We start from the raw sequence: 72,089 nt of genomic DNA, 5'->3' as shown, positions 1-72,089 counted from the left end.
GCATAGGTTAATTAGAAATTTTTGAAGTTTTAGAACTTTTAGAACTTTAGAAATTGGTTTATGCCAGCCAATGGTTCAAAAGAATTGATTCTTTATTCCTTAGTATTCCAAACGTATTGAATTCATTCCTTTAAGAATTCATTCTTTGTACAATTAATTCCTTATTGAATTATTAAAGTTTTCTTTTATTAATTACAAAATAGCTCTATAAAATTTAGTGAATGATAAAATTTTTCTTCAATTCAATACTATTATAAATAATCTGAAGTTAATTCTTTTCAATTCATTTTTTAAATGATTAGAAACTAAATATTTGAATTAGATTTAAATTAAAACAATTTAATTTAACGCACAGTGGGGCAGAATCGAATTTTTTTGGAAATAAATCTTGTATTTCTAAACGGCTGGTTCGATCGGAATAAAATTTGATGTGACCGTAGCCAAGGAGTATTCGAGTTTAAGTTATTAAAATGGATCCTACAAATGCTCCAGGGGCGGCGTTATGGTGGCTCAAAGTAGAATACCTTCGACATGTAAAATTTTTAAACACGTGCCATTTTATTGTTTCCCATCCTATTTCAAAGATTTTTATATTTTTGGAAAGCGCTCGGCTAGGTGCTATTTATCTCTTCTAAATTTTGAGTTATAGGAATTTTAAAATTGAAATTTTAAAATTTGGCTATACCTTGCCCGCTATTTTAAAAATATAGGGCGTAATTTTTGACCGAATGGACTCGAATTTTTTTTGTTAGTTAGACAACTATTATATACAAAAGATTTGAGGTCAATATCTCTTTTGGATACAAAAATAAATGTTTTTCAATTTAAATATTAAAAAAATAGTAGATTTTTGCTGTTTTTTGGGCGAAAAGATGACTTAACTCTTTTTTTATTATAAAAAAACTTTCTTTAAGAACATATAACAATTTTATGTTTTTCTGTAAGATATCTTAACGGAGAACATTTTGGTATAAAAAACACTTTTCAAATATGTCGCCCCTACGTCCTTCGGAATTTGACATATTCTTTATCAAAATCTCTACTTTGGGCCACATGTTCTAAAATCCCAAAGCTGCGATCAGAAAACGGAAAGTAGCTTTGGAAACCTTGATATGTTCCCTATTTATCGCCAAAGTATTTTCCCAGTCCCGTAGGAAATGTGGACCCTATAGGCAAAATTGTAAAAAATACCATTTTTGGGATTTTCGCTTAAATTTTTAGGAATTGCCGGATTCCCTTTGACCTTTTGACAAGTTTACACCTTGTTATTTTGAATGATAAACTTAAAAAACGTTGAAAATTTCATTGCGTTTCGTTAATAAATAAAGATTTTATTACATATTTATTCATATTTCAGAAATATTGCACTTTTTCATACTAAAAAATTTTTATAAATTTTCTTAATGTGACTGACTCAGAACCAATGACTAATGAATAAAATGACTTGAATAAAATATTAAGAAAATTTATACAATTTTTTTTAGTATGAAAAAGTGCAATATTTTTGAAGGACTGAGTTTTTAAGTGGCATATTTTTGAATCTAATTGAGATATTGACTTGAATTTTTTTTTGTAACACCAAAAATTAACTTAACTAAACAAAAAAATATAGCTCGGAAAAAATGTGGATCAAATTGTTTCTAATATTTGCAATCCTATTAAAATTTTGATATAAATTTTAGTTTTAAAAACTCAATAAATATGTAATATGTAATAAAATCTTTATTTATTAACGAAACTCAATGAAATTTTCAACGTTTTTTAAGTTTGTCATTCTAAATAAACCTAGAGCACTTTCCTAGCCGAGCGCTTTCCTTGGCTACGGTCACGTCAAATTTTATCCCGATCGGACCAGCCGTTTAGAAATGCTAGATTTATTTCCAAAAAATTTCGATTCTGCCCCACTGTGCAACGGTTGAATAAATTCTGTTGTGATTAATTCCATTATGAATTAATTCAACATTGAGTGAATTATTTTTAAATAAAAACTTTGAATTAAGTAAAATAATTAGATTTTCGGAATGATTTTATGGAATGAATTGCGAATTATGATTTTAGTGAATTAAGCTAAAATTTAATTAATTAATTTGAAGCTCTGATACCAGCTGATAGTAGATATGTGAACAAATGTGATAAAAATTTAAGAAATAGTATAATCGATTAATTTTCAAAATCGATTTCCATCACATATCTGATTCCATTTTAACGCTCATTAGAATAAATGTTGTATATTAACTATCAAGAGCGCGAGATCATGTTGATCCATCTATTGTTGTAACAGATCCACAATTGACGAGAGTTATTTCGTGGGGAATATTATTGGTTGTTGAGTGTAGAAAATACGCTCTGGAGCGAATATTAAAATCATTTTCGAAACCTGGAGATCCAATTTTAATTTATTATGAATTCATTAAAATTAAAATTCATCAAAAATACTGAACAAAGAATAACAAGAAGGGAAGCCTCTCAATTTTTCTACAACAACAACTTCTCTCTCTTCTCACATACAACCCAATAAGCATTTTAGCTGGAATTCAAGTGTAAAACAAGTTGAATTCCAGTCATACATTCAAACTTCAAGGGTTGAAATACAGTTGTATTACACTTGATTTCAATAGCATTCTCCAGTGAAAAGGAAACTTGAATTCAAGTCGAACATTACAGTTGTTCCAGAATGACCCTGAATGTATTTCATAGTCTGACTTTTTGTATATTGCAGTTAGCAATTCATAATGAATGTCATTTGTCAATTTATTTGTGCCGCCTTTTGCATTCTTCTTTCGCTCATATTCTATGTTTCGTATGTCATAAGTAAGAACATCAGATTTAAATTGAATTGAACCTTGCCAAAGACGGTTGCAAAACTGCGGTAAGCTGTTTGTCTCTATAACATAATATTAAATTAACTTTAACCTTTTTTTTAGAAATAAACATAAATACTTTTATAAAGCATTTTGTTCAACGCAAAACCCGTCTTTTATTTACGAGTTCAACATTTTTATTTCGCAGTTTTTTGTATATTTGTGTGTACAAAATAACTGCACTTGCTTGTCGCCGTGGTGTTTGTATTTCAAGCCAGAACAATTGGAATATTTAATAAAATTCAAAGATGTTACAACACTCTCCACTGCGCCGGAGCCCTCGTTTGAAAGGTGATAGCGTAACATCTGAACCTTCTGATGGTACACAGCCAGTGTCATCCGCAGCCAGCGGCACACAAACAACTACACAAGCAAGAGATGCCGTTAAAATTAAAAACGTGACTTCAACACCACCCGTCCAGATGCAGCCAGCATCTACCGATGATAGTAAAACTGCTACATCTGCCAATGCCAAAGGTGCTCAACAGACACAGTCCGTGTCAAAACCACCAGCAAGCCATTCCAAAGTCAGCACACCAGTTCAGACGCTACCGAAGACATCATCTACCAGCGTGCTAGAAATGCAAAAACACATTGCCATGTTACAGCGTCAACTTTCGGATGCTCAGGTGAAGCTTTCTGACAGTAATCGCCAGTGCCAAGAACTACAGTCAGCTATCCAAAGAAAAGACCAGGTAAGTGACCATAACCTCAAACATGTTAGTGCTTCGCAATCAACAATTTCCGCCATTGACCAACCGCCACCAACAACATTCGCATTGCATTATATAAGTCAACCAACGAATACATCGACAACTTACACAGCCGCCATGTCTTGTATGCAAACTGCTTCGATGTCCAGCAGCATCGCTGCACTGCCGACGCAAGCAGCACAGACATCAAACGATTCGTTGGTTCTGCCGTCATTTTGTGATACAAACACAAACATGCCTTCGATGCAAACAGCGCCTACTATTACAAACAGAACCAATACGCCGACGCAAGCTGCACCTGCATTTAATCACATGTATGTGTCGCCCGCCACAAACAATCCGATACCGCCATTTTGGGAATTAAGTCAACAGCCCTCTACTGCAAACACAATCCCGAATTCAACCATCATGCCAAGGAAAACTCAAGATTTGCCAGACTTTTGCGGCGATCCAGAAGACTGGCCCTTATTCTACACAGCGTTCACTCAGTCGACTGCAGCGTATGGTTATACGAATTTAGAAAATAATCAACGTCTACAAAAATGCCTAAAGGGAAATGCGCGAGAAGTAATTAAATCTTTGTTGATTCATCCTGACAACGTTGATGCCGTCATAGAGCAACTTAAATTTCGGTTCGGCCGCCCTGAGCAGCTCATCCATAGTCAGCTACGTCAAGTAAGGGATTTGCCGCAAGTTTCAGAAAATAATTTAGTAAAGCTGGTTCCGTTTTCCACTAAAGTTAAAAATTTAGCAGTTTTTTTACAATCAGTGAATGGTCAACAGCATATAGCTAATCCGACTTTATTGGAAGAGTTGATAGCGAAACTGCCCATGAGCAAAAAATTGGATTGGGCCAGAACAGCTGCAAGTATTCAACCATACCCTACTATTATTGATTTTAGTAACTGGCTTAGTGATGTGGCCAACTTAATATGCAGTGTTCAGGAAGTTGACCAAAAAGATCAGAAACGCCGAGTCTTACTACATACCACCACGGCAAACCAACCAAAATGTCCTATATGTCAAAATCCTCATAAAATTTATGATTGTGATCGTTTTTTAAATATGAATACACAGGATCGATGGAAGGAAGTAAAAAGGATTCGAGCGTGTTTTTCATGTTTGAACGTTGGTCATACCACCCGAGAATGCCGCCGTAAGAAAACATGCTCGAATAATGGATGTCAACGCAAGCATAACAAACTACTTCATGAGAACACACCTTGTGATCCATCTTCTACATTGCCATGCCCTACCAACCAACCTCAAGAAAATGTCCTCAGCTGTTCTGCTAAAAGTAACAACAAATTGTTATTTAGAGTTTTACCTGTAACATTGTATGGTAAAAATTGTCATATGGATATATATGCCCTGTTTGATGATGGCTCATCCATTACAATGCTAGACAGAGAAGTGGCAGATAAAATTGGCGTCCATGGAAAAAATTGCCCTCTAAATATCCAATGGTTCGGTGGAAGATCAGCCTGTGAACCAGCTATATCGTTCAACGTTAAGATAAGTGGGAGCAATAGGAAGAGTTGCCACCTACTTAAAGATGTGTATGCTGTTTCTAATTTAAACTTGCCCATGCAAAGCCTAACGCACGAAGAAATTGAAAAGGTATTTAAAGGTTCACCTCATTTACCGGTTAAACCCTACACCAACGTAGTGCCAAAATTATTAATCGGTTTAGATCATGCATTTTTAGGGTTGCCATCTATCACCAATAACAACAACATGACAGGTCCATTTGCCTGTAACACTGAATTGGGCTGGGTGGTGTTTGGTCCTTGTCATAGACTATCACCTATACAACAATCGTGCCTTTTTGTAAATGTCAAAAGAGACGTCGACCTTCATCAAATAGTGACCGATTATTTTAACGTTGAAAATATGGGTGTAAGGGCAGCTCCTATTGTGGAATCTGATGAAGATGTCAGAGCCAAGCGGATTTTGAATGAGTCTACAAGAAAAGTTGGTGATCGATTCCAGACAGGTTTATTATGGAAATATGATGAAGTGAGCTTTCCAAACAGTTATTCTATGGCACTTAAGCGCTTAGAAGGTATAGAAAAGAAAATGAAGCGTGATCCAGTCTTCTCCAAAGCGTACAAAGAAGTCATGCAAGGATATATTGATAAAGGATACGTACGTAAGCTATCTTCAGATGACATCAAAGTGACCAGTTTCAGAAAATGGTATTTGCCACATTTTGGGGTAACCAATCCCAATAAACCGAACAAATTGAGGTTAGTTTTCGATGCCGCCGCCAGTGTACAGGACATTTCTTTGAATTCACAATTGCTGAAAGGACCCCAAGATATTGCGTCTTTGCCGTCTACGCTTTATAATTTTCGCCGCGGTCAAATTGCTGTTGGTGCCGATATTCGCGAAATGTTTCACCAAATTTTAGTGCAGCCATGTGATAGAATCTCACAAAGATTTCTTTGGAGGGATGGAAATACAGCAAATCCACCGTATGAATACGAAATGGTAGTTATGACTTTCGGAGCCGCCTGTTCACCATCCTCGGCATTATATGTCATGAAAACCAATGCACGAGATCATCGCGCTTTCCATCCTCGAGCCATTGAAGCTATATGCGATCACCATTACATGGATGATTTCGTTGACAGCTTTGACAGTGTAGAAGAAGCTGTAAGTATTTCAAAACAAGTGAGAGAAATTCACAAAAATGGTGGATTCGAACTAAGGGGCTTTATCTCAAATTCCGACGAGGTCATTACAACCCTGGATGGTAGTTTAATATCAAAACAAATTCCTGCCAATGATGGTACAGAAAGGGTACTGGGTTTGTTTTGGGAGCCTTCTAGTGACAATTTCATGTTTAATTTAAAATTTCATCGAGTTGACAAACTTGTCATGTCTGGCCAACGTAGCCCAACTAAAAGAGAAGTTTTAAGCATTATAATGTCAACATTCGATCCTCTTGGTTACTTGAGTCATTTTACAGTGGGTGGGAAGCTACTATTACGACAAATTTGGAAGAGTAATTGTCTTTGGGACGAACCAATACCCAATGCTTTAAATAGTTCCTGGAAACGTTGGAGGAGTCAAATGAACAATATTGCCAATTTTAGAGTTCGCCGTTTTTATTTTTCGTTTGGGAAGCCAACATCTCTACAACTTCATATTTTCGTAGACGCCAGTGAAGAAGCATTTGCTGCAATTGCCTATTGGAGATATATTGGTGATGGTGACATTTGCACTAGTTTTATAATTTCAAAAACAAAATGTAGTCCTTTGAAGAGAGTTACTATACCCCGGCTAGAATTGCAGGCAGCAGTTCTCGGTACACGTTTGAAGCAGAACATTTTAAGTGAGCACAGCCTTGTTCCAGACAAATGTGTATTATGGAGTGACTCTAAAACTGTGCTAAAATGGATTGCTAGTAATCACAGAAGATATAAACCATATGTCGCACACCGTGTAGCAGAAATTCTTGCTTCTACAGATGTTGAAAATTGGAGATGGGTATCAACAAAAGACAATGTAGCAGATGAAGCCACGAGATCATCAAACAATGTGGATTTTTCCTCTTCTTCTCGTTGGTTAAATGGACCAGCCTTCCTGAAATTGCCTGAAGAAGACTGGACAAAAGGCGAGATTGAAATTTCAAAAGAAGTAGATGAAGAAGAAATTTCCCAAAAGATGTCATTAATAATTATAAATGATAATATGGTTGATTTTAATAGATTTTCATCTCTTTGTCGTCTAAAAAGAAGTTTCGCATGGGTACTAAGATTTATAAATCATTGCCGAAAAGAGTATAACGTTTTACAAAAACATGGTCTCACCTCCCGTGAAGTAGAATATTCTGAAAAATTACTATGCCAGCTAGTCCAAAGGGAAGCCTTTCCAGATGAACTTAAATTGATTAAAAATAAACTATCTATACCAAAAACCTGTCATTTGTATAACCTGATGCCGTATGTTGATGATGATGGACTGTTAAGGGTGTATGGAAGAATAGATGCTGCTAGTTACTTGCCCTACAGTTCAAGGCGGCCAATAATTCTTCCCAAAATTCATAATTTTACAAAACTTGTTGTCATGCATTATCATTGTCAGATGATGCATCAAAATCATGAAGCGACGATTTGTGAAGTACGCAAAAAATTTTGGATACCTCAATTAAGAAGCTTACTAAAAACGATCGTATCTAATTGTCAACAATGCAAGATTAAAAATGCCAACCCTCAAGCTCCAATTATGGGACCACTTCCATTTGATCGCCTGGAGCCAAATATTGAGCCTTTCAAATATACTGGACTAGACTACTTTGGTCCTATAAATGTGTCAATTGGAAGAAGGACAGAAAAGAGGTGGGTGGCGCTCTTTACGTGCCTCACGCTTCGGGCAATTCATTTAGAATTAGCCTACGATTTGTCAACGGACTCGTGCATAATTGTCATAAGGAACTTTATAAATCGTAGGGGAATACCCGCCAGAATCCGTTCTGATAACGGCAAAAACTTTATTGGTGCCAACGAAGAGGCCAGACGATTTAGTGAAGTTTTCGATGCTAAGAGAATCCAAAACGAAATGTCAATGAAAGGCATCGAATGGATTTTCAACTGTCCTGTTAATCCATCTGAAGGTGGTATTTGGGAAAGGATGGTACAGTGCGTGAAGAAGGTATTACGACATACATTGAAGCAGATTTCTCCCAAAGAACATGTATTACACTCATTACTAATTGAGGCTGAAAACGTCGTTAATTCGCGGCCATTAACACATTTGCCTATTAGCCCACATGAAGAGGAGCCGCTTACCCCTAACCACTTTTTAATTGGCAGTGGAAATGTTGCCAATACACCATCTGTTGAATCACCTGATATAAAACCCTTCACTCTTAAAAAACAATGGCGAGTTTCAAGGTGTTTGAGGGATAGATTCTGGAAGAAGTGGGTTAATGAGTATTTGCCAACGCTGACTAGGAGAGTGAAATGGTGTGAACGTACTGTTCCAATCAAAGTAGGAGACTTGGTGTTCATCTGCGATCCGAATGTTCCAAGAAGTCAATGGCGGAAAGGTTTGGTCACATGTGTTTATGCTGGTCCCGATGGTGTGGCACGAAGAGTCGATGTGAAGACTTCCACCGGTAAGTTGCAGCGCGCTGTGTCCAAGCTAGCCGTTCTGGACGTAGAAAGTGGTGAAGCTGATAGCTCCACGGGGGCGGGAGTGTTCCAGAATGACCCTGAATGTATTTCATAGTCTGACTTTTTGTATATTGCAGTTAGCAATTCATAATGAATGTCATTTGTCAATTTATTTGTGCCGCCTTTTGCATTCTTCTTTCGCTCATATTCTATGTTTCGTATGTCATAAGTAAGAACATCAGATTTAAATTGAATTGAACCTTGCCAAAGACGGTTGCAAAACTGCGGTAAGCTGTTTGTCTCTATAACATAATATTAAATTAACTTTAACCTTTTTTTTAGAAATAAACATAAATACTTTTATAAAGCATTTTGTTCAACGCAAAACCCGTCTTTTATTTACGAGTTCAACAACAGTGTTAATACAGTTGAATTCCAGCCTTGAATTACAATGAAATTCAAGTAGGAATTAAAATTGAATTCAAGCTCTGAAATACAGTTTAATTAAATCATTAATTAATATATAATTCATGTCGAAATAGTAATTGAATTCAAGCTTTAATCTGTTATTATTTTGATTACTTTTATTTTTTAAGATATATTAAAAAGTTTTAAGTTATAACAAACAAAAGGTCAGTTAATAATGAATGTCAAATAACTAAATAATAAATAAATTTGATCTTAATTTAGGATAGGAGCAAATATATTGAAAAAATTAATTTTAACTTCGTAGATTCGTTCTTGAAAGCTTGTTTATTAATATTTATCCAGGAATCTGTTCATTTTTGACTATTTGTGAGCACTAGATGAATATATTGCATTCTGTGTGATGACGAAACAATTTGTTATTAATTTGATATTGCTATTACCATTTTACTCACTGTTTTATTTTGACGGAAGACTTGCTTATTGTTTGTGCTGCTGTGCAGTTTTTTGTACATTGATTTTAAATATTTAATTTTTTTTTTTTACAAAATAGATTAATATTTATTATTTGTTTGACAAAAAACAAAAATGTGTTCAAACATTTTATAGCTTGAAAAGTTCTTGAAAAAGGGCCTGAAATTCAAGTTGAATTCCAATTAAATTTCCAATACTTGAATTTCTATTTATTGGGTGCTTATTTGGAAGTAGTATGTGAATTCAACACACTTGAGAGAGAGATTTGACTTCAAAACTTTTTCTTGAAAATTGCAATAAAATTGCAATTCTAACACACTTTTTCACAGACACGTAATATTCTTTTATTTTTTTCCACACATATAAACCATTAAAATAACCGAAACATGTATATTTTGCACAAACTAAAAATATTTTTTTTTAATTATTTTGACTTTTAATTTTTGGATGTTGAAATTAAAACTGAAAAAACACACTTGTCAAATTTGGTATTGAAAATTAATAAAAAATTCAAATAGATTTAATTTTTGCAGAAATTATGGAATAAAAAGCATAAAAATCTAATTATATAATCTTTCCTGGTCAAATATACATTCAATAATTTGAGAATAGTTTGAATTTTTTAAATTTAATTGTAATACAATTTTGTTATAATTTTTAAGGTCGCTTTTTTACAACTCTGTGTGTTTGAGGAGTGTGGTGAAAGTGGTTTGAAAACTAATACATATAAACAAAATGTTACATGCATAGAGTTAGGTTTTTTATGACAATCGACTTAGGTTTTTTTTGACAGCGTTTCACTTCTTGTTATTATTTTTTGATACTGAATGAGTTCAAGAATGTTTAATTCATGATTGGATCATTTTAATTCAATTAATTTTTTTTTAATGAAATTAATACATTCAGGAACTTTTAATTCATTATAAATTCATTAAAATTTTAGTTCAATTCATATTTTTGACGAGCTCTGGTATTTATATACGAATCATCGCAATGTGTTTTACTGTTCTATTGCAATAATCTATAGATTCAAATATGTTGACTCAACATTGTTGAGTAGGAATTTCTAAGTTCCAGAGGTTTTAATTCTGGTGTAGTGAATATCGACCCCATGATTTGTAAAACTATGTTTTCTCTGGATATCATGACAAATTGAAATTGTCAGTATTTATTGAGCCATAAAGTTCATGGAAATTATCAGATTTGTAATGATGGTTGATTTCAAAAAGTGTGATGAATTTCAATTGAATTCAGTAACAGATGAGAGAGAAATAGCAAAGCACTTAAAATAATTTTTAGTCATGCAATGTTATACAATTTAATTAAAAAGTAACAGAATTAGAATTTAAATAAGTAACAGTACACCACCATAGAGGAGAGGTATTATATAAAGTATACCGATCGACTCAGAATAAATTTCTGAGTAATATGTCCATCCGTCTTACTAGCTGTCCATTGTGCGCTAAGTAGAGGTAGCAATTTTGAAGATATTTTGATAAGATTCGTCGCAACGGCGAAGCATTTTGAAGGTGGTCTATTATTTCAAATAGCCCTCATTATTTCACACCATTTAAATGTCCTCCCGAAATGTGACTTTATTGGTAATAAACATCTGATTAATATACATACATAGGTATTTCGCTACTAAAAAGTTTTATATAAAAATAAAGCATATTAAAACATTTTGTATGGAGCGTTCCATACCACCCATGTAAGGTCCACGTCCAAAACTCACTAAAACGAGCACAAATCTATAAAAAATTTTGATATTCAATCATGCCACCTAATTGTTTGGCAATCGGTCCATTATTTATCATAGCTTCCATATAAGATCCATTTCTGAAAATCACTATAATGAGCATAAATCTGGTCATATATCATGAATTCCATCATTTGGACCACTTTAATTTTTTCTAATTTCGAAAATCTCGCGATTTAAAGTTTTTGAAAAAATTAAAAAAATTGAGGTATTGTGCATTTGAAAGATAATTAATTCTCTTTGGATATGGTGGGTAGGGTCAATTATGTTACAATCCTTACAAAAATTGGTAGAAAGATTTAGGTTCATATAAAAATTGTTTATGGCCAATTTCATCACGATATTAATTGTCTTGGAGACTAGGGACAAATGTTGCTAGATATTCGCCACTCGCGAAATCATATTTTCAATACCAAACAAACTGTGTAAGAGAGTATTTGGAAAATTTTAGCCAGCTAGCTTCTTATCGTGTTTTCAACAGACAGACAGACAGACATAGCTAGATCGCCTTAGAAACTTATAAGGACTACTGTGGATCTGCAAAATCAATATACCCTTTATCTTTTCGAGCCATCTAATTAACAAAGAATTAGGTGGCTCGATCTGTATATCATTACATACACAGAGAGAACAGATTCGTGATAGCAACCGAATTTGTTGCCAATCGAATGATTCGGTTGCACACATAGCATTTTTCAGCTCTAGCAACAGAAAGTCAGTTGATAAAGAAGAATTTCAGTTGAGGCAACCAAACTTTAGTAACCCATTCCATAATATTGTAGCCACAACTGTAAAATTCGGTCACTAAGGTAGAATCATTCGATTGGCAATACATTTGGTTGCTATCACGAATCACGAATCTGGCTACAAAGTTTCAAAAGGGGTAACACTAGTTTGGTAGTTTTAACCGAATTTCTTCTTTGTTAACTGACTTTCTGTTGATAGAACCGAAAAATTCTATGTCTGCAACCGAATTATTCGATTGGCAACAAATTCGGTTGCTATCACGAATCTGTTTTCTCTGTGTATTAAAAATATTCGTATTCAAATAAAATTCAACATAAATATGATGCATCCCATTAATGTGCCCTTAAATACCACGTTCTGAAAAATATAAAACCGCGCTTGATACAAATGGGTTCAGTAATTTTAAAGTTGAGTTATTATTTATTTTAAAAATCTTTCCCACTGTAAATTTTGTTTCTAATGAACATTTATAAATGCGCTGGGCTAGAATTCTCATTAGATTTATATTCAATCAATGCCAATTATAGGGCATATCAATAATTACATATTGAATGACAGACAACAATACATTGAAACTAGCAGACTTTAACTTTAACGGTCAGTGATAATTTGAAATTTGAAACAACTAGACGAGCAGACAGACAACAAGTACAAACGCGATACAGATACATCTCACAAAACATCTCAGACTAAATGGATTGGATGAGACGAATGGTTGGATGGATGGACAAGATATTTCTCTTAACCTTGACACTCACTATTTAATATCTATAAAACAACATAAAAAGTGTTATTTTGTTTTATTTTATTTTATGTATTTTTAATAAACAAAATCATAGTGGTTTTTGTTTTGTATTTTTGAAATAATACAATAAAAATGTTTTGTATGATTTACAGTTCAGTTCGGTTTGATTGAGTACGAGTTTTAGTTTATTTTTTATTTTTTTTTTGTTAAGATATTATTTTAGTAGTATAAATTTTTTGGGTAACGTCTTCTTTCTAAGTTAAAGTTTTGCATGACTGTTAGTCGGTCGCGTTAACGTAAGCGTATCGGACGGAAATCGCTTAAGTTGATCTTTGGTATAAAATAATAAAAATAACCAAAGAAATCACACATAATTAGTAAATTCCATACGTTTGAATTTGAAAAAAAACACACACACAAAAATATTAAATAAAATCAAACATAAATAAATAAAAGAGGAAAAACAAAAGAAATAAAATAATTCAATCATATAGAAAATAAAAAATAATAATAAATAATAATAATATAAAGTGCATTTTGTAAATAATAATAAAAAAAAGTGTTCAAATATTAAACCACCTTTGGAAAAAATGCACATTAATACCTTCCAGTGCTATAAAATGTGTTAACGTGCTAAACGCTATCTCCTATACATTTACATATAAATTGCCAGTTTATAGGAAATTTGTTGAAAAATAATAATCATAAAAAAACATATGAAAGCAAAATATATAAAAAATTAAAGTAATTATCTATTATATTTTGCTAAACACAAAAAGTATTTTTTACTTTTTTTGTACGATTTTAAATCAAGTTTGAGGTATGAGTCCAAACGATAAATTAATAATGTGGTTTCAAATAGTCGCTGCACTGGCCATGATGTCCACGTTGACATTTGCCAGTAATTTAGCGGGTTATGAAGGGTAAGTTCAAATTCTGTCCTCTAAAATAATAAGTTTTTGTAGCCGACATCAAATAGTCATATAAATTAAAAGTATGGACGTTTTTGAATATTTATTTTATCCAGGTGTGATATTCTTTATTTAGTAACTAATATTATTTTTTAACATTTTAAGTTGTGTCGTTTTTTAATACATATGTATATGCTAATTATTACTCATAATTTATTTTTATTATTTTCGAAATCAATATTTAATGTATCGAAATTTTAGTGAACTTTACGTTTATTTTTCCTAAAAATAGCATGCACGTTGGGTTGAATCATGTGGTTCAACTCAACCACATGATTCAACCCAACGTGCATGCTATTTTTAGGAAAAATAAACGTAAAGTTCACTAAAATTTCGATACATTAAATATTGATTTCGAAAATAATAAAAATAAATTATGAGTAATAATTAGCATATACATATGTATTAAAAAACGACACAACTTAAAATGTTAAAAAATAATATTAGTTACTAAATAAAGAAGAAAAGTGGCGCTTAATTGATTTTTTAGAATTCATATTTATTTATTAAATATGGTACCGGGTAAAAGTAGACAAAATTCTACATCACTAGTAGCTAAAATCGTTATTCTAGGCAGTTTTTAAAAATCTACGATAACTAACAAATTTTTAACTGTTGCTACAACTACTGCTTCAAAAAAGTGTATGTAGCGGTAGCAATAGCATTTGTCTTTTTTCGTTTTCTTGTTTTTTTAAAACTACTGCTACCTTCAAAATATAAAACTCTTAACAGAGCAGTAGTAATAAAACATGAATTGTAAATGGAGTAGTAGCATAAAAATACAAATCATTGCTACTGCTCTATTACTACGTTTATACGTAGCCTATTCGCAAATAAAAATTATTTGCAATTAACTAACTCACTGTTTATATGTCACATTGGTTATGGAAAATTCTTGTTTTTATGAGATGCCGGATGGTAAAATTTAATTATTTGGTAGCTCTTTTATTGAATAAAATATGATACATTTTTTATTTTTTTAAATGTAAAAATTATAGAATCAAAATTCTTGTCCGTCTTGCTATCCAAGTAATTCAAAAACGCAATGAAATATTTAAAAAACGTCTTAATAAACTAAAAACTAAAAGCTTAAAATCTTATTTGCAAATAGTGTCGTTAATCAGGAATTGTTTTCGTGAGTTAGCTATTCGCAAATAAAAAATTAATTCACTGTTTATGCGGCATTTTTTTCTAATTGCAATATTTTTATTTGCGAATAAGCCGTGCGTATAAATGTAGTATATATCGAGTTTTAATTTTTAAGGTAGCAGTAAAGTAGCAGTTGATGCAGCAGTTAAGGTAGCAATAAAAGTAGTTAAAAAAGAAAATCTTCAGTCATAACACCAAAATTGACAGAATTAAACACTGTGTGTTGTTTTTGTTTTGAGAGAGTTTGAAAGAATTATTCGTTTTTATTCGTCTCAGATGTTCGTGTTGCTAACAGAAAGATCGTGTTTTCTGTGTGTATAACAAAACTTTTGTTTACAACACGACTAACTTACACAAATATAAATTCACAACAACAACACATAATATACTTTTTTGGCTGAAGATTTTTATTTTTGACTTATTTTATTGCTACCTCAACTGTTACTTAGCTGCTACTTCATCTGCTACTTAACTGCTACTTCTTCTACTACCTCAACTGCTACTTCTATTACTACTAAATTTTAAAAGTAGCAGAATTAATAAAAAACAAGTAAGAGTACTATATTCGGCCGTGCCGAATCTTAAATACCCTCCACCTAAATATGATGGTATAACAACTGAAATAATATAACAATCGTTAGAAAGACTAGTTTACGCAGTAGATATTTTATTTCAAATGTACAAAAAATTGTATCTAATTCAGGAATTTATAACTGAAATTCCTATTAGAACGTATGCAATTTAACAATTTATATACTTAATAATTAGTTAATACGTTTGGATCAACATTTTTCCCTTTTAACCTCAAGTGAAGAAACAGAGTATAAACAAGAGTGGACCTTATGTGGGAGCTATGCCGAATTATGCACCAATATTTAAAAAATCTTGTAGTACGATTCTTGGATACAAATTATTGATCGGTGTAAAATGTTGGTTGAGTGTAGATTTTTATGGATATTTGTGCACTGTAATGTGTTTTCCTGAAGTAGTTCTTATATGGAGGTTATGACCAATTATGGGCCTATCATCATAAAATTTGGTACATCGATTTTTGTATATATTGAATAAATTTGTTTTGAATTTCAACCTGATAACTATATTTGTAAGAAATTTATGAGGATTTTAGTGATTTTCGGGAGTGGACCTTATATGGGAGCTATGGTTAAATATGAACCGATATTCACAAAATCCAGAAGTATGATTACTGGATTCAAATTACTGGATCTGTGCGTAATTTCATTTTGATATCGATATGTTTTTAATACTTTTTAAGGTTAATATCTTTTTTCGGAAATGGGCCTTATAGGGGAGCTATGACCAATTATCGGCCAATCTGCATAAAATTTGGAACAGTGATATCTATATATATGAGTATAATTTGTGTGGAATTTTAGCATGATAAATGTATTTATAAGAGATTTATGAGTACTTAACTGATTTTTGGAAGTGGACCTTATATGGGAGCTATGGTCAAATATGGACCGATATTCACAAAATCCAGTAGTATGATTTCTAAACATAAACTATGGATGTGTGTGAAATTTTGTTTTGGTATTGATATTTTTTAGATATTTATGTAGGTTATTGTGTTTTTCGGAAGTGGTCCTTATATGGGAGCTATAACCAATTATCGGCCGATCTTCATAGAATTAGGTACAGCGATTTTGGTATATATGGGGATTATTCATGTGGAATTTCAACTTGATAGCGATATTTATAAGACATTTATGCTTATTTAAGGGATTTTCGGAAGTGTACTTTATATGGGGGCTATGGTCAAATATGGGCCGATCCACAAAAAATTTTGTAATATAATTTATTTTACCACGAAACTTATTTTTGCTGAATTTCATGTGGATATTCCTATTTTGTAGGCATTTATAGACCATAGAACCATATTTCGGGAAGAAATTTGTATGGGGGCTAGGAGAAATCATGGACCGATTCTTATAATTTTCACCAGAGTTACTCCTTTTATCATAAAAGTAACGAGTGCAAAATTTTATGATATTAGCTGCAATATATTTACAAAAAATGTCCAAAAATATGTGAAAATTATCAATTTTTTTTTGAGGTTGTCCCACATTTTCATTCATAACTTTGGTTCCACTGTACCGATTTCGCTGATTTTAAATACCAAACTGCTTAGGACAATAATAAACATTTTTCTTGCAACTCTACTAAGTTTGTTTGCGTATTTTGGACGTGAGCGTGTTTTACACAGACGGACAGACGGACAGACGGACAGACGGACAGACAGACGGACATGGCTCAATCGACTTAGAATTTCATAAGGATCAATAATATATATACTTTGTTGGGTCTCAGATGAATATTTCTCAATGTTACACACGGAATGACAAACTTATATATACCCTCATTCACCACTTACGGTGGTGGAGGGTATAATAATGACTGCTGAAAAAAACTTTTTCTTTTTTAAGGTAGCAATAGAAAATAAATTACTCTGCTACTTTTAATTTTTGCTTTTATTAGTACTACTACAACTACTGCTACCAAAATGTGAAGGTAGCAGTAGTAGTAGTAATTATTGACTCCGAGTTTTTATTAATTTTTTAACTAGACTACTTGTGTTTTTTCGTTGCTACTGCTACTTGTAGTCTAGTTTTTTAAACACTGATTCTAGGTTGCATACTTTTTCTGCAGTATACTGTCAAAATGGATAAAAATTTCGTATTTTTTTGTTTAAAACATTTAAAAGCTAACTTTTTATGATGGAACCATCAACTTCAGATATTTGATTATATGAATAAGAATCTTTTATTTAGATGTTTTTTGGGAAAGTATTTTTATTTTTCTAAATGTTCCAAATTTATGTTTGTTGTTGTTTGTTTTTAAACTATATATTAAAAAATGTACAACATTTAGGCTTTTATTATAACCAAAAAAATGTTGCTCATGTTTGCGTGTCTTTCTTTAAATTAAAATTTTATTAAAAGACTTGAGCTGCACTATGGCGGAAATGAAAAACTGGAAATAAATGAAAAAAAAAATGGAAATAAATCTGTAAATTCTAAACGTATTGTCCGATTTTAATAAAAATGCCCATGGCTATAGAGGAGGTGTAGCTGAGTTTAAATTTTGAATTTGGAGTTAAATCACTAATACGCGCCGGAGCCTCAAGGCCTCAAAGTGAGGTTACTCGGGATGAGAAAATTAGGAATCCCTCTAACTCAGAGAGTTCTTGACCTATGTTGAAAAATTGTGTCTAAATTACTATCTGATAGGACTATCTTTGGTGCAAATTTCGTCCCGATCGGAAGACATCAGTTATAACAAATTTTTCAATGGACTTGAAAATTTTTTCTTTTGTGAAAATTTTTATTATAAAATTTTTTATTTCAAATTTTTTCTATTTTTTTCCTTAACAAGGCATAATCTTTAAAAAAATACATATAGAAAAAATCAAACATTATTGTCTGAGTTAAGCGTCACTTTGGATGCGATTCAACCCACTGTACGACGCAGGATCAAAATATTCTGGAAATATATCTGGTATTTCTAACTGCTGATCCGATTGACATGCAATTTCATATAGGCAGAACAGAGGAGTAATTGAGTTAAAGTTTTGACAACAGGCTTCTCAGGATCGTCGCTGTGGGGCGTGCAACGTTTTTAAATGCTTGCAAATTATCTGATTCATTAAATTACACAGATTTTTATATATTCGTTAAGAATTAGGCCTATGAAAAACAAGCTTGTGTGTGCTATTTATCTAGGATATGAATTTGAAAATTTGAATTTCATAATTTTACTATATCCTGGTCAGGTTTTTTCAAAATATAAAAATAGACCAATTTCATTGAAATCATATAAAAATATTTTCAAAGTTATACTTTTTACGAGTCCAAAAGTTAACGATTTTAAATTTGAAAACTTTAAAAAAATAGAATTGTTGTATTTTTTGTTGTTCGAAAATCCATCTTCCTGGAAACATATGGATTCCGAGCCAAAAGAACCGCTCATATTTTGAGACCAATAACGAATCAATCTAATTTAGGTTACTCTGTTCCAAAGTGAAGCGTATCCCAGAGAGGGATCGAAACAAATATTTAGTAGTAGGACGGGTCACGGTGTGGATTATAAAGCGAGTGAGGCAAAACTTCCCAAACACTTAATTCTAAATAGTTTTTAACAGATTTCAGTAGCTCATCATAAATAGGACCAAATACAAGCATTACCTTAGCGCCATGGATATTTTGCTTTGGTGTCGATTCGGCTGGTTGGCCGGGCTTAACATACGATCTCTTACGCTTTGGGTTATTGTAATGGCCAGCCATCGCAAGAAAGATTCAATGCAAACATGATCTTCTCTTATAGCGTTCAAGCATCATTTCGGAAATGTAGAATCGTATTTCAAGGTCTCTCGGCTTCAATTCGTATGGTACCCAATTTCACTGCTTTTGGATGAGTCATTTTGAAATTACTGCTTGTTGAGTTTGACAATCTTCATAGAGTAATGCCTCCAAATCTTGGCCTTCAAACTTTTTTGGCTGGCCTGGCAATCTTTGTCTTCCACGTCAAAATCACCACTTCTGAACAACACAAACCATATCTAGCATGTTGAAACCGATGGAACACATTCACCATAAACTTTGGTGAGCAATCGATGTACCATAAACTTTGGAGAGCAATCGATGTACTTCAGCTGGTCTTTTTTTCAAATTAAAGAAGTAAAGCAAAACTTCCCGCACATAACGCTTTGTTGGTACAAAATTCGGCATTTTCGAAGCAAAAAAAAAAATGTGTGTTTACACTATAATATTCAATAACTAACTGGGAATAAATGACCCAATATTATAACGATATCTCAACAGAGATTGTTTATTACTGACAGGGGTGTCCCTAGGCCCTTTCGAATTTGATATTAAAATTTTGAATTTAGGCTATGTGTTTTAATATCCCAAAGCTGGGATTTCAAAACGCTCAACAATTTTAAATACTATGATATACAAATATTTACTCAAATAAGCGTAACCACTTTTTTGCATCACAAATTTGTTTGACGTTGTTTACTCTTACAAGTATTTTGTAAGATCAAACAGCATCAAATAAAATAAAACTCAATATTTGTTTTGAATTGTGCTAAGTAAATGGAGTTTTTTTAAATAATTAAAATATATTTTATTTAGCGGTTATGTCTTTTTCGTCAATGTATGTGTGCATTTTTGATTAAAAATCAATCTGATATTCTGTAATATTCAATTTTAAAGCTACCTTTTTTTGGACTTGTACAAAATATTGATTTAAGATTTTGTCGTAATGTGTTAGTTCGGTAAACATTTTGATATCAAATGTAAAGGTGAAAACAAATATACCAATAGGAAAAAGCTAATCCCGAAATTATCGAAAAAAAAACAAACGAAAAATCCCAGTTTTCGAATTTTTACCCATAAAGTCCACATTTAGTGCGGGACTTTTAAAATCATAATATTAATGATTTGTAATACATCATAGTATCTAAAACTGTTGCCCCTTTTGGAATCTCAGCCTTTTGAAAATGAAATTTAATTTTTAAATGCGTATAAGAAATAAATAGCTCACACAGCTATATAGGCCTAATTGAGGGCTTTAAGAACATATCAAAATCTTTGATTTTGCTAGATCCACAACAAATATGCAAGCGTTTAAAATGTTTGCATGTCTGAGGTGTCCTACTTTGAGGGGTCTTTTTGGTTCGCCGTCAAAAATTTGAACTCCAATAATCCTCTGTCAATCTGTTCGGCCAGTTAGAAATTACAGATTTATTTCCAAATAATAAACAGTCGAAAACCATTTTCGAAGTCGATTGGTTGAACTTAAAAATGTCTGAAATATCTGCACAAGCGAGTAATAACCACAACATCCATGTTATTAGTTCAAAAAACCATTAAAATCAAAGTTGACAGAGATGTCAAAGAAAAAGATGCAACCTTATAATTAAGTAGCACAAAATTAATACGAAAATAATTTTAAACAATTTATTTATTTATTTCTGTATTTCTTTTTTTTGTTGTGTTTAACAATTATGTAGATAATTTTTCAAAAGGCCACCACACAACACTTTTATTTAAACAAAACAAAATTACAACAAAGTAAATAATTAAGTAATGATGAATGGCAAGACTGAGAAACAAACATTAATAAAAGTGCAAATATTTTATGATTATTAAAATCTATTGGTAGGTAGACAGACAAATTTAAATGCATATCATAAACAGTGTTTAAAAAACTAGACTACAAGTAGCAGTAGCAACGAAAAAACGCAAGTAGTCTAGTTAAAAAATTAATAAAAACTCGGAGTCAATAATTACTACTACTACTGCTACCTTCACATTTTGGTAGCAGTAGTTGTAGTAGTACTAATAAAAGAAAAATTTAAAAGTAGCAGAGTAATTTATTTTCTATAGCTACCTTAAAAAAGAAAAAGTTTTGATGTACCGGTCATTAGTTTTTTATTAATTTTGCTACTTTTAAAATTTAGTAGTAATAGAAGTAGCAGTTGAGGTAGTAGAAGAAGTAACATTTAAGTAGCAGCTAAGTAGCAGTTGAGGTAGCAATAAAATAAGTCAAAAATAAAAATCTTCAGCCAAAAAAGTATATTATGTGTTGTTGTTGTGAATGTATATTTGTGTAAGTTGGTCGTGTTGTAAACAAAAGTTCGGCTTTTTTGTTATACACACAGAAAACACGATCTTTCTGTTAGCAACACGAACATCTGAGACGAATAAAATCGAATAATTCTTTCAAACTCTCTCAAAACAAAAACAACACACAGTGTTTAATTCTGTCAATTTTGGTGTTATGACTGAAGATTTTCTTTTTTGACTACTTTTATTGCTACCTTAACTGCTGCATCAACTGCTACTTTACTGCTACCTTAAAAATTAAAACTCGATATAGAGCAGTAGCAATGATTTGTATTTTTATGCTACTACTCCATTTACAATTCATGTTTTATTACTACTGCTCTGTTAAGAGTTTTATATTTTGAAGGTAGTTTTAAAAAAACAAGAAAACGAAAAAAGACAAATGCTACTGCTACCGCTACATACACTTTTTTGATGCAGTAGTTGTAGCAACAGTTAAAAATTTGTTAGTTATCGTAGCTTTTTAAACACTGATCATAAATACTCTAAAAGCTTTAGGTTAATTTAACTTAAGTTTGAAGAGTTTTGTAAATTTCAAGAGAAGAGAGATTTTTAAATGGTCAAGTTATTTGTGCAGCCAACAAGCTTATATTAACAAATGGAATCTCTTGTTGATCATATCAATTATATGTGTATAGGGCATCCTATAGAACTTTAGAACCAATTATGTATAATCTCCCTTATAATTAATTCTAACTTAGCCCTTTGTACAACAGTTTTTTACTTCTAAATGTAAAATAATTAAACATTATTCATAAATCAAATTTTGTCATTCAAATGCATGAATAAATTTACTTATTTTTAATTTGTCCGGCCAACCAAGCTTTTGCAAAAATGAACATTCACGATTTCATGATTAATTTAAATACAATTAATTATTTTACATGTAGTATGTAAAATGTATGAAAACAATGATTTACCTACCATCTTCGTTGTAAAAGTGACAATGATATTTTTTTTATTCAATTAACTGAGAGTAAGTTAGATACAGTTTTCTAAAAATAAAAACTTTAACATAATCGACTTACAACACCATTTCCAATTGAATTAAAAATGCGGGATTTATAATAACTTATATGGGCAATACCACGAGAATGACTACCACGACTGAAAACCCAAAATCCCTTCAAACTTTTTTCAAGATGATTTGAATAGGAGAAACACTAAAATATTACTATGTGTAAGTATTTAGAGTTTATTACAACATTTTATTGGCAAAAATAATAGTTTAAACTGACTATATTTAGTTTTTTAATTTAATTGGCATCTTTTAGGCTAAAATTGCGGTTAAAACTAAGCTCCCAATTAGCTTGTAGTATTAGATGAATTTGACTTTGATTGTTTATTTGCTATTATAAAATTGTTTATTGAAACCGAATGTATATTTTCTATTAATTTTCTTTAGATTTTATATACATATCGCACTGGTTCCTCTAAAGAGCGTAAACTCAAAATTTTAAAATGTTCAGAAGAAGCAAAAAACTTTTTTTTTTAAATACGTTACAATGAAACAACTGTACGGATACAACTGTATTTTTTGGCGAAAGAGTAGAGAGAAAATGATAGCAGATTTTTACAGTGGGTAGATATGACCACTGCACATCGATTTCTTGCAAAAAGTGAAAATTGAAAAATTTTGTGTTGACGCTCTTTAGAGGAACCAGTGCGATATATTTACAGAATATATATGGTTTTATTATGAGAGAAAAATCTGTCACGTACGGTATGTCACGTACGATATTAAATTTTATTTATTATAAGATCATCCAATGATTGTTTTTATTTAAATATGACAGATTGTAAAGGAAAAATATTTCGTTTAGTGTAAGAAATTAAAAGAGAACATAACGCCTCTCAAAAATTTTCGCATATTTCTACATGTACCTCAAAATGACTTCCGTTTTATGTCACGTACGATATAGATATACCCTTATTTCGCACTATATTTTGGACAACAATGTTTCGAAAGTACTTATTAATTTTTTAAAATATAGTACCCTCTGAATGAAAGATAATGACCAAATTATTTTTAAGATACTCTTATTTTTGCAAAATCTATTAAACTCTATAGGCGACAAATGTCACGTACGATGATATGAAATTGCCCATATGTCATTTTGAAGGGTACATATCTGTCATTTATTCTCACTTAGTTATTGAACATTATAGTGAAAGCAACAACATTTTTTTTACTTCCAAAAAATTTCGAATTTTGTGGCGCTACGTACTAAGTCCCCAATGAACAAAGTCCCCAAACCGCAAATGAATTAAGGCTCCAAAATTTTATATAGAAAAAACCAACAACGAAATTTAGGGACTTAGTACATTTTTTGGCGATTTACTTTATTTCTAAAATTGGGGATTTAATTCATAATGAAATTAATCTGGGGTGTATCAAAAATTGGCTTCGCTGAGAGAAGTTGTTTTGCATTGTCGGCCATCGGCCGGGTGCAAAGGTTTTCTCCTCTGGGGTGTATCAAAAACCGGATTCGCTCAGAAAATTTTTTTTGCATTGAGCATTCTGGGCGAAGCCGGTTTTTGATACACCCCAAAGGAGAAAACCTCTACAAAAAGTTATTAGTATACGAAGACGGGTTCTTTTCATTTTGGTTGGGGGTTTAGTTCCTTTGGTTGGGGATTTATTTCATTTAGAACTTTTGGGTTTTAACTTATAATGAATTAAGCCCCCAATTTTGGGATTTTAATTCATTTGTGGTTTGGGGACTTTGTTCGTAGCGCCGAATTTTGTAACAACAAAGCGTCATATGCGGGATGTTTTGCTTTACTTCTTTAATTTGAAAAAAATGTGCCGCTGAAGAACACCGACTGCTCACCAAAGCTTATGGTGAATATGTTTCATCGGTTTCAACGTGCGGGAGATGGTTTGTGCGGTTCAGAAGTGGTGGTTTTTACACGGAAGACAAATATCGGCCAGACCTGTCAAATAAGTTGGAAGACCAAGAATTGGAGGCACTACTTCATGAAGATTGTTGTCAAACTCAACAAGAGCTTGCCAAATCGTTGAAAGCTGCACAATCAGCAAATTTAAAAACGTTTGCAAGCAGCAGGATTCATCCAAATGCAGGGAAATTGGGTACCATACGAATTTAAGCCGAGAGACCTTGAAAGAAATGCTGCTTGAAAATCATTTTTGCAATGATTGAAAAGTGGATCCATAACGATAGCCCGATGTGTAAGAAATCGTATGTGAAGCCCGACCAACCAGCCGAATCGGTAATGCTAATTATTTGGAGGGACCAAATGGGTCCTATCCGTCACAGAGAACCTTTACCGAATGCGGCAAGATATGAAACCGTAATATAATGACAACATTAGGCCACATATTGCAATAAATATTAAAAACTATTTAGAAAGAAGTGGTTGGGAAGTTTGGCTTGACCCGCCTTATAGTCCAGACGGTGCCCCATCCTACTACTATTTGCTTCGATCGATGCAGAACGCCCTCTCTCTAGGATACGCTTCACTTTGGAACAGAGTATCCGATATTGGCTTGATTCGTTCTTGGTCTCAAAAGATGAGCAGTTATTTTGACTCGGAATCTATATGTAGCCAGAATGAAGGGAAAAGGTTATAGCTAACAATGGTCAATATTTTGAATAAATTATATAATGTACAAATGTTTTTAAAAAAAGCTAAACATTTGAAAAATCCCGCATTATTATGTCGTACATCAAATATATTCGGCTGTGGCGAATCATATATACCCTTCATTAAACTTTAAAATACAAAATATAAAAAAAAAAAATTAAAAATTTTTTAAAATTTAAAAAAAAAAAAATTAAAATTTTTTTGGAAATTGTTTTAATTTATTTGTGAAAAAAAATGTATGACAAAAAATATTTTTGAAAATTTAAAATAAAATATTCCAAATATTTTTTGAAATTGTTTTTATTTAAATTTTTTTAACTTATTTGTGAAAAAAATGTATGACAAAAATTTTTTTTTTAACAAAAAATTCGGTTTAAAAAATATTTTTCCCAATTTTCACCCATTGAAGGTCCAAATTACAATAGCCTTATATATATCGAAATATCTATCATTAGATATTGATATTGTCTATATTAATGACTTAGTAGTCCAGATATAGATAAAAAATAGGCCAAAAATGGAGGTTGTCCCTTATATCTCATTCATTTGTGGGCCGATTTTCTCGATTTTAAATAGCAACCCAGTCGGAAGAATTCCCAATATATTGATGTAACAATCATGTTTGTAAGTTATTTAGGGGCTACGGAAAGTTGATTTCAACATACAGACGGACATGCTATATCTGTGTGGGGCCGTAAATGAAAAATGTAGAAATTACAAACAGAATGACAAACTTATATATACCCTGGCCACTCATGGTGAAGGGTATAATAATCTGAAATACAATTAGAAAATTCTGAACTACAATTAGAAATTTCTGAAATTTAATTGAAAATTTCTGAAATATAATTAGGAATGGTGTGGATACATATTTCAATGAAATTAAACAAACATTTTTATTTACCATAAAAGTTGTTTTAATTAATTCGAAATTCAAAACCCTAGCAGTGGGCGTAAACTCAACAATCACTCTTTGATTTGTCAACCGGTTTTCAACCGATTCTAATTAGAATTACAATAAAATCATAACAAACAATTCGAAAAGATCTTCCTTCCGCCTTTCTACATTGCAAAAATGTACAAAAAAAAAAACAATCTATCTATTAATGTATTTATTTTAACTATTTAACAAAATGTTAATAAAAAAATGATTATTGTATAAGTTGCCGAAGGTAAGGTCAGGGAATATTTAATGGTTTTTAATAACAATAGACGATGAAGATGTCGTTTTGACGCTCGTTTTTTTTCTTAGATTTTTTTCTGTTTCTGTTCGAAATAAAAAACAAATAAAGTTGATGATAATGTTGCTTAAATACCAAAAATAAAATAAATAATTAATTTATTCGTTATACACCGACAAATTAGCATAACAATGACTACGCTACACTGCTGTATACAACACACTACTGAAATTAACCGGTGTTAACAGCTCATGATAATGAGAAACATTATGATGATAATGATGATGTGATGATCTTTATAATCAATTGAGAAGTTTGTCTGTCGGGTTATGTGATTTACTCACGTGATGATTTGTTGTTTATTAGATGTAAACCACTATTTTCTACCTTTAAACAATTTTCTGTGTTTTGTTTTAAAATGTTTTAATATTTTGTGCATGTTTTTTAATTTATAACTTTTGTTAAATTAAAATAAATTTTCATAATTTAATAATTCGTCCGACTTTGAATACAGATGCCAATGTTTTTATTAAGACATGTTTCATTTTGTTGGGTCTCAACAGTGGCTGATAAAAGTGAATGAATGGATGTATTAATTAGTTTTTATTATTTTGTGTAATTAAGTTGTGTAAACAGAAATTTATATTAAAACTAGTAAGAAAGTACAGTCAGTCAAGTCCGATAATAAAAATATTAAGGACGGGACCAAACATAGAATAGGTCATCTAAACATAGCGTAAATTACAACACCAAAAAAAAATTACAAGGTCAATTTTTGACAATTGTATGATAATGAAGTGGAATTGCCTAGAGCTAAAAAATTGTAATTAATGAATACTTCCTATCCAAATTTGCTTTAAAATAAAATTCTTAATAAATGCGAAATTAACCCTAGGCTCTCTTTTGTGGTGTCTTATTTCTGACTATCTGGTTGAATTTTCCGTTTTGGTGTATTCAGGGACTTATAGTAAAATTTCACGGATAATATTTTTGTGGAACATTTTAACACCTTAAATCCCTGTTGTAATGGTGTTTTTTGCTCATTTTTAAAAGAAAGACAAAAAAGACCCATGCCTTGAGGATTTAGAGGGTTAACATATTCTACAAAAATATTCTCCGTAATATTTTACATAACTTTGCTGAATACATTTTATACCTAAAATGTAAGGATCACATGGTTTCTTATGCCGATTAACAATAAGAATGTGCCAGAGTTGGGAAACTTTAACTACCCCTCAAATGAAATTCAGATGTAAAATGTCAAAACGCCAATACACGTGTCTTTCTTTGTAGTCTCCTCTATCAAAGTTTATTGGTCGGACCTTGTAATTTAGGAAAAAATTTGATTTTGTTGTATAGTGTTATCAAGCAATACTTTCAGTTATCCCATTACATTGTTTCGAATGAAATTATTTTTGGATATTGGCCCTTTATCGGAGCTCAGGAGCTTATCTGTAGAAAATTGTGTCATTATTATACATTTTAAGAGATTTATTCGCTTTTAAATATCTCCTCCAAAAATTCCTCCTCTATCATCAAGTTTAAAACTTCGTCCAGTATAAGGTGGAATCCAAACTACACCAAAAATAGAATCTGTTGAAACCGACCAAATTTCAAAAATTCTGCTATGCTAATTCGTAATTGAATTGATTGAAAAATTAATGTAAGCTAAATAAAAAATTGTATAAATCCAATTTTTAATGGAATTGAATTTAGACAAAATTTTTATTAGAAATTGTTTCTATAGAAAATAAATAAAAAATTCTTTCAAATCATTGGATGTAAGCGTGAATACAATTACAAGTAATTGTAATTGCATAAATCCAATTACAATTACAAGGTAATGGTAATTTACCTGTAATATATTACACAATGTAATCATTACCTCCCAAGCCTGGTAGTAACATTTAAAAATATCAACCGTTTTTAAATATTTAATCTCTGTAATAATATAGATGTAATAGTTCTTGTGGATTAATCAAAGTTACTTTTCGAATATAGTCATTTCAATTGGTTGACTAAATTCTACCGTCAGGTCATCATTCTGGCATATATTTCCGTCCTTGGTCAACCGTTATCACAGCTTCCTTTCAAGGTTTCAGATTGGGAACGTGTTTCTTGATCCACTGTGCTGAATCGTTTCCCTTACAGTTAAAAACAAGCCAGCCAGGTTTAAAAGAGCAGCCTGCAAATTATGGTTTTATAGAGCCCTTTTTCAACTCAACAATTTTGTCCAGGACCATATTGTCCTTCGGAAATCTGATGAGATTACTCCCAGCAATTTGAGCCACATCGTTGTTTATAAGTATAACAACATTAACTGTTAAAGCTGCTTCATTAACATAGTTGCTAAAAGCTCTAGAAATAGAACATTCTAGTTTTGTCCTTTAGATAGATAATTCATGACACTACTAAAAGTCAGTCTGTTTATCATAGGCGCTCTTAAAATTAACATCAACTGTATTGCCACACTTTAAAAAGAGTGACAATTTAAATTGTCCTGTTAATTTAAATAAAGAGTTGTTAAAATTTTTATACCACTGATCGCTTTTAAATGCAATTAAAATAATACGGTTTATTTAAATGAATTACACCACCGTTTTTAAAAGGTAAAAACGTAACAATACATATGTACATGCCAAAGCTCCATTTTATCTCGACAGCATACAAGGGAGGGCAAATGTGTTTCTCTGTAATCGTAGAGTAGAAGAAAAAAGTCAACATCCTAAAATCACTTCAACGCCCTTACAAAAATGTTTATCTGATAATTTCTACACTCAAAAATCAATTAAATTCAGCTAGAATCAATCCATAATTAGCCCATTCTTCTCCCACCCATCTAGAGGGAAGAGAATTGAAACAGAAGCGTTAACCTAATTGGTTACACGTAGATATGGGCCGATTTTAGATTTTATATTATCTGAAAGGGGTCTGTCAATTTAACATGGTTAACTATGATTATTGATTGTCCAAAAAAACAGTTTCTGGTTTAACGAAAAACCCGGTTTTGATTATTGTATTTTAAACAAACCGGTTATACGGTTTCGGGTTTTGTCTTCAAAAAACCGGTTAACCGGTTTATATTAAATTTTGATTTAACAACAAATAAAATATGATTTGCCAAAAAAATGATTTTGTGACGTCTTTTCAAATCATATTAACAGTAAACTGCATGGCAACAACAAAGAAAAACACAAGAAAATACATCCAATTACAAAATTTAACGTTGATTAATCAAATTGAATAATTTTTTTATTCAAACTGATTAATTATTTTATTAAATGAATTTATGGGTTGCTATTTTCCATAAGTCAACTTTTAACTAATTATTTTATCAACTTATCAACAAAATTTTTAATCAATAAATTTTTTATTTAATAGAAATAAAATTGTTGGCAATTTTAGAGCTACAGTTTTTTCTGTGTATGAAAAAGGTCTCCTTAAATTTATTTTTATTTGTGGACGATAATAGGAAATGTGTTAAGAATTGTGTACTAAATCTTCGGAAATTTAACATTTTTGAATTCTTAAGACTCTTTATGCAATTATTTTATATCTTTTACGAAATATTGTCAAATGCTATAATTTTCTATAAAATAAATCAATATTTTTAAAAATGGTGTCAAAGTTTTTCATAAATATGTTTGAATGAACTTTAGAAAATATATTTAATTAAAACCGGTTAACTGTCTTACAAAAACCGGTTTGTTAAAAAACCGAAACCGGTGGAGTTTAAAAAGATGAAAAAACCGGTAGACCGGTTTTCAGTTTTGGATACTCTAATTAACAAATTGGAAAACAGATTTTAAAACATTTGGACGAGTTATGTGAAATATTCTCTATTCAAAACTCAGGTAACTAAACGGTGTCTAACTTTATTTTCTTACTTTTTTAATATTTCATCACATTCTGGCTAAAATCTATTTTTTTAAACAAATAAGGCCAAATAACTATTAAATAAGATTCGAAATTCTATTCACACAGATAAAACAGATTTGTGATAGCAACCGAATTTGTTGCCAATCGAATGATTCGGTTGCATATATAGAATTTTTCGGTTAAAGCAACGAAAAGTTTGTTACCCCTTTTAAAAATTTTTGGCCACAAGTACAAAATTCGGGCAATAAGGTAGAATCATTTGATTGGCAACAAATTCGGTTGCTATCATGAATCTGTTTTCTCTGTGCACCTGTTTTATTTGTCACTGTCCAGCTGGTAATTAAATATTAATCTATACTAAAATACCGCAATTTGTTTTGGGGAATGTTTATAGCGTGCATTGATTAATGATTCCAAAGTGTTACAAAGATTTATAATTGAATTTAAATTAACCTGGGATATTAACTAAAAAAAAACAAATTTTTCAAATTAAATAAAAATAAAATTTGAAATAAAATATATTAAAACTTGATTCCACGCATTAAATCTCGTTTAAAAATAACTTGTTAATTTTATCTAATAATAGAATTTTAAATATTGGAATATTTATATAGATATGGTTTTATTAATATTAATAAAATATAACCTAGAGTAAATTAAGCAATAATTAAAACACTATTTCCGAATTATAAAATTTCCTTTATTTAAAAGCAGTTAAACTGGTGATTTTAAAATCTAAATTTAAATAGTTTTAATTGGTTTGATTCTTAAGTGGAATTTTTAATTTTATTAAAACAACTCTTTTCTTTTAGCTACAACAAATATACAGTATTCCATGACAATGACAAGGCCTTTGAATACATGGTGGAGTTACAAACCCAAGATGTTGATTTGGATTTTTGGCTGTTGTCTCGTAACATGTCCATAGTTTCTGTCAGTCCTGTAATGCAGCCTATTTTCGAGAAACGTTTAGCTGAATTGGGTGTTACATATCAGGCCAAACCTTTAATGGAAGAAATGCTGAAATTTAATGAAACTTTGAGTAGCGATGCATCTTCCGATTGTGAGGGTTCGGAGTGTGAGCATAGCAGAACCAGGAGACAAGCTAGAGGTTTCTTTAATCATTTCCCCAGATACAGTGAGGTAATGTTAGCTAACTCAGCATAATGAATTGGAATTAACTGTTTTTTTTTGTATAGATTTTAAATTATATGAATGCTTTGGCTGCTCGCTATCCTCAATATTGTCGTTATGAGTCCTTGGGTCGTTCAAATGAGGGCCGCCATTTGGCTGCTTTGTCGATTTCTCTTAACAGCCGTTCCCGTCCACGTCGTGTTGCTTACATCCAGTCTGGTACCCATGGCCGTGAATGGATTACACCTTTGGCCACTTTATATTTTGCTAATGAATTGCTGACCAATATTAGAGCTTTCCAACGTGTCTTGAATGATGTAGAAATCTATGTGCTGCCTTTAGTTAATCCTGATGGTTATGAGTACACATTTACCACGGTAAGTTATTTATTTATCATATTTCAGTTGTTATTTATTAGTAATATAGAGTCAAGGATTAGGGAGGCTATCCTGGTTTAAATAGAATTGCAGTAGACACCCAATAATCCTACAGATACCCCACCGTACTGTATCCAGTTAATAATATTAACTGAAAACGCATTCGTCTACTACATTCGTCATTGAGTCTCTATACCTCCACCTGAGGATATATTTAACATGAGTTCAGATTACCCGAACGGTTTGTGGTATTCTAGAAGACTTGCAGTTCACAGCAAGTCGTTCAAGTTACTTTCAGCAAGCAATAAACACGTGTTTCTACATAATTGCTGCAAGTAACATCTGCAAGCCGTGACTTCTTGAAGTCTACACGACAAAAACTTCTGGAAGTCACTTCTGGAAGAAACTTCCACAAGAAAACTTGGTAGTGGACACACGGCTCAATTATCATAGTTTTGTTTAATATCTCAGGAAAATCTGTACTATTTTTAGAACTATTTTTAGCGAATTCGTAGAGTCTACACAGGGTATAATTTTCTGTTCTCCTGAACGATTTAAACTAGGTGTTTTAAATAGATCTCCTATGCTTTATAAATTGATTTTTTTTTATAATTTCTTTAGAATATTTGATATGTAAAGGTTATGGAGTATTTATAATATTTAAAGCTAAGTGCCTGGAGCATAGAGAAATACACATAGAGCGGAAACTAGAAAAAAAACCTCAACTCAAAAAAAGTGTTGTTTTTGTTTTCCCATATATTTTTTTACTAATAAATTCTCACCACATAGGTTTTTGGCAACTGAGTTAGGTCTTTGACAGGAGAGCTTCTATTCTATATGTCTAGATGAGTTCATTTCCACAATTTTTTTTTCAAATCCATTAATTTCACAATATTGTAAACAATATCGTAAAATATTCTTGTTAAATTTCTGAAGAAAATAATTTTTTTTTTGGAAATAATTCTTACATTTCTAAACGGCTGGTCCGATCGGGATAAAATTTGACTTGGGAGTATACAAGGAGTATTTGAGTTTAAGTTATTAAGGTAAGGGTACCTTCGATATGTACATTTTTGAAACACGTGTCATTTTTTGTTTCCCATCCGATTTCAAAGATTTTTATATTTTTGGAATGCGGTCGGCTAGGTATTTATCTCTTATAATTTTCGAGTTATAGGCATTTCAAAATTTAAATTTTAAAATTTTGTCATAACTTAGTCAGCTTTTTTAAAAATATAGGGCATAATTTTGGACCGAATGGACTTAAATTTTCTTTGTTAGTTAGACAACTAAATTATCAATTATACACAAAATATTTCAGATAAATATCTGTTATGGATTCAAAAATAAACTATTTTCAATATAAAAATTAAAAAATAGTAAGTTTTTTTCAGTTTTTTATTATTAAAAAACAACTTTCTTTAAGAATATTTAATAATTTTGTGCTTTTCTGTAAGATATCCTTACGGAGAAAATTCTTGTATAAAGAAAATGTCGTATTTTAGAATATGTCGCCCCTACACCCTTCGGAATTTGACATATTTTTTTTTTTTTAGCAAAATTTCAATTTTGTACCACATGTTCTAAAATCCCAAAGCTGGGATCAGAAATCGGAAAGCAGCTTTGGAAACCTTGATGTGTTTCTTATTTATCTGCAAAGTATTTTTCCAGCCCAGAAGGAAATGTGGACCCCATGGACAAAATACCATTTTTGGGATTTTTGCTCCAATTTTTAGGAATTGCGGGATTTTTTTACATTTCGTTTTTTAGAATGACAAATTTGAAAAACTTTGAAAATTTCATTGAGTTTTGTTAATAAATTAAGATTTTATTACATATTTATTGAGTTTCAAAAACTAAAATTTTTATCAAAATTTGAATAGGATTGCAAATATTAGGAATAATTTGATCCACATGTATTTCGAAAAGAGTTATATAGATAAGTTAATTCTTGGTCTTACAAAAAAATTTCAAGTCAATAACTCAATCAGATTCAAAAATATGCTACTTTAAAATTCCGTGCTTTTTCATACTAAACAATTTTTGTAAATTTTCATAATACTATTTTATACAACAACAAGTCTTTGGTTCTGACTTAGTTACATTTTATACTAAACCAAACCAATATAAATATTGCTGTTTGCGTACAGCTTGTATTTATAGTAAAGCAGTAAACGAAATTTTCAATAAACCTAACATATTAATGCGCATGTCCAAAATATAGTCAGTCGACTTTTGGTTGACGAAGCAATACTTAAGCACATACAAAACAGTTGATGTTGATTTAAATTCATTTTTGCTCAGGCATGCGCAGTAAAAGAAATGCAAGTTTGTGTATCTGCAGAAATTTTACGCTTGTGCATCAGCTATTTATACTAAAACTTTAAACCGAAGCGTATGGGAATTTTTGTACTGAACTAAATTTTCAATAAATGTTTACGTTGACAAAGCAAGTATAAAACAGTCAATGTTGAAATAAAAATTCATTTTTGCTCTGACATGCGCAGTAGTGACTAAAATTCTATTATGGAAAAGAAACGCAAATATGTGCATCAGCTATTTATATAAAACTTTAAACCGAAGCGCATGGGAAGTTTTTGTACTAAAGTGATGAACGAAAATGTTTGTTTGTTCTCTCGATCCCTTCTCAACTTTGACTGAAATCAACAGTTATCGCAGATACTAGAACTGAAAAGCAATTTAGTCACAGGAATTATAACTTTTGTTCAGATGTCGCACAGTTGGGGATCTGAGAAAAAATGTGGAAATAAATCAGTAACTTCTAAACCGAAAGACCGATTTTAATAAAAAATTCCATGGCTATAGAACTTATGTTTTGAATTTGGACTTATAACACCAAGGGGGCGCTGAGCCACAATGACGCAAAGTGGGGCACCTCGGGTATATCAAAAAATAAAAATTTGGACAATTTTTAGTTTGCGATCCGATTTAAAAGATTTTTATATATATGGAATCTACTAGACGAGATCTACAAAAAACATTGCCTTAGCCATATATATGTCTTATAGTTTACGACTTATTCGCATTTCAAATGTAAAATTTTATGATTTTTACCTACCTTGATCTGCTTTTTTGCTAATAACGGATCCAATTCTTACCCGATTTTCTTGAATTATCCTTTTTATACCCTTCACCTTCGTGAGAAGTGTATATATATGTTTGTAATTTCTACATTTTTCATTTCCGACCCTATAAAGTATATATATTCTGGATCCTTATAGATAGCGGAGTCGATTAAGCCATGTCCTTCTGTCTGTCTGCCTGTCTGTTGAAATCAATTTTCTGAAGACCCTTATTATCTTCGGGATACAAATCTTCAATAATTCTGTCAGACATGCTTTCGAGAAGTTTGCTCTTTAAAATCAGCAAAATCGGTCTACAAATGGCTGAGATATGAGGAAAAAACCAGGACAACCTCGATTTTTGACCTATTTTTGACCTACATATATCTGGATTACTAAGTCATTAATATAGACAATATGGATATCTAATGATAGATATTTCAAAGACCTTTGCAACGACGCATATAAGACCATAGTAAGTTGGACCTACAATGGGTCAATATCGGAAAAAATATTTTTTAACCCGAATTTTTTTTCACCAAAAAAAAAATTTAAAAAACAAAAAATTTTTTTTTAAAATTTAAAAAAAAAAAATTTTTTAAAAAATTTAAAAAAAAAAACAACTCGAAATTTTTTTTCCAAAAAATTAAAATAACTGAAAAAAAAATTTTGTTTACCTAAAAATATTTAAATTTTTTATTTTGAAGTATAATTTGGTGAAGGGTATATATGATTCGGCACAGCCGAATATAGCTCTCTTACTTGTTTTTGGCTACCTTAGTTCAATATGTTTAGGAACTTTTTAATAGAACCAATCTCATTTTTTTATTTTCCCCAGACCTTCTCCAATTATTCATGAAAATATTAACACTGTGACAATAACTTCCAAAGTATATAACAATAATTTTTTGTTGAAATGTTTCATGTGGATTTCACATAAAAAGTTTCAGTCAATCTATATAGATACTAGAGTGTCCCTTAGAATTAAATTTTTTGAAATGTTGAAGCGGTCCCCGCTGAAAACTTTCGTAATGATCTAAAAAACCACAAAAAAAATTTTAGCTTGTTCTAAGAAGGGCAACCCGTGCCGATTTAGTTTTGAGGTGCATTTACAATGGGAAAAAATGATTTTTTTTCAGTTTTTTTTTTTTAAATTTTGCCATTAAGTAATTACTTTTGCGATTTAATTTAAAAGAATCGAAATGTGTACGTAATTGTCGTTCTAATGAGATATAAAAAACAAAAATTGGTTGAAAAATGTTAAAGTTATTAAAAAATCGCCAGGCCATTAACGTATCTCAGGCCACTAGAACAAGAAATGTAGGAACAAAATGAACATATTTGAAACAAAAGTTTGAAAAATATTAAAACAAAGGTTTATTCTTACTTAAAATATATCCATGTTTACATATATCTTTATCTAGTTTTTATCTTCATAGGATACAGTTAACCTATTCGTAGGTACAACCAAAAAAAAATATTTTTTTAACGGCAGTTTCAAAACTCCAGTTTCAATTTTTTAAATATTTTGTTAAACAAATTTCATTTTTTTTTTCAATTTTTTGATCATCACATGGGGATTTATTTACAATATAATAGGGAATAAAAATATGAAAAAAGTATGTCAATACCTCTTATAGTTTTTCCGTACCTGCGATATAAATTTTGCGATTTTCGAGAAAAACTAATTTTTTGGCCATATTTTGGCGAATGTGCCGAATTTTCATACTGTTATGAATTTTAAGTAAAAGCTATTCAGTATATTGTAGCCCAGGTAATTATAAATATAGTTTGAATGTTTTCCTAAAATCGGAAAACGTTAACCCTTAAATCGTGAAGGTCAAAGGTCAAATTTTTCAATATTTGGAATTTTTAATGGAAAGATAGCGAAATATTATATATTTTTGGGCCGATTTTGATGAAACTTAAGAAAAATATAAAATGAAATCTTGTATTTACAATAACAGCACAAAAATGGAAATTAACCCTTAAGAGCACTTGAGGTCAAAATGACTGTGTTTTTCGTGATTTTAAAAGTTCAGGGTCATTTGGACCCCAAGCGCTATTAACGGTTAATTTCAATTTTTGTGCTGTTATTGTAAATACTAGACCTGACCTGCTGCTCCTCCTGATAACTCCTCATCTGCTCAATCCCACATTTTTTAAGACTTCAAATCAACATTTGATATCTTTAGTTCCTCTGTATTGATACATTTAAAATTAGGACCTGTAGCTAAAAAGATATTTATTTAGCAATTGTTTAATTTTCAGGACATTTTATTATATAAAAGTATTTAAAGAAATTACTTATCTTATGAATGATTAACTCTATTCCAGGATCGTTTTTGGCGTAAAAATAGACATCATTATCCTGGTCGTTCTTGTGCTGGTGTTGATATCAATCGTAACTTTGCCAACAATTGGAATTATCGTGGTGCCAGTCAAAATGTAATTATATCTAAACAAATAGCTTTAAAATTCAACCAATATATCTAAAACTTTAAACTCCTTCTTCCCATGTAGCTTTGCTCTGAAGTCTTCTCGGGCACTTCACCTGCCTCGGAACCCGAAACCTCAGCCATTGTTCGTTATCTTGAATACAATCGTAATCGCATAAAGTTGAGTTTGGATGTTCATTCGTTTGGAAAATTCATTTTCTATCCATATGGTTATTCAAGGTAAGTTGCTATAAAATTCCAATTAATTTTTTTTTTTTTTTTATTTCGTCCTTACAAAACAAAAAAGGAAATATACAAATTAATATTGTTTCTTTTTGCAATTTCCATTTACAGAAATGCTCATGCTCCCACACGTACCTTCTTGAATTCCGTTGCCACACGTGCTGCCAATCAAATTGCCAAATACCGTGGCACCCACTACACGGTTGGTACATCGGCCAGCATTTTGTATGAAGCTTCCGGTGGTCTTGATGATTTTGCTTATGGTAATTTGGGCATACCCATGTCCTTTACTCTGGAATTGCCTGGTGATAATTTCCAAGTTGCCACTTCGGATATTGTGCATGTTTGCAAGGAGACATTTGCTGGTTTTGTCGAATTTATTAGACATGTTAGTTTATATTAAATTGCACCTGAACAAATCCATAAACTAAAAACTATTTTTTCATAGAAATACTTATTTGTATGCAGAAATGTGTTTTTTTTTTAGACATTTTGTATGTTTTAAGTTTCATTTTTATCTTTTCCTTTTAAATTTTAGTAGCATTTTTTTTATATACTACAATACGAGTGTATAAATATTATCTTTTTTATTTCAATTAAGTTTTGTAATTGAATTTTGCCTATAGTTTGTAATTTAACTGTTAATTAATTGTAATTAAATAAATAAAAACTCTTAATTTTTAAAATGATTTAGTTTTTATTTTATGACTTATTCAGAGGATGGAATTTAAGCGATTAAATTGGTTAGATAAACAGCTACTACTCCATGCTAGTCGCTGTACGCACAGTTGTATTGAAGAGTCAATAGCTGTAATGAAAATGTAAGTAAAATCGGCTTTCGTAGTTTCATTTGTACTCGTTTCAAGGTAAAAAAATGCAAACCCCAAAATCGTAGCTGATCAGCTTCGCTAAATATAGCGAAAATAATTTTTTGTTGCAGGCACACATAATACTACAATCAGCTTTCCGCAGGATCACGAAACATGGATCTAGTGTTATATAGATCCCAGTATAGTAGGGATTTCTGCAGATGTTTGTAACGCCCAAAAATATTAGTCTACCGCCCACCTTAAAGTATACCGATAGACTTAGAATCACTTTCTGAGTCGATTAAACGATGTCCGTCCGTCCGTCTGGTTGACCATGTAAACCTTGTACGCAAAGTACAGGTGGCAATGTTTAAGATATTTCGATAAAATTTGGTACATGCAATTTTTTCGGCCCAAGGACGAAGCCTATTAAAACTGGCTGAAATCGGTCCTTTATTTCATAAATATCCTCATAAATATTTAATTCAAAACGTATCTACACAAATTTTGCTCCAAATAAGTTTTATACAGTAGTTTTGACTTACCTGCATTTCACTTAAGAGCATTTTGCATATAAGTGCACAAAACTTGTGTTTTGTATATTTATTTATCAAACTCCATACAAATTCGTTAATTTATGTGCATTGTTCATACCTGCACATTTAAGATAAGTGCATAATACTTTTGGAAGCTATAACTGGTTTTCATGAAAAAAATTTCATTTAGCTGCTTAATATAAAATTAAATCAAAACAAAATAAGAAAAATACGATTTTGAATAAAAAATTGTATTGTAAACTTCTTAATAATTTTAAAAGTAGCTAAAATACCAAATTTGTCGTTATTTTTAAAGGGAAACATCACAAAACTTCATGTAACTGCAGTTAACTTCATGTAACTGCAGTCCGTTAACTGTTTTTTTGAGCAGTAAACTTAAATGCACTTACCAGCATCAATGAGCAGGTAAGTTAACTGATGTTAACTGCACTTTCAACTTACCTGCACAAAATATCGTGCAAAGCTGGTTGTGCAGGTAAGTCAAAATTACTGTATATACAAAAGTCATGTCACCAAATTTTTTAACGATCGGTTCATAATTAGTCATAGCTCCCATCTAAAGCCCTCTTCCAAAAATCATTCACGAAAAAAAATTATTGAAACTTTAAAAGAAAAATGATTTTGCTCATTTTTCTTTTATAGGGTCGACTCATATTTTCTTACTTGTTTTGTAGTTTTTTTGGGATTTTTTTTTTGTATTTTTTGGATTTTGTTTTTACAATTTTATGTTTTAGAAACAATTAAAAAAAATAATTCAATTTGTTTAAATATGAAACGACGAGAAGTTAGCAACTGTCTTTTCAAATAATAATCTATACAAAGAATCTTCTAAGTTGTTTATTTTATAACTTTTCTAGAATGTTAAGAAAACTCTATGAATAGATTCCCCGGCCTGTTCGGACCACAGCCCTAATACATTGTTATTTAAAAATTGCACACAATATTGTACGTACAATATTGTATTAGCGAAACGTTTATTTTTAATATTTCAGAGACATCCTCAAGGTCTAACATTTTTAAGTAAAAAAACACATAACTTTTACACAAAAAAACAACTTAGAATGTTACATTTGGCTATGCCGAATTTATGAATATAACGCACTTTCAAATTTAAGAAAATAAATCGTGACTGACTCCAAAGTTATATGCATTTGAATTTAAAAATTTAAAAAATACGATTTTTCGCTAATTTTTGGGGAAAAAAGTACTTTTTTTCATTTTAATTTCTAAGAATATGTATTAGGAATTTATACTTTTTGAAAACATATCTTTATATTAAATATTTGAAATGAAATCAAATTTGAAAATTGTTGATACCGAGGGGACCAGGTTCATCTAAAAAACACCTCTTTTTTATATAAAATTCAACTTTAGGGCAAAATTTCTCAAATCGCATAGTTGATATCAAAATATAGTAACCCATTTTAGATGGCCAAATATGTTCTGAATTATTCTGTAAAGGTTAACGTTAACTGGTATAATGCCAAAAAAAAATTCCATTTTTGGGATATTTCAAATCTTTTTTGGGAATTGCGGTATTCTTGATAACATATTTCAAATTGGGATTTTATTTTTCCATTTTCAATAGAAACATCTATATAACTGTAAAATTTCATTAAAAAATATTCATAAATAAAAATTTAATTTCAATTTGAAAAACTGAAAAAAATTCATATTTTGTCATATTTTTCAAAAAAGTATTCAATGAATTTTTAAATTGTCAAAAGTAGACAAAAATAGACAAAATCCCATATCCATTGATATATAACATGTCTACTAGAGTGTACCACCTTACAAGAAAACAAAATATAATTGTAAATTCACAAGGTCTCTTATCAGTTATATTGTCATAATGTCCTAATATATCACGATTCGGTGGCTCGGCTTAACCGACTCTTAGGCATTCGGCGCAGGTCTCTGCTGGTTGGTTACGATAACACAATAAACATAGCATACAAAGTAGTATTAATTTAGGACATTTTGTGCTTGAAAGTCAATAAAAACCATTTGGAAATTTTAGGATATTATGACAATATGACATGATAAGAGTCCTTGTGAATTGACCAAATGTATTTCTGCAAGGCAGTTACGAATTTTTTTTTTTGCCGAATATAGGGGTCGCCTTTTTACATTTTTTGTTATATCTTTGGCATTTACAGTCGGATCTTAAAGTATGATATATCAATATTTTTGTCTCGAGAAGACCAATATTTGTCTTTAAAGGCCACTGACCTCAAGTATCCCGTTTTACTATTTATCCACCAGAACTGTGTTTCTACCACCCTAATATACTATCCTAATGTCAGAAAATTAAAGCTCGCAAGAAATCATTAATCTTTTGCTAACGAAGTAATTCGATAACTCCTTCAGAAATACTTTAATATTTAATTATGCCAAAAGAATAACAAAGAACAAGTAAGTATAGTTGGTCAGGCCCGACCATATGCTGACCTACACCTAGAAGATGATTATAAACAGTTCTCTTTTAAAATGTATATAGAAGCTGGATTTAGATACCAACATTTTTAAGAAATCTCGTTAAAATGATTTTCAGAAGTGGGCCTCATATGGGAGTTATGACTAATTATGGACCGATCATTATAGAATTTGGGGAAATGACTTCTGTAAATATATAACTTGTTTTAGTTAAATTTTATTCGAATACTAACATTTTTAAGAAATTTATGCTGGTTAAAGTGATTTTCGGAAGTGGGCCTTATAACTTATTTTAATTAAATTTTATGCGAATACCAACATTTTTAAGAAACTTATGCTGGTTAAAGTGATTTTCGGAAGTGGGCCTTATATGGGAGCTATGACTAATTATGAACCGATCGTTACTTGGTGGTACAAGTTCGGCTTACATAAAACTTATTTGTGATGAATTTCGTTTGGATATCTATATAACTAAGATAATTATGAGAGCTAAACTATTTTCAGATAGGGTAATTATATGGCGGCTAGGAAAAATAATGGTCCGATTCTAACAAAATAGATATCGTCCTTGGAGCAATAGAAAAGCTTGTGCCAAATTTTGTCGAATTATCTTTGACAAAAATACACGATTTCGTTACATGATAACCTTATACATCCGACGGTAAATGCAGGGGCCGAATTACCGCACTCGTGATCGAATAAACTATCGTATCGAAAAATAATTTCGATATCGTAATTATAACAAAATGTTCTAAATTTCATGCACGATATCGAATGCCCTAATCTCAAATAAGAAAATTACAATCGATTTTACTCGATATCGAATGCGGTAATTCGGCCGCAGACTTTTCTGTGGAGGTAATATCGAATTACTTCGTTAGCAAAAGTTTAATGATTTCTTTCCGTCTGGAAATTGCAAAGATATAACAAAAAATGTAAAAAGGCGACCAAAAAATAATTTTTTTTTTTTTGAAACTGTCTTGCAGAACTGCGTTTTATTAGGGGGTGTACGCCGAATTTTATTTTTGAGGTACGGTCTAATGTCTACTTTATGTTATAAAAGTATACTTGTTTTTGCTATAAATGAATTGAATGAATTAAAGCGCACAGTGGTATGAGAATAAAAAAAGATGGAAATAAATCTGTAACTTCTAAACCCTTACGCCGATTTGAATGAAATTTCAAATTCGCAAAGAGGAAGTGTAGTCGAGTTTAAGTTTTGAATTTGGACTTCATGAGCCTACTAGGAGCGGGACCAGGGGTTCCCAAAGTAGGACACCTCGAGTATGTTCAATTTTTAAAATGATGAATTTTTTAGTTAGTTTTTTAGAAAAGTTATATACATTTTTGAAAAGTAGACAAAATCCTCTATGCATTGATATATAACATGTCTACCTTATGTTTTTTACGTGTCAAATAAATTAGGGAAAACTAAACTAAGCGATGATTTTTAAACACTTCTTTCTTTATTTGATATATAGATCTATGTTAATCCTATAAAAGAAAAATGGATAAAATCGGAGAATATTTGGAACCGCGGTCACCAAAAAAATGGAGTAGGGTGGGTAAAAATGTTGAAAATTAAATTTTCAAATGCGAATATCTCCTAAGCTATAAGAGATAATTGATAGCTACGACGAGGTTTTATGTAGTGCTCCACTAGGAGATTCCATATGCGTTAATAAATAAAATTAATTTAATTCCTTAAATTTAATTTCATACTTTATATGTCTAGGTTCGGCGTCCATGACTTAATTTTTTTCAGAAACGAGGACAGAAAAAGGTAATTTTTTTAAATATTGATTTAAACGCATGTATTTTTCTGTAGAACCTTATGATGAATTCAAAGTAACCATACATTTATTACGTCTATGAATATTATCTATTAATTAAGCTAATTGTTGGTGGAGATAATGGTAACATGCATAATCTTTGATAAATATTTTAGATTTGATTTCACGTATTTTTTGTTTGGAAATTTTTTAAATTCAAATAAATTATGTCCTCTTGAAAACTATATTTTGTTAATGTATTTAGATATATTTCTAGTTCCAGCTAGCATTACAATTTAAATGTATGAATACCCTTAATATTTTAACACTGTCTGACAATAGTTCCAAAAAACATTTTCGGTTACGTTGTATATGTGATTATATCATAAAATACAGTTGCAATTGAGTATATCTAATGTCGAATATTTAGCAAACAATAGAACCAATAACAATAAAATGATAAAATAATTATAAAAATAATATGTATTAATAAGGTAGCTAATTAAGTAATTGGCATAAATGTATTAACTATTCTATTAACTTAGAATATTCTGCAATTAATAAGCAATTTTCAGTTTTACTCTAGAACTTGACATGATCATGTCGCCTATTAAAATACTTCTGGCAATATTTCTGTTGAACTTATATTCATCTTTGGCATATAAAGATTATAAAAAGTAAGTTTTGTTGACATAAAGCCATGAATTTGAAATTAATTTTCAAAATCTATTTCAAAACAGTTATAAAATCTATGATATTATGGCTGAAAATGTGGAGCAATTGGAAATGCTGCAGGAAATTGTAAAGTTAAGAAAGAATTTTGATTTTCTACATGTGGCTAAACAACCCAACAGCCTTAGCAAAGTTTTAATACCGCCTAATTTGGAACAAGATCTATGTATAGTATTACATAGATATGCCTTGAATTATACACTGTTAGTGGAAGATGTTGCTGAAGTTATAAACAAAGAACGTGAAGAAAATTCCCCCGAATCTCCACCAACTTATCCGCTAAATGTATTTGAACGCTATTATCGACATGAAGAAATTAATGAAAATATGGAATATCTAGCTAAATTATATCCCTCTCGGGTATTTGTTAAAACATTTGGTTGGACTTACGAACATAGGCCTTTGAAAATTATCTCCATTACGAATGGAGATGGTCGTAAGAATAAGAATATTATTTTCATTGATGCTGCCATGCATGCTCGTGAATGGATCACTCCCTCGATGGCTTTGTTTATAATGAATGAATTGTCTGTGAATTATCAGACACATGAAAAGTTGTTGCAAGATTTTGATTGGATCATTATGCCGATGGTAAATGCCGATGGTTACGAGTATTCCCATGAAGAGAATCGTTATTGGCGTAAAACTCGTCGTCCTAGTGATTTGTCTTTAGACTGTTATGGTACGGATCCTAATCGTAACTTTGGTTATCAATGGGGTTTGACTGAGGGGGCCTCTGCCGATCCCTGTGATGATACTTACTTTGGTGAGAAAGCATTTTCTGAACCCGAAACTCAAGTAGTGCGGGATATTATGATTAGTTATGCGGATCGTATGAAATGGTATTTGTCATTGCATTCTTATGGAAATTATATACTGTTGCCTTATGGTCATACCGAGTAAGTGACTCTAGTTACATTATTTCCAATTGTATTATAGACGTTTCCAACTGCCTTTCAAAGGTGTTTAAACGATACCAAAATGGAAGCTTCTAAAATACAATTGTAAATGGTGTAGCTTTTTTTTTAAATCAAGCTTATTATGAGCAATTTAGGGGAAATACAGAGTCCATCTGGAATGAATTAAATACTTTCTATTTGCAGTGACTTGCCCGAAAACTATTTCGATATGATGGATGTAGCAGATGCGGGTGCTCTAGCCATAATCATGTCCACAAATAATATTTATACTTACGGTAATACGTATAGTGTCATGTATCCAACATCCGGAGATTCGGCCGATTATGCTATTGGCTTCTTAAATATACCCATTGCCATGGCTATCGAGATGCCTGCTGGTGGTTTTTCCGGTTTTGATCCACCCGTTAGACAAATCGAAGATATAGTCGAGGAAACATGGATTGGCATAAGAGCTATGGCTGAGGTTGTTGTGGATAAATATTAGTTTATTAATGGGCAAAAGAATGTTAAACAAAAATTAATAAAACAATTCGATTAGTTCTTATCAATAGACATTTTTGTTTGCTATTGAAATGTTTAATATGTATGACGTTTAAATGTATGGATAATTACTCTAGACGATTTACAGATTATCATTTATGATGTCTAATCAAAGAGTTTTGCCGCTTACATTTATCGCTTTATATTGTAGGATGAGCCATTATAATGTTAATTACTTAATTGAGCAATATTACATACAAAATTACTAAAATTTCGTGGTAATTCGAATTTATTATAAAAGATTATCTGTCAAGGTGTACGAAAATATAAGTATATTTTGATATTGAAAGAAGCTATAACATTTGCAAATGGCGGCAACTGTCCGTTTTGTATTGGTAATTCTGAAGTAATGAGATACCGAATATAAGCTGACAAGATGTGAAACACTATATATGTTCCATAGTGGGACAGATTCAAAATATTTAGTAAATCTAGGGCTAGGGCATGGAGCGATATTGCCAACACCAATCTAACTTTATCAACAGAAGCTACAGCATTAACAAGTCAAAAAATAATTGATTTCAAATTTAGCAAGTAAGAAAGTATAGTTTGGCAAGCCCGACCATATTTTCGGATACTCTACACCGAGTATATGATTATAAACAGTTTTCTTTTGATATAAAACTTATTTGTATTGAATCTTATTTGAATACCAACATTTTTAAGATATTTATGCTCGATAAAGTGATTTTTGGAAGTTGGCCTCCCATATAAGGCCGACTTCCGAAAATCACTTTATCGAGCATATGACTAATTATGGGACGATTGTAACAACATTTGGTGAAATGATTTGCGTATATTTGAAACATATTTGTTTTACATTTTATTTGGATACTGACATATTTTAGAGATTTATTTCGAGAATGGTGCTTAGATGGGAGCTATGGATCATTATGGACAGACCGGTACTAAATTTGGTAGTACGAGTTCAGCTTATATAAAACTTATTTGTGCTGAATTTGGTTTGGATATCTATATAACTTGGAGATTTATGAGAGCTTAACTATTTTCAGATAGGGCAGTTGTATGGGGACTAGGAGAAATAAAATACTGTAGTTTGAGTACAAGGTTTACATGGACGGACAGACGGACGGATATCGCTTAATCGACTCAGAAATATTACAAACGTCAACAATACATTACAAACATCAGCACTAAACCAATATACCCTCACCACTATTTTGACATTTTTGGGATAAAAACCGCATACTTTTTGATTCCTTAAAAAAATGTTTAAGGAAAGGTATCTGCAGAGATAGCTTTAAAATATAAAACACCTAATAAATGGTTCCCTAGGACCTTCCGAATTTAGCATATTTTTATATCAAAATTTTGAATTATTGTTTGTTGGGCACCAAAATAACACACTGCACCTTTTTCTAACTTCACACAATGATAAGTATGATGATTTGGCACCCTTTGGTAATTCGGATCATTGTACCATTTCCGCTTCATTCCGACAAGAAAATTAAAAGTGCAAAATTGCAATGCCGAAACCGATTCGATGGCGCAAAAGGGCGAGATTTTCGTGTGGCAAAATGCTGAGGCTTCAAAAATCTCTACACGAGCAGCACCTCCGAGCCAAATTTCTTACTTGTAATAAAAGCTTTTGGCCATTCGTTAAAATAATAAAGGACAATGCTAGTTCCTACTCTTTTAAGGGATGGTCAATCATTCATTGACCCGGTTGATAAAGCTAAACTTTTGACTGAATTATTTGAAAATAACTTGAACATACAGGATAGCAATCAACTCGATCAATCAACAGTATCAGTCACTATGCTGAATATATTATTTCGCGCTCGCGCAGTTAAAAAGGTCTTAGCGGATCCCAACATAAACAAGTCTCCTGGGCCTGATGGTATACAAGCACTGGTCTTAAAGCAGCGTTCTTCGACGCTAGCTCGAACTTTATACCGTGCGGGAAAATTTCCTGTATGTTGGAAGGTTGCTAATTTAAAGCCGATTTCTAAAAAGGAGAGGCTAACAACCCTGAAAATTATTGCCCAATAGCAAATTGTTCAGCATATGGGCAAAACCTGCGTGACGAACGTTTCACTCGTACATGCTTTCATATTTAAATCTGAAAATTTTTTGGTTTTTCAAATAAGATCCTCCAATGCACAGTGGGGCTAAATTACAAATAATCTACAAAAGATTTCAGAGCAATATCAATTATGAATCCAAAAATAAACGATTTTCAATTTAAAAATTCAAAAAATAGTAAATTTTTGCTGTTTTTTGGGCGAAAAGGTGACTTAACTATTTTTTTATTAAAAAAAACTTTCTTTAAGAACATATAACAATTTTATGTTTTTCTGTAAGATATTTTTATAAAGAACATTTTGGTATAAAAAATGCCCTCGTAAATTGACCTAATTTTTTTTATCAAAATTTCAACTTTGGGCCACATGTTCTAAAATCCCAAAGCTGCGATCAGAAAATGAAAAGCAGCTTTGAAAACCTCTATATATTCCCTATTTATCCCCAAAGTATTTTCCCAGCCCCAAAGTAAATGTGGACCCTATGTGCAAAATTGTAGAAAATAACATTTTTGGGATTTTCGCTCCAATTTTTAGGAATTGCGGGATTCCCTTTGACCTTTTAACAAGGTTTATTACCAGAGCAACCAAAAATATGCAATATCATATTTTTTGCTGTGCGTCGTATAAACATATGAGTTAGTTATTTATCCGTTTCAGACAATTTTAAGAGTTTTGGCATCGATTTGTTAGTGCATATTTTTGCATATTTTGCCCTTTACTGCATATTTTAGCATATTTTGCGTTTTATAGCATATTTTTGAATATTTAACTCATAACTGCATATTTTTGGTGGATATTTTCTTTTATTTTTCATTATTTTATTTTCCTTATATAATTTTATTGTTTGTATTGTAATTTTTCATTTCTATATTTTACTATTTTGTTAAGGTCCAATGATAATTGGCCTAAGTTACTTAAATAAAAAATAGAGTACCATAATCGCTTATATTCATAGAGTTCTCGTTGATTTAACCCTTGGAGGTATAACCAGGTCTGTGCAGACCTTTTGCATATAAAAGTGTGTATAACTTTATTGTTTTTCGTGTTAGAGACAAATAATTTCAAGACTTCCTGGAGCAACATTCTCCGGACACAATGAGCAAAAAATCGAACCGATTGTGGATCCTGGTTCGGCTTAATCTAGATTTTCAAATATTTTGGTTCAAAGGTCATAACCAGGTCTGTGCAGACCTATGAATAATTTGAACGTTAATACAAATTAAAAAAGGAAACTATACATATGGTAGCTCTTTTCTATGTATAATGTAAGGGGATTCACACATTAATAATGCAAGTGAATAATTGTGGTTTCATTTCATGTATTGCAAAAAACCGATTTGTTTACAGCATTCACATTTCAGGTATTCGTGCCTTGAATGCCAAACAAAACAATTTACACATACTTTTAGGAAACCGACTATGTATTTCCATACAAATCCCATATAGGTCTGTACAGACTTGGTTATACCGTTTATCGCCAAAAAATCCTTATACCTCCGAGGGTTAAGGGAGCTTAGTTTCCATATATTTCAAATAAATTAAAAATATACACACAAATATTAAAATTTAACAAATATTAAAAATACGTAAAAAAAATTAAAAGAAAATTCCAAAATTGTTGTATGCAACTTCTTAAAAAATTGTTGGATACATTTAAAAGAAGGAATTTTATCAGCTTGAGATTGAGACAGTTATGTTTGGGCATTAATAGTTTACCATTAATGTAAAATTAAACAAGTATTCAACAGACGTTCAGAATATTAAGATCTATCGAAAATCTTGCGTTCAAAACCCGTTGATATATTTACACAACTTGTAAAAAAAATTATTAAGAAATCGTTAAAAAAGAATATACGTGGATATCGATAAACGATACAATGGATGAGAAAGGAAGAAACATAGGAAATGTCACGGTATTTTGAGTCCAGTGATAAAACTTGAACAAAGAGTTTTTTTAATTGCCGCAGTCTTAAAACTAATCATTCCACTATTGTAAGGCTCTTTTATAATTCTATTTAAATTTTAGAAGCCGAATTCAGATGTTAATCTAGATACATGATGAATGCTCCAAAATCCTTTGCAATTTTGTACCAAAAAATTACACGCTATTTGAAACCTTATTCAAATGATAAAAAAAGCTTTTAAAGTTTTATGTAGAATAGAAACATTTGGAGAAACTTATTGGGTACATCCTCAGTAGGGATCCTATAAACATTGGGACATATGGATTGAGAATGTAAAATATTATGACACTAATTACTAAAAAAATTTTGAAGTATTAAGCAGTTTAAAAGATGAGACAAATCAATTGATTATGGTTGTCTAAGAAACTCGGAAATCTAAAACATAGATTTAGTTAAAAAATTTTAAAACTTAAGTAAACACATAGTAATTTATTGCTAAATTTTGATATCCAACTATTTCCAACTATAAATAAAATGAATTGAATCTAACTATTTTCATGTAGTGGAAAATTCCCTAAAATCGATATTTAATCCTATAATAACCAATTTTAATTTAAGAGCTCAATATTTTATTTACTTCATATATATTTTTTTAATGAAATTTTGAAATCAAACAATATCCAACTATTTTTAAGTGCATATTTTTTATATTTTAAGAGCATATTTTTCGTTTTTAAGTGCATATTTTATGCGCATAAAACACTTTTTTTAGAGCATATTTTTGGTTGCCCTGTTTATTACACTTTGTTATTTAGAATGCCAAACTTTTTTTATTACATATTACATATTTATTGAGTTTCTAAAACTTAAATTTGTATCAAAATTTTAATAGGATTGCAAATATTAGGATCAATTTGATCCACATTTATTCCGAACTATTTATTTTCTTGTTTAGATAAGTTAATTTTTTGTCTTACAAAAAAAAAATTCAAGTCAAAATCTTAATTAGATTCAAAACTAGGTCTTTCAAAAATATTGCACATTTTCCGATTTTTTTTTATGATAAATTTTCTTAATATTTTATTCAGCAAGAAGTCAATGGTTCTGGCATAGCCACATTTTATACTAATATATGAAAAAGTGAAATTTTTTTTTGAAGGGCTGAGTTTTAAAAGTGCCCCATTTTAATACTCCTTTGCTAAGCCCACTTCAAATTTTATTCTGATCCGACCAGCCGTTTAGAAATGCCAGATTTCGATTCTGCCCCACTGTGGCACACAGAGGGATTTTGGTGTCAAAAAGTCAATTTTTCAAACACTCAATTTTAAAAATCAAATGATGCAGTTTTGTAGAGAAATCTTTAGTTTTAAGAAAATTTTAATTTTATTTTTAAAAAATTTAAGTAAAGTCCATGCAAGGCTGTTAAGCAAAAATTTACTTATATTTTCACGCAATTCAGTGGTTTATATACACAGAAAAAAGAATATTTCAATTCAAATATTTGTCACATATTGAACTGGTTTCAATTATTTCATAATTGAATCAAGTATTCATGTGCTCAAAAACAAAATTTTCTGATATTTTCTATTGAGTTTTGAATTTGATAATTTTGAGTTTTGAATATACAATTTTCGTTATTGGTTGAACTTTAAATACAAAAATTATTGAATAGATAATTTTCGTAATTGAAAACACAAAAAATAACAAAAATGTGTTTTCAATTACAAAAATTATGTATTCAATAATTTTTGTATTTAAAGTTCAACCAATAGCGAAAATTGTATATTCAAAACTCAAAATTCAATAGAAGATGTCAGAAAATTTAGTTTTTGAGCACATGAATACTTGATTCAATTATGAAATAATTGAAACCAGTTCAATATGTGACAAATGTTTGAATTGAAACGGTTTAAGAAATAGTTTTTTCTGTGTATTTAAAATTTTCCTAATAATACCATTTACCTTTAACATATTTGAAAATTATAACATTTCTCTGTTTGAATTGAAACGGTTTAAGAAATAGTTTTTTCTGTGTATTTAAAATTTTCCTAATAATACCATTTACCTTTAACATATTTGAAAATTATAACATTTCTCCATAAATAAAAAAATTATGGGGATATCATAAACCGTTAAGAATATATGCCCAAATCTATAAGTCTCTAAAATTTTTTTTATTTTTGATAATTCCGTGGAGAAAATAAAAATGTAGCCCCACTTTCCCCCAAGCTGTTTCTTTAATAAAATTAAAGTTGGGAGTGTCTTGTTTCGATTAAAAAAAATAGTTTTCGGAAGTTTTCGGAACAGGATGAAAACTTAAAATTTTTTGTCGAATAATAAACGAAATATCAAAAAAATTCTTATCTATGTATGGGTTTCGTGGGCGGTGGGCATAGCCGATTTTATTGAAACTCGGCATGCGTTCTTCTTTTGTTTCAGAAAATATATTTACTAGGGTATTCGAATTATTCGATTTTAACTTGTTCGAATAATTCGATCACACGTTTAAAATTAATCGAATTATTCGAATAATTTAATTTTTTTAAAAAAGTAAAGAATGATGTTTTGATTTCGGTTTTTTAATATTTTATTGTTAAAGAAAAACAAAAAAAATAACTTTAAAGTTAACAATTCAATTATTGATAATGTTAAAAAACATTCAAAAACAAAGTCCATCATTAAATTTTCAACAGAAATATTCTGATCAGATTAACTCCCGAACAATCTACAAAAATATTGACTAGCAAAACCTTTAGTTTCCGTTTTGGAGCTATGCTTTAAAAACTTTGAGCTAGTTGGATGTGATCCTGAATTCAAATACAATATAAACGTATTAAGAACTTTTTTATGTCGTTCCTTAATTCGGGGTTTAAATTGAGTAACTAATTCTTTAGTAAATTAATTATTCACTATTTCTAAATTATTTATAACAAATGTATTATACAGCAAGCTCTATTAACGTTGCCAAATCTTTGCTTAATAAAGTGGTCTTGGAGAATTACACAATAAAGAGAATCTGTCCAAAGTTTGATATCATTGTCAGTGAACGTGGCTAATTTGAAGTCAGGCAGTGCATGATTGATGCATTTACAAATACGCAAAAAGTTTATTACCATGTTAGACAAAGATGTTTAACGATGTTCAAAATCACGTATAAAGCTACGTTTACACGATTGTCAGATCATACAACGTTGTCAGAAAAATGCTCAGAAAATTATTAACACAACCATGTAATCTTATGTTGAAACATATGGTTGTTAACCATTTATTGAACATTTTTCTCTATCACATTCAACTCCACTTTAATCTAAGTTAAAATTTAGATTATTAATTGCGATTCTTCTAATATTTCGCCAGCTAAATAACAAATATTTTATTCCGAACCTTTTATTTTCATTGGTTCAAGTCCTAAGTTAAAAATTTTGAAAGATTTGTTTTTAGAATTGTAACTTCTTGCAGTAATATTTATATATTTATAGAAGGAGCTATCGGAACACTCGTCTACAGTGATCGAAAGTCCCTTTGTCTTTAGTTATTTGTCGAATTTCAGAAACAACACAATTCGGTACAGTGGAACCAAAGTTATGAATGAAAATGTGGGACAACCTCAAAAAAAATAATTTTCACATATTTTTGGACATTTTTTGTAAATATATTGCAGCTAATATCATAAAATTTTGCACTCGTTACTTTTATGATAAAAGGAGTAACTCTGGTTAAAATTATAAGAATCGGTCTAAGATTTCCCCTAGCCCCCATACAAATTTCTTCCCGAAATATGGTTATATGGTCTATAAATGCCTACAGAATAAGAATATCCACATGAAATTCAGCGAAAATAAGTTTCGTGGTAAAAGAAATTATATTACAAAATTTTTCGTGGATCGGCCCATATTTGACCATAGCCCCCATATAAAGTACACTTCCGAAAATCTCTTAAATAAGCATAAATGTCTTATAAATATCGCTATCTAGTTGAAATTCGACATGAATAATCCCCATATATACAAAAATCGCTGTACCTAATTCTATGAAAATCAGCCGATAATTGGTTATAGCTCCCATATAAGGACCACTTCCGAAAAACACAATAACCTACATAAATATCTAAAAAATATCAATATCAAAACAAAATTTTACACACATCCATAGTTTATATTTAGAAATCATACTACTGGATTTTGTGACTATCGGTCCATATTTGACCATAGCTCCCATATAAGGTCGACTTCCAAAAATCAGTTAAGTACTCATAAATCTCTTATAAATACATTTATCATGCTAAAATTCGACAAAAATTATACTCATATATATAGATATCACTGTACCAAATTTTATGCAGATTGGCCGATAATTGGTCATAGCTCCCCTATAAGGCCCATTTCCGAAAAAAGATATTAACCTTAAAAAGTATTAAAAACATATCGATATCAAAATGAAATTACGCACAGATCCAGTAATCATACTTCTGGATTTTGTGAATATCGGTCCATATTTAACCATAGCTCCCATATAAGGTCCACTCCCGAAAATCACTAATATCCTCATAAATTGCTTACAAATATAGTTATCAGGTTGAAATTCAAAACAAATTTATTCAATATATACAAAAATCGATGTACCAAATTTTATGATGATAGGCCCATAATTGGTCATAACCTCCATATAAGAACTACTTCAGGAAAACACATTACCCTGCTCAAATATCCATAAAAATCTACACTCAACCAAAATTTTATACCGATGAGTAATTTGTATCCAAGAATCGTACTACAAGATTTTTTAAATATTGGTGCATAATTCGGCATAGCTCTCACATAAGATCCACTCTTGTTAATAGCGTTGTTTATATGAAATTCTACAAAAATAGCCCTTAAATACTTAGGGTCATAATAGGTCATAGCATCCATATATTAAACCAAAATAGTACACAGATCAGTAATTTGTATTCAAAAATCATAATACTGAATTTTGTGAATATTGGTCTATAATTGGCCACAGCTCTCATATAAATACATAAAAATCACGTAAAAATATTTTATGACAATAGAATCATAATAGGTCATAGCTCCCGCATAAGTCCCACAACCAAATATTTTGAAATTTGTCTAAATATATTTGTATACCTTTTTTTATACTCTGTTTCTTCACTTGAGGTTAAAAGGGAAAAATGTTGAGGTCCAGACTTAAACTCGACAACACTTCCCCTTTGCGCATGTGAAATTTCATTAAAATCGGACTAAGGGTTTAGAAGTTACAGATTTGTTTCCCTCTATTTTTTTCTCATACCACTGTGCGCCACTTTGACACTCAGATATTGTAGATCGTTTAACCCAGTTCCAACAAACTGTTTACGGTTACCTATGTAAGAAAATAATAATTTACACGAAGATTTAGAAAAATTAAATTTAGACGATAATTTCTCAATTAAAAGACAGTAATTAACTATGTCAAACGTTCTAATAGGAATTTCAGTTATAAGTTGCTGAATTAGATACAATTTTTTGTACATTTGAAATAAAATATCTTCTGCATAAACTAGTCTTTCTAACAATTGTTATATTATTTCAGATTTTATACCATCATATTTAGGTGGAGGGTATTTAAGATTCGGCACGGCCGAATATAGTACTCTTACTTGTTTTTTTCTTAGTTTGGTCCATATAATTCTCTGTGCCAAATTTCAGCGCTCTACGACCACTCCTTATAATTTTTGCCAAACAATTTATGAAGTCATCCCTCATGTCGAATAAACTTCCTGCTGAGGTCTTTCTTGTCACTTTCAATAAAGGAAAATTCATATCAAATCTCCACAAAACTATTCCCTCTATCCTCTCTCTCAGAACTTATTTTCCTAGTTCCAACACAATGCATTGCATGAGTAGATGTCATCCCCTGAGTGCTGAAAAAAGTTTTTTGTGGTGGATGCTTGTCTCCCTCGAAATTATTTAAGAGCCGTACAAAATAAATTTAAAAAGGTAGCATAATGTAACCAATATTTACTCGGTCTGAAATTTAGCTAAAGAAGAAGGTGGATTTTATTCCTTTTGGCCATAAAATATTTCCTTAGTTTCCTCCAATATTCCCTATCCAAGAACGTAAAGATACCAACAATATCTTATTTAACGAAAACTTTTTTATTTAAAGTCTTGCGTTCTTTCGAATGAAAATTTTTTTAATTTTGTATTTTATTAAAAGGCCATGAGGTACTGCGCTGGCTACCAAGCTCTCTTAGATTGGATGCAATTCAATCAAAAAAATTTGAGAAACTGACTATAAGTTAGAGTACCTAAGTTGTATAGTGTAGGGCACCACGATAAAATAAATAAACCAAACATTCTGTGGTACAACCAATTGCAGAAGATAACAAATTGATAACACACAACATTTGCCACTTAAATATTTAGCAATAATTATTTAACAAAGAATATATTTATTCTCTAAATAATCAAGCAATGAATAAGACAATACCAGCAATCGTTATATTAAATTTTGTGATCATTCTTAATATATTAACGTTTATCAATGGCCAAAATAATTATAAAAGATATGAAGGGTAAGTTAGTAATTTAATACACTTAATTATTAAGAAATATAAAAAAAAATAATTTCCAAAAATTTGCAGTTATAAAATCTATGAAATACACTATCAAAATGAAAATCAAAGAGTAAAATTTTACAATAATTTTCCCAATATGCCACAGCCGTTAACAATGCATAGAATGAAAAGAGATAGTTCAATGCGGCTACTAATGTCTGCGACGGATGAATTGGAAGTTTTGAAATATCTGAGCAATTTCGCAATAGACTTTGAAATAGTCAACCACAATGTAGCAGAGAGCATACGAAATGAGCGTAAAGCTACGCAAAACAAATTCTCTTCTTTATCTAACACTATCAGTTTCGAAAGTTATCAACGTTTCGACGTTATCAATAATTATATGGAGTACTTGAAAATGCAATACCCAGAACGGGTAAAACTAATAACCGTAGGTAAATCCTACGAGGGTCGTGATTTGAAAGCAGTTCTAATAACAAACAATACTGAAGCAGAAACGACGGACAAGCCTTTAATATTAATAGATGCCGGCATACATGCCAGAGAGTGGATAGCACCGGCAACAGCTCTCTTTGCTATGCAACAACTCATGGAGAATAGCTCGTATTACGAACGGGAGCTCACAATGTACGATTGGCTTATTTTGCCTCTGGTAAATCCCGATGGTTATGAATATTCTCATGATCATGACCGTATGTGGCGTAAGAATCGCAAACCTTCGAATTCTTCAAATTGTGTGGGTGCCGATTTGAACAGAAATTTTGATTACTATTGGTCTTATTCAGGTGTTTCGAAAAATTCTTGCTCGGAAATTTATCCCGGTGTGGAGGCCTTTTCTGAACCAGAATCACAAGTTTTAAGAGATTTGTTGCACAGTATTAATGCTACATGTCGTATGTATTTAACTTTGCATTCCTATGGCAATTATCTGCTTTATCCTTGGGGTTATGAAAAGTAAGTACAACTAATCGAGATCTAAACCTCGCAAATAATCAAATCAAAATTTTCTTATCAGATCCCTACCCTCATCTTGGCCGTATCTAGATGCTGTAGCACGTGCTGGAGCTCGTGCAATTAAAAAGCCTTCGGGTACTTTTTATTCAGTGGGTGGTGCTGCAAATGTCTTGTATCCGGCTTCAGGAGGTAGTGATGATTATGCTCTTGCTATGGCCAAAATTCCAGTTGTTATTTGCATGGAATTACCATCAGGTGGCAATGGTTTCGATCCACCATCCGATAAAATTCAATCAATCGTTGAGGAATCTTGGTTGGGAATACGAGCTATGGCTTTGGAGGCCTACGAGTATCCCCTTAGAAATGTAGCGAATTGTAATGTGTTTAGTTTGTTCGTTATGTTGTGCGTAGTAGTGGTTTTAGAAGTTTGATTGAATGAATAAACATTATTAGAAATAAGTTTTATAAGAAGTGTAATTTAAAATTAACAAATACTTTATTAATTATGCTTAGTGGGGCAGAACCAATTTTTATTAGAAATAAATCTGGCATTTCTAAACGGCTGATCCAATCGGTATAAAATTTGACGTGGGAGTAGCCAAGGAGTATACGAGTTTAATTTATTACAAATGCTCTAGGGGCGGTGCAATGGGTGCTCAAAGTAGGGTACCCTCTTCTAATCCGCAACTAAATTAGCAATAATATAAACAATTTCAGAGCAATATCAATTATGGATCCAAAAATAAACGATTTTCAATTTACTTTCAAAAATATTGCATAAAAAATGCAATATTTTTGAAGAAAAGAGTTTTAAAATTGTATATTTTTGAATCTAATTGAGATATTGACTTGAAATTTTTTTGTAAGATCAAAAATTAACTTATCTACACAAAAAATAAATATGATTCAAATTGTTTCTAATATTTGCAATCCTATTTAAATTTTGATACAAATTTTAGTTTTAGAAACTCTATAAATATGTAATAAACATAACAATTTTATAATTAGCTCACATAAAACACTCGGGGTAATCAAATTAAAATTTTTATATTACTTATAAAAATTATTTTAATTTCTTCTATACATAGACATTTTTAAAACTTAAGAGCACTTGGGGACTGCGTTTTTCTTGATTTTAAAAGTTAAGGGTCATTTGGACCCCAAGCGCTATTAACAGTTAATTCCCATTTTTGTACTGTTATTGCAAATACTAGGCTTCATGTTATATTTTTCTTAAGTTTCAACAAAATCGGCCCAAAAATATATAATATCTTTCCATTAGAAATTAAAAATATTGAAAAATTTGACCTTTGGCCTTCACGATTTAAGGGTTAACATTTTCCGATTTTAGGGAAACTTTCAGACTATATTTAAAATTACCTGGACTATAATATTCTGAACAGATTTTACTTAAAATTAATAACAGTAAGGAAAGTGGGCTCATTCGCCAAAATATGGCCAAAAAATTAGTTTTTCTCGAAAATCGAAACTATAGGAGGTACTGACATATTTTTTTCACATTTTTATTCCCTATTATGTTGTAAATAAATCCCATGTGATGATCAAAAAATTCTGAAATCTGTTTAACAAAATTTTTAAAAATTTGAAATTGGAGTTTTGAAACTGCCGTTAAAAAAATAATTTTTTTGGTTATACCTGCGGATAGGTTAACTTTATCCTATGAAGATAAAAACTCACATACAAGTAAATATGGATATATTTTAAGTAAAAATAAACTTTTATTTTAATATTTCTCAAAATATGTTAATTTTGTTCCAACATTTCTTGTTCTAGTGGCCAGAGACACGTTAATGGCCTGGCGATTTTTTAATAACTTTAAAATTTTTTAACCAATTTTTTCTTTTATATCTTATTAGAACGACAATTACGTACACATTTCGATTTGGTGGTATTTTAGGTTATTACGAAAGTTTTCACCCTTCTCACGTAGGTGAAGGGTATAAAAATAAGTGTTCGTGTAGTTAATTCGTCGAGTGCATTAGAAGGAACTCCGTAAGTTATGCTTAACTTTTTATTAAAAAAAAAGTCAGTGTAGACAGATGAGGGGATTTGTCCCCAAATTTGGGATTTCAAGATTGGTTTGCGGACGGAATTTCGTGTGGAGGGATTTGATGATTTTAAGTTTTACAGTTTTAGAAATTTTCAGTTTATACTACTTATTCTCATGTTGGGTAAAAATGTTTTTATTTCATAACCATTTTTATCAGTATTTAAAAATGTTAACCACATTCATAATTCAATGGAAAACTCAATAAATTTAGATACGTATTTCGAGACTGTTTTGTTCCCAGAACACTCTTATTTAGATTATAAAACAAATAATATATTTATATGAACAAAGGCTTTCATCAAAAGTTCATAGAGGTTAAATTTGTGTTAGACACTGAAAGCTGCATAAATGTCTCCTAAAAGAAGTTATATGGACAATAGAAAGTCTTGCAAAATCATTGGAAACTACTCAATCAGCAATTTCAAAACGTTTGGAAGCAGCTGGATTCATCGAAAAGCATATAAATTTGTTACCATACGAATTGCATGTCCGAAAATGGAAAATATACATTCGGTTTCAATAAACAATTTTATAATAGCAAATAAACAATCAGAGTCAAATTCATTTCACACTATATGCTAATTGGGAGCTTAGTTTTAACCGCAATTTTAGCCTAAAACACGCCAATTAAATTAAAAAATTAAATATAGTCAGTTTAAACTATTATTTTGCGAATGAAATGTTGTAATATGCTCTAAATCAGGGAAGCGCAAAAAGAGAAATTGTAGTTTGTGTGCATGTATGGGTTAAAAATAAAAAATTCGCAATAACATCAAGCAACAGAATGAAATATTTTTATTTTTACGCTCTATTGTTTGCAACTAAATGAGTTATTTGTATTTTTTACGCTCTTGCTGTGTGTTTTGTTTACTTTAGGGTTGTGTACGTGTTAATTCACGAAAATGTTCGTAATCTCAACAATATGAACGCCTACCAATGCTCTAAATACTTACATATAGTAATATTTTAGTGTTTTCTCCTATTCAAATCATCTTGAAAAAAAGTTTGAAGGGATTTTGGGTTTTCAGTCGTGGTAGTCATTCTCGTGGAATTGCCCATATAATTATTTTATACTTCTTTTAAAACGCTGGTAAAAGTCTAAACCCAATTTTCTCAATTGCCGGTTGAGAAAATGAGTTGAAGACAGTTTATTCGAAAACAATTTTATGGTTTTTGTATTAAAAAATTCTCGGGAATTCCCGGTAATGAAACGACTTTTTAAGTTCCTCACGAGAATGGTAAAAGGATCCCTACTAGGGTATTCGAATTATTCGATTTTTCTCTTGGTCGAATAAAACGAATAATTCTAATAAGAGATTTTAACTTGTTCGAATAATTCGATCACACGTTTAATATTAATCGAATTATTCGAATAATTAAAATTTTTTTAAAAAAGTAAAGAATGAAGTTTTGATGTCGGTTTTTTTAATATTTTATTGTTAAAGAGAAACAAAAAATAACGTTAAAGTTAACAATTCAAGTATTGCTAATGATAAAAAACATTCGAAAACAAAGTCCATCATTAAATTTTCGTCAGAAATATTCTGAACAGATTAACTTCCGAACAATCTACAAAACTATTTGGAGCTATGCTTTAAAAAATTTGAGCCAGAATTCAAATACAATATAAACGTATTACGAACTTTTTTATGTCATTCATTAATTCGGGTTTTAAATTGAGTAACAAATTCTTTAGTAAATTAATTATTCACTATTTCTTAATTATTTATAACAAATTGCTCTATCAACGTTGCCGAATCTTTGCTTAATAAAGTGGTATTGGGGAATTACACAATAAAGGGAATCTGTCCAAAGTTTGATATCATTGTCAGTGAACGTGGCTAATTTGAAGTCAGGGAGTGCATGATTGACGCATTTACAAATACGCAAAAAGTTTATTACCATGTTAGACAAAGATGTTCAACGATGGTCAAAATCATGTATAAGACGAACTCCATGCTTTTCTTGCAACAAAACGTTAGTTTGGAATTCGATTTATTAAATATTTTGCAACACTTACGTACGCGGTTAATAACATCACTTATATACATATATTTTCATCTATTTCAATGTAATCATTATAAATGTCATTCTCAATATCACTTTCGACGACCGTTTCAATATCACTTTCTCCACATTCACATTCACATTGAACTCCACTTTAATCTAAGTTAATATTTTGATTATTAATTGCGATTCTTCTAATATTTCGCCAGCTAAATAAGAAATATTTTATTCCGTACCTTTTATTTTCATTGGTTCAAGTCCTAAGTTAAAAATGTTGAAAGATTTGTTTTTAGAATTGTAACTTCTTGCAGTAATATTTATATATTTATAGAAGGAACTATCGGAACACTCATCTACAGTAATTGAAAGTCCCATTGTCTTTAGTTATTTGTCGAATTTCAGAAACAATAAAATTTTTTTGAGTCATTATTACTTATTTAAATTTGTAATTATGAAAAATTTTAAGCAATTTAATAAATTTAAATATATATGAACATTTATTCGTTTTATTCGATTATTCTACATAAAATTTTTCGAATTATTCGTTATTCGAAAATGGCCAATTTAAAATTGTTCGAATAATTATTCGTAAGAAATTATTCGATTAATCGAACGATCATTAGTCGAATGAATACCCTAATCCCTACCCATAAGTTATATTATGGTGGCTATGTGAAATTATTAACCAATTTTTACCATTTTCAATAGTTACGAAATGACATTTAACGAAAATTGGACTCTCAAGATCAGTGTGCCACTTCATGTGTAATTACTAGGGTATTCAATCGATTAACCGTTAATCGGTTAACCGAATAATTTTGAACGGTTAACTGTTCGAATAATTTAAAATTTCCGATTTTCAAATAAAAAATAAACCGATTAATTTGTGTCGATTAACCGAAATTCCTTTTTTTTGCACTTTAACATATTTTTTTGTATTTATTTTTCCATTTCAATTCAAATGCAAATTTCAAATTTAAATTATATATTTTTTCGAACATTAAAGGAAAATGTTTAGTGAGAATAACAACTGACATATTTTGTTTGCATTTTCATGTACAGAACTTAACGAAACTATCAAAAGTATTCAATATCTAAAACAATACAAAAAGGACATCAATGGTATAACGAAAGATTTGATATGCTTAGAAAAAACTAAAAAAAAACTGAGATATTGAATATTCTTTATCATGCTTTCGATTTCTCCAACAATTAGCGATAGAGTTTTTTTAAGTCAAGTTTTATTAAATCTAAAGAAAAAAATCGTTTAAAAGGAAAAAATTAAATTATATTCTTTTTTTAAAAGATTATTTCAGAAGATCTCACTAAAATCCTAAAAAAACTCAAATGTATATACAACAAGTAAGAGTACTATATTCGGCCGTGCCGAATTTTAAATACCCTCCACCTAAATATGATGGTATAAAAGCTGAAATAATATAACAATTGTTAGAAAGACTAGTTTACGCAGAAGATATTTTATCTCAAATGTACAAAAAATTGTATCTAATTCAGCAATTTATAACTGAAATTCCTATTAGAACGTTTGACACAGTTAATTATTGTCTTTTAATTGAGAAATTGTCGCCTAAATTTAATTTTTCTAAATCTTCGTGTAAATTATTATTTTCTTACATCGGTAACCGTAAACAGTTTGTTGGAACCGGGTTAAACGATCTACAATATCTGAGTGTCAAAGTGGCGCACATTGGTATGAGAAATAAAAAGAGGGAAATAAATATGTAACTTCTAAACCCTTAGTCCGATTTTAATGAAATTTCACATGCGCAAAGGGGAAGTGTTGTCGAGTTTAAGTCTGGACCTCATGAAATGAAATTTAACAATTTATATACTTAATAATTAGTTAATACGTTTGGATCAACATATTTCCCTTTTAACCTCAAGGGAAGAAACAGAGTATAAAAAAGGGTATACAAATATATTTAGACAAATTTCAAAATATTTGGTTGTGGGACTTATGCGGGAGCTATGACCTATTATGATTCTATTGTCATAAAATATTTTTACGTGATTTTTATGTATTTATATGAGAGCTGTGGCCAATTATTGACCAATATTCACAAAATTCAGTATTATGATTTTTGAATACAAATTACTGATCTGTGTACTATTTTGGTTTAATATATGGATGCTATGACCTATTATGGTCCTAAGTATTTGAGGGCTATTTTTGTAGAATTTCATATAAACAACGCTGTTAACAAGAGTGGATCTTATGTGGGAGATATGCCGAATTATGGACCAATATTTAAAAAATCTTGTAGTACGATTCTTGGATACAAATTACTGATCGGTGTAAAATTTTGGTTGAGTGTAGATTTTTATGGATATTAGTGCAGGGTAATGTGTTTTCCTGAAGTAGTTCTTATATGGAGGTTATGACCAATTATGGGCAATCATCATAAAATTTGGTACATCGATTTTTGTATATATTGAATAAATTTGTTTTGAATTTCAACCTGATAACTATATTTGTAAGAAATTCATGAGGATATTAGAGATTTTCGGGAGTGGACCTTATATGGAAGCTATGGTTAAATATGGACCGATATTCACAAAATCCAGAAGTATGATTACTGGATTCAAATTGCTGGATCTGTGCGTAATTTCATTTTGATATCGATATGTTTTTAATACTTTTTAAGGTTAATATCTTTTTTCGGAAATGGGCCTTATAGGGGAGCTATGACCAATTATCGGCCAATCTGCATAAAATTTGGTACAGTGATATCTACATATATGAGTATAATTTTTGTCGAATTTTAGCATGATAAAGATATTTATAAGAGATTTATGAGTACTTAACTGATTTTTGGAAGTGGACCTTATATGGGAGCTATGGTCAAATATGGACCGATATTCACAAAATCCAGTAGTATGATTTCTAAATATAAATTACGGATCTGTGTGAAATTTTGTTTTGATATTGATATTTTTTAGATATTTATGTAGGTTATTGTGTTTTTCGGAAGTGGTCCTTATATGGGAGCTATAACCAATTATCGGCCGATCTTCATAGAATTAGGTACAGCGATTTTGGTATATATGGGGATTATTCATGTCGAATTTCAACTTGATAGCGATATTTATAAGACATTTATGCTTATTTAAGAGATTTTCGGAAGTGTACTTTATATGGGGGCTATGGTCAAATATGGGCCGATCCACGAAAAATTTTGTAATATAATTTCTTTTACTACGAGACTTATTTTTGCTGAATTTTATGTGGATATTCCTATTCTGTAGGCATTTATAGACCATAGAACCATATTTCGGGAAAACATTTGTATGGGGGCTAGGAGAAATCATGGACCGATTCTTATAATTTTCACCAGAGTTACTCCGTTTATCATAAAAGTAACGAGTGCAAAATTTTATGATATTAGCTGCAATATATTAAAAAAAATTTCCAAAAATATGTGAAAATTATTAATTTTTTTTTTAGGTTGTCTCACATTTTCATTCATAACTTTGGTTCCACTGTACCGATTTCGCTGATTTTCAATACCAAACTGCTTAGGACAATAATAAACATTTTTCTTGTAACTCTACTAAGTTTGTTTGCGTATTTTGGACGTGAGCGTGTTTTACACAGACGGACAGACGGACAGACAGACGGACATGGCCCAATCGACTTAGAATTTCATAAGGATCAATAATATATATACTTTGTTGGGTCTCAGATGAATATTTCTCAATGTTACACACGGAATGACAAACTTATATATACCCTCATTCACCACTTATGGTGGTGGAGGGTATAAAAAGGATCTCAAATACCATATTTGCTATTATTTTTTTTGGTTGAATTGTTATGTTTTGTTTGTTTTTTATGTTTTTGTACACAAAATTCGTGGTTGTATTTTCAATTTAAAATTAAAATATATATTATTCGGTTAATCGAATAATTTTAAATTAACCGATTATTAACCGAATAAATCTAAACCCCGATTAATTATTTGCTCGGTTAACCGATTAAACCAGAACCCTGATTAATTGAATACCCTAGTAATTACACATATTGTGTGTAATTTTTACTTGAATGTGTAGCCCATGTGTAATTGAAGGCATGTGTAATTTCTAGGAAGGCCAAAAATATTTGATGGTTCAACATAAAATGAAAGCTTTTATAAAAAAGCCTCTTTCAGGGTTTTTCGAATGATCTTTAAATGGTACATTGAATGCTAGAAAGAAATGTTTGTTTGTTTAAAATTTAAACCAAATAATTCTAGTGCGATTACATCGAAATGTTTTTCCGTTTTTCGAAATTCGTGTTAGAATTATACACATAGAGAACATAGAGCGGAAACTCGAAAAAAACTCAAACAAAAAAATTACTCAAAAATGTTACACATACGAGTGTTGTTTTTGTTTTCACATAGTTTTTTTTACTAATACATTCGCACCACTTAGGTTTTTGACAACTGAGTTAGGTCTTTGACAGGAGAGTTTCCGCTCTATGATTATACATATGTATATCTAAAATTTTCGAAAAAATTTTCTTGAAATTATTTAGGATAATATATGGATTTCAAACCGCTTGGTTATCCAAGAAGCTATATAAATATGATCTGCCTGCAAAATTGTGTGCCATTTCGCTGTTGAGAAAATTTGGTTACATTTGGTTAAAAGATTCTGGCGTCCTCCTCACCTGATATTATTAGACTCCGTTTTATACATTTGGTTTTCACAAAAGGAACACATTCGCCAAACTCTACTATCTAAAATTATAACATTTAATTCACATGTGTAATTTTGTCTCGGATGTGTAATTTAGGTATGACCATGTGCAATATTAAATTTCCTTGGTGGCAACACTGCTCAAGATAAAAAGCTGATGAATTGAGATTGTTTATGGATAGGTCAGAAATGGCAGATTTATTTCCAAACCCCATTTCAACCAACACACGGACAGATAGTCAGATGGACAATCTACAAGGCAATCTAGACTTTATTCGGTCGCAAATGGATATTGTAACGGAGTGATAAATCCCATAGTGCGGCACCATTCAATCGTACGCACTTTATTATCTTCGCATACATTGAGAAAACTTATTTACTTGTATGTGTGTGTTTAAAACTTATCAAAATATTGTAAATTTACTTTTATTTTTTATTCAATGACCGCGCAGCAAAAATTATCAATTAAATTTTTTTAATATATTTCACGCTTATTTTAACTTGAGAAAATCCCACTCAAAATAAAATGATTAGAAATAATTTATAATACAACTAAATAAGTTACTTTGATTTAAAAGTGATTAGATTATTTGGGAATATTTCAGAAGAAAAACGTTTTAATCAATATTACAAAACCAGTAGCAAGAGGCATAGTGTTGATTGCAATATTTCATAAAATTTCAGTTCAAATTTGTTCTCACTAAGGAACTGACACTATTTGGGAATAATGTCAAGAGTGGGAGTTATTGTGTTGGCTTTGGCCGCTGTATTGGCTGTAGCAAGTGCGGAAGGATATGATGGGTGAGTTCTAAAACATGATTCAATTCCATTTTTGAATGTAGAGCAATATGAGATGGAACTTTAAGGAATATTTGAGAATAAAATGTCATTTAAATATGATAAGATCATTTCATAATATGATTCAATTCATTGTAAAATGAATCTTAAATAAAAATGGTCCTTTGAGAGCTAGTCTGAAAGTTTTATTAATTTAAACATAATTTTCCTCTTTTTATTCCAGCTACAAAATCTTCGAAATCCTACCCAAAACCCAAGAGCAAAACGATTTTCTATATGAATTATCGAAAATGAGTGAATTCTATGATTTCTTTGCTTTGAGAAGACAACCCAATCATTTAGCTCGCGTTATGGTCAATCCCAATGAAGAGGAGAATTTCCTTAACGCTTTGGCTGAACACAATCTTAGCTACTCAATTGTCAATGATAATGTTGGCCGTTCGGTGGAACAAGAATTCCAATTGAACAAGTTGAGACGTAGTTTGTCGCCCTTCACTGGCAAGGGACGTTTGAGCACCGAACGTTATTACAGTCATGGTGAAATCAATAATTATATTGAAGATTTGGAACAGCGTTTCCCATCTCGTGTGTCGCTCAAGACCGTGGGTAAATCCTTTGAGGGACGTAACATTAAAACCATAACCATTAGCAATGGTGATGGCCGTGCCGGTAAGAATGTCATCTTCATCGATGGTGGTTTCCATGCTCGTGAATGGATTTCTCCAGCTGCTGTTTTGTATGTCATTGGCCAATTGGTTGAAAATTTCGAAGAAAATGCCGAACTTTTGTTGGATTACGATTTCATGATTTTGCCAGTTGTTAATCCTGATGGTTATGAATACACTCAGACCAGTACCAAAGCACGTTTTTGGCGTAAAACTCGTCAGCCCTATGAATCTGCTGGTAAGACCTGCTATGGTGCTGATCCCAATCGTAACTTTGATTTCCACTGGAATGAGGAAGGTGCTTCCTCAAATCCCTGTGCCGATACCTTTGCTGGACCTTATGGCTTCTCGGAACCCGAAACCATTATTGTTCGCGATTTGATCAATTCTCTTAAGGGTCGTGGTAGCATGTATTTAACTGTACATTCCTATGGCAATTATTTGCTTTATCCTTGGGGCTGGACTGCGTAAGTATTTCTTTGAGTTTATATTATTCCCAATCATTTTAATAATTGCTTTTTTAATTCCAGTGATTTACCCGATACCTGGGAAGATTTGCATGAAGTAGCCATGTCCGGTTATAATGCTATTTTCAATGCTACCGGTACCGAATACACTGTTGGTTCCTCTACAAATGTTCTGTATATTGCAGCTGGTGCCAGTGATGACTATGCCTTCAATGCTGGTTTCAAAATTGCCATGACCATGGAATTACCCGGTGGTGGAAAACTCGGCTTCGATCCTCCAGCATCTAGCATTGACACAATGGTCAAAGAAACTTGGGCTGGCATTCGTGCCATGGCTGAGAAGGTCATTGAGAAATATCCCACCGAAAGAGTTGAATTTTTGTAATTTAACTAATTTTTCTTATTATTAGGTAAATAATTCGAATTATTTTATTTGTGTTTTAAATAAAAGAAGAAGGAATATTTTCTATTTCTAAGTTTTAAATTCATTTTTATATTTATTTAATTATTTGTTAATTTAATATCCTTGCATTCATTCTCAAACATATTAATTCGGCTGATCCAATCGCTGTCACCTTTTTGATTTTTTCGTAGTTTAACTTATTTTTAATTGATATTTTATGTTGTTAGAACAATTTAATCAAATCTTCTTAGATAAAATGTACTTTAAACAACTTCAAGTTTCAATCTCACACAGTTTCCGATTCATCGCCGAAAGTCTCTGAACTTTAAAATATTTTTTTCCAGATCTTTGCCAAAAATAATTTATAAAACATATATCAACATTTGAAATGATATACGTATATCAAAATTAAATAGTGACGAATGTCTCGTCACATCAATTAGCATCTGTTCACTTTCCATCACGGATTTAGAAATCTTTATCTAGCTCTAACCTATTGGTAAGTAGGACATTAAATAAGATGAATCATTACCATCCACTAAGAAATGGTTAAGGTTAAATGCATTAATAATTCGAAAATATTAATATAGACCTCTCCCATAGTTTCAACCACTCTAAAACATATTATTTACTTCTGTTGAAGCTGAGTAATTTTATTTGTTGAAGCAATAGGTGGAATGGAATTTAAAGGATCGGTTCTTAAAAACCAACCGTAATATGAAATAAACTTCTTACTCTTGAATATAGGAGACTAGGTGTTTCTGATTCTGAGATGGGTTAGGTTGTTTGGGAAGCGTGGGGTTCGCTGGTAGCGTCTAAATTCAGAATCTCATCTTAAATATAGGAGAACTAGGTGTTTCTGATTTTGGGATAGGTTAGGTTGTTTGGAAAGCCTGAGGTTACCTTGTTTAAGTGGCGTCTAAATTCAGAATCTCATCTTGTGAAGCCGAAATATAGAGTAGGTAAAGGTATGAATCACTCCTAAATCATAATTAGAAAGTCTTATCAGTGAGCACTTGATGACCAAAGACAATTAATAAATTCATGGAATACTTTTTTGAAAAATATGACAAAAAATGCTTTTTATTGAGTTTTTGCATAGATACACATTTTTCAAATTGAAATTAAATTTTTGTTTATGAATATTATGAAATTACACAGTTATGTAGATTTTTCTATTTAAAATGGAAAAATAAAACCGAATTTTGAAATTTGTTATCAAGTATTCCGCAATTCCCAAAAAAGTCTTGAAAAATCCCAAAAATGGGATTTTTCGATTTTTGGCTATAATATCCATATCGGAACCCTTCACAAAATAATTAAGAACATATTGGGCCATCTAAAATAGGTCACTATATTTTGTTATCAACTATGCGATTTGAGAATTTTTGCCCTAAAGTTGAATTTTACATAAAAAATAGGCGTTTCTTGAATGGACCTGGTCCCCTCGGTATCAAAAATTATAATTTTTTTTTTTCATTTAAAATATTTTGTGTAAAGTTAGCTTTTCAAGCAGAACAAATTCATTATACATCCTCTTAGAAATTTTTTAGATAACTTAAAAAGAATAAAAGTACTTTTTTCCAAAAAATAGCGAAAAATCGCCTTTTTTAAATTTTTGAAATTCAAATGTATGTAACTTTGGAGTCAATCATGATTGTTAAACAATTCTTTATTTATTTGATATATACACCTGTTGTTAATCCTTCTAAAGAAAAATGGATAGCTACGAGGAGGTTTTATGAAGTGCTCCAAAGAAGATTCCGTATGTGTAATTTTTTTGTATATAACTTAAACACAAAATTTACTAAATACTAAATTTTTGAATTCATTAGTACCAGTCGGATTGTCACCACATCGGTGGCAGATTCAAATGATTTCCGACGACTTACCATTTGAATTCAAGCGGCTCCAGTGCCCGTTTCGTCTTGCATTTCCTATAACCATTAACAAAGCTCAAGACCAATCGTTGGCTATTACTGGCTTACATTTTTTTCACCAGGTCGAGTTGGCACACCAAACATAATAAACATAATAAGTGTTTCGGGTGCGAAGTCAGGTCGGGGGAGTCCCGACCTGTTGCAAGCAACATTCATCATTGTGGAAATATTGTAGAGCATTCGAGATTTTCCGTTAGATTATTCAAAAGACTTCTAGAACATGGCGCTGTTTATATAAATAGTAACAGTGAGTTGCTTAGGAGTCAGTGTATCTTAGGTGCTGTTATAGTTAACATCAACCGTATTACCAGTGTTTAGATTTAAATAAATAAAGAGTTTTTACACATTTTTAAACTGCTGGTCGCTTTTATTTTTCCAATTAAAGGAAATAAACCACCGTTTTTAAAAGGTAAAAACTAGGGTATTCATTCGACTAATGATCGTTCGATTAATCGAATAATTTCTTACGAATAGTTATTCGAACAATTTAAAAATGGCCTTTTTTCGAATAACGAATAATCCGAACAATTTTATGTAGAATAATCGAATAAAACGAATAAATGTTCATATATGTATATTTAAATTTATTAAATTGCTTAAAATTGTTCATAATTTCAAATTTAAATAAGTAATAATGACTCACAAAAATTTTATTGTTTCTGAAATTCGACAAATAACTAAAGACAAAGGGACTTTTGATCACTGTAGGTGAATGTTCCGATAGCTCCTTCTATAAATATATAAATTTTACTGCAATAAGTTACAATTCTAAAAACAAATCTTTCAAAATTTTTAACTTAGGACTTGAACCAATGAAAATAAATGGTACGGAATAAAATATTTGTTATTTAGCTGGCGAAATATTAGAAGAATCGCAATTAATAATCAAAATATTAATTTAGATTAAAGTGGAGTTGAATGTGTTGGCGAATGTGATTTTGAAACGGTCATCGAAAGTGATATTAAGGATGACATTTATAATGATTACGTTGAAATAGATGAAGGCCATGATCTTAAAATATATGTATATAAGTGATGTTATTAACCGTGTACGTAAGTGTTGCAAAATATTTAATAAATCGAATGATAAACACAAATATTGCAAACTAACGTTTTGTTGCAAGAGTTCGTCCTATACATGATTTTGAATATCTTTGACTGACTTCAAATTAGCCACGTTCACTGACAATGATATCAAACTTTGGACAGATTTCCTTTATTGTGTAATTCCCCAAGACCACTTTATTAAGCTAAGATTCGGGAACGTTGGTAGAGCTTGATGTATAATACAATTTGTTATAAATAATTTAGAAATAGTGAATAATTAATTTACTAAAGAATTAGTTACTCAATTTAAACCCCGAATTAATGAACGACATAAAAAAGTTCTTAATACGTTTATATTGTATTTGAATTCAGGATCATGTCCAACTAGCTCAATTTTTTTAAAGCATAGCTCCAAAACGGAAACTAAAGGGTTTGCTAGTCAATTGTTTTGTAGATTGTTCGGGAGTTAATCCGATCAGAATATTTCTGTTGAAAATTTAATGATGGACTTTGTTTTCGGATGTTTTTTAACATTATCAATACTTGAATTTTTATCTTTAATGTTATTTTTTGTTTTTCTTTATCAATAAAATATTAAAAAACCAACATCAAAACTTCATTCTTTACTTTTTTAAAAAAATTTAAATTATTCGAATAATTCGATTAATTTTAAACGTGTGATCGAATTATTCGAACAAGTTAAAATCTCTTATTCCAATTATTCGTTTTATTCGAACACGAGAAAAGTCGAATAATTCGAATACCCTAGTAAAAACGTAACAATATTTTTGTTTACTGCATTACCAAACATCGGAGAAAATTACAAGATGAAGCTAATTACTGAGAGTTGTGTATTTTTAGCCAGTAATGAAACTAGTCGGAGGATAATGCTCCAGACTGATTTTAAAACATTGCCGATGTTGTTCTATAACATCAGACTTAGAAAATAATGGTTCGTTATAACGTAATGTAACTGTACTATACGTATTGTTTATTTAATAAGCAATTTAGATAGTAAGTTTACAATAAACATGATTATCGGCAGATCTTATCAGTTCTACTATAAATTACCGTTGGTATGTACAATATATTTCGGCGATGATAAAACATAGTAATTCAATAATCCTGGTCAAACAAATGTTGACCAATTGTGTTGCTTAATATGATGTAGTTAAAATTTCCCTAAGTACATATTGAACT

The 72,089-nt window shown here is 30.8% G+C and overlaps 5 protein-coding genes across 5 annotated transcripts; all 5 read left to right on the top strand.

The window, feature by feature from the left end:
- The first annotated feature begins 3,109 nt into the window (after positions 1-3,109).
- Positions 3,110-8,812, top strand: LOC135955477 (uncharacterized). Its single transcript, XM_065505826.1, has one exon. The coding sequence runs from the start codon at positions 3,110-3,112 to the stop codon at positions 8,810-8,812; it is 5,703 nt and encodes a 1,900-aa protein (XP_065361898.1).
- Positions 8,813-13,694: 4,882 nt separating this feature from the next.
- LOC135955476 (carboxypeptidase B) lies at positions 13,695-37,965 on the top strand. The gene is made up of 6 exons (XM_065505825.1): positions 13,695-13,771; positions 31,100-31,430; positions 31,487-31,798; positions 37,219-37,329; positions 37,405-37,559; positions 37,674-37,965. Exons 1-6 carry the CDS (start codon positions 13,695-13,697, stop codon positions 37,963-37,965), a joined length of 1,278 nt encoding a protein of 425 aa, XP_065361897.1.
- Positions 37,966-43,736: 5,771 nt separating this feature from the next.
- On the top strand, positions 43,737-45,286 carry LOC135955474 (carboxypeptidase B1). The gene is made up of 3 exons (XM_065505824.1): positions 43,737-43,813; positions 43,877-44,767; positions 44,972-45,286. The coding sequence occupies exons 1-3, from the start codon at positions 43,737-43,739 to the stop codon at positions 45,270-45,272; spliced, it is 1,269 nt and encodes a 422-aa protein (XP_065361896.1). The 3' UTR covers positions 45,273-45,286.
- Positions 45,287-55,731: 10,445 nt separating this feature from the next.
- On the top strand, positions 55,732-57,226 carry LOC135953626 (carboxypeptidase B1-like). Its single transcript, XM_065503583.1, has 3 exons — positions 55,732-55,833; positions 55,903-56,790; positions 56,852-57,226. Exons 1-3 carry the CDS (start codon positions 55,733-55,735, stop codon positions 57,219-57,221), a joined length of 1,359 nt encoding a protein of 452 aa, XP_065359655.1. The 5' UTR covers position 55,732; the 3' UTR covers positions 57,222-57,226.
- A 9,038-nt stretch (positions 57,227-66,264) lies between these two features.
- Positions 66,265-67,976, top strand: LOC135954249 (carboxypeptidase B1). The gene is made up of 3 exons (XM_065504331.1): positions 66,265-66,370; positions 66,591-67,499; positions 67,563-67,976. Exons 1-3 carry the CDS (start codon positions 66,297-66,299, stop codon positions 67,882-67,884), a joined length of 1,305 nt encoding a protein of 434 aa, XP_065360403.1. The 5' UTR covers positions 66,265-66,296; the 3' UTR covers positions 67,885-67,976.
- Positions 67,977-72,089: the final 4,113 nt, after the last annotated feature.

Source organism: Calliphora vicina, chromosome 3 (genome assembly GCF_958450345.1).
Source record: "Calliphora vicina chromosome 3, idCalVici1.1, whole genome shotgun sequence".
Taxonomy (NCBI): domain Eukaryota; kingdom Metazoa; phylum Arthropoda; class Insecta; order Diptera; family Calliphoridae; genus Calliphora; species Calliphora vicina.
The sequence above is the reverse complement of the archived record's forward strand: the minus strand, read 5'-3'. Positions and strand labels throughout refer to the sequence as shown.

What these genes read in the sequence shown, in the direction of transcription:
- LOC135955477 (XM_065505826.1), top strand. Translation starts at nt 3,110, where the DNA reads ATGTTACAACACTCTCCACTGCGCCGGAGCCCTCGTTTGAAAGGTGAT.
- LOC135955476 (XM_065505825.1), top strand. Translation starts at nt 13,695, where the DNA reads ATGTGGTTTCAAATAGTCGCTGCACTGGCCATGATGTCCACGTTGACA. An exon ending in AATTTAGCGGGTTATGAAGG is followed by an intron (nt 13,772 to 31,099) that starts GTAAGTTCAAAT and finishes CTTTTCTTTTAG; the next exon opens with CTACAACAAATATACAGTAT. An exon ending in TATCCATATGGTTATTCAAG is followed by an intron (nt 37,560 to 37,673) that starts GTAAGTTGCTAT and finishes TTCCATTTACAG; the next exon opens with AAATGCTCATGCTCCCACAC.
- LOC135955474 (XM_065505824.1), top strand. Translation starts at nt 43,737, where the DNA reads ATGTCGCCTATTAAAATACTTCTGGCAATATTTCTGTTGAACTTATAT. An exon ending in GCATATAAAGATTATAAAAA is followed by an intron (nt 43,814 to 43,876) that starts GTAAGTTTTGTT and finishes ATTTCAAAACAG; the next exon opens with TTATAAAATCTATGATATTA. An exon ending in TTGCCTTATGGTCATACCGA is followed by an intron (nt 44,768 to 44,971) that starts GTAAGTGACTCT and finishes TTCTATTTGCAG; the next exon opens with TGACTTGCCCGAAAACTATT.
- LOC135953626 (XM_065503583.1), top strand. Translation starts at nt 55,733, where the DNA reads ATGAATAAGACAATACCAGCAATCGTTATATTAAATTTTGTGATCATT. An exon ending in AATTATAAAAGATATGAAGG is followed by an intron (nt 55,834 to 55,902) that starts GTAAGTTAGTAA and finishes AAAAATTTGCAG; the next exon opens with TTATAAAATCTATGAAATAC. An exon ending in TATCCTTGGGGTTATGAAAA is followed by an intron (nt 56,791 to 56,851) that starts GTAAGTACAACT and finishes TTTTCTTATCAG; the next exon opens with ATCCCTACCCTCATCTTGGC.
- LOC135954249 (XM_065504331.1), top strand. Translation starts at nt 66,297, where the DNA reads ATGTCAAGAGTGGGAGTTATTGTGTTGGCTTTGGCCGCTGTATTGGCT. An exon ending in AGTGCGGAAGGATATGATGG is followed by an intron (nt 66,371 to 66,590) that starts GTGAGTTCTAAA and finishes TTTTTATTCCAG; the next exon opens with CTACAAAATCTTCGAAATCC. An exon ending in TATCCTTGGGGCTGGACTGC is followed by an intron (nt 67,500 to 67,562) that starts GTAAGTATTTCT and finishes TTTTAATTCCAG; the next exon opens with TGATTTACCCGATACCTGGG.